Raw genomic sequence first — 72,089 nt, 5'->3', positions numbered from 1 at the left:
TGAGCAACACACTTTCTGGACATTCTTCTCCGCCTAACCTTCGCATCTCGGACAGCAGCATGCTAGGCTTCCGGTCGCCCAAGTAAATGCCAGATAGGAGGCTGGTTAAGCGTTGGTTTTCCGATGGCTGGAAATACGCCAGTACGGCGTTTTTCAGCGTCTGGTAACGATCGGTGATCTCGCTTTTGTTGCACTTAGCGATGGCCGCATAAACATATTTGGCACGGTTACCAAGCGCCACGATGATGGTGTTGAACTTTTGCCTGTCCGATTTTACGTCGTTTACGCTAAATGCTGCTTCCAGACAGAGGAACCAGGTATCGACATCGACCGCGTCGAAATCGGGGATATTGATTTTTGATATCACGTGCCTTTCCTCCGTCTCCGTCTTGACACCTGCATGGGAAGTGCAGGGAACCGCGCTCGGCGCGGTAGGGAACGCTGCTTCGGGATTCATCTCGTGTCACAGGCGCAAAAAAAACACGGGCGCTTCGCGGGACGGATGTTTAGCCTGAGCTTTTAGATTTCACTATCACGTCGGGGTCACCACTTTAGGGAGATTATACGGTTCCCTAACACTGGCACAGGGGCTTCGGATGAGCTTTAGAAAGGCGTCTTACTCGGTTGAGGTTCAGGATACAAGAGAGCGTTTATTCGCTATTGTCACATCGAGGCGCATAAGGACAAGTATCTTATGCGCCTTGTTTACGCCCACGAGTTGGGCGATTATATTATAATGCTGCTATCGAGCAGTTTCCTAATGCTGCTATCGAGCAGTTCCCTAATCTTGCTGTCGAGCAGTTTCCTAACATAGTTCCCTACATCACTTCCCCCTTTAAAAATTAATAGCGCTGCGGTATTGTGATCGAACGGCCGAATCGTGTAGTGTACGTTTTTTTATCATGCCCTGTCGTGTTTGTTTCCGAGAGAGGATCTTCTTGAGCGATTGGTTGTTCCTGTGTGTCTATGTGTGCTGCCTTTACACGATCTATCGATACATCGACGTTTCGACCTCTAACGCATATGACGAACGTTTTCTCTTTTTTACTAATGATCCTAAAGGGTCCGTCGTACGGAGGTGTTAGTGTCGGTCTAACGGCATCAATACGAAGCCACACATGCGTGCACGATTGCAACTCTGTTTGAACGTATGGTTGGGATTTGTTGTGGTGCTGAGTTTGTGTTGCTTTTACATGGCTCATTATTTTTTTTAGCTTGTCAACGTATTCCGGGGTCGCGTTTACGTGAGATGTACTAGTATCAAAAAACTCTCCGGGTAAACGAAGCGTTGTTCCGTACGTAAGCTCTGCTACAGTTGCGCCGATATCTTTTTTTATTGTTGACCTTAGACCCAATAATACGATTGGTAATACCTCAGTCCATCGTGTACGGTCGTGGCACATTATTGCAGATTTTAACTGTCGGTGTACTCGTTCGATCTGACCATTAGCTTGCGGATGATAAGGTGTTGTTCGTAAGTGATCTATGCCCAGCGTTACAAATATTTGTTTAAAGAGCTCCGACTCGAATTGTCTGCCTTGATCTGTTGTAACTTTCGCTGGCACTCCGAATCTCGATACCCAATGATTTACAAATGCTTTTGTTACGGTTTCTGCAGTCATGTTAGGAAGTGGAATTGCTTCGGGCCAACGAGTGAATTTGTCTATCATTGTTAGACAATAAAGATTCCCTTCTGATGGTGGTAATGGGCCTATTAAGTCGATATGGACGTGACAAAATCTGTGATCTGGTACGTTTATATGATTTATCGGAGTGTGATTGTGACGTATGATTTTAGTTTTTTGGCATGCTAAACAGTGTGTGACGAAATGTTTGCAATCTTTGCGCATGGAAGGCCAAACGAATCTTTCGGAGATCATTTGTGTTGTTGCTTTTATTCCCGGGTGCGATATATTATGTAGTTTTTCTATAATTCGTCTTCTGAGCGGCAGGGGAACGAATGGCCTTATTTTTGCGGTAGATGTGTCGCAGAAAATTGCCGTTTTTGTTCCGGGCATGTTGAGCTCTTTCAGTGTTAGTGTTGTGTTTGCAGGTGCATTTTTTAAATATTGCATTGTTTCGGTGTCACTGCGTTGGAGCTTTGCCATGTGTTCGTAGTCTATAGTATGACTGTTAATAGCGTCAACTCTGCTTAACATATCCACGATTATGTTTTTTTCGCCGGAAACGTGACGGATGTCTGTCGTGTATTCGCTGATGAAGCAGAGTCTGCGTTGTTGCGTTGGATGAGCTCTTTCTGGGCGTTGTTGGAAGGCAGTTATTAATGGCTTGTGATCCGTGTATACGCAAAATTCTCGTGCTTCAAGTAAGTCTTTAAAGTATCGCACTGATTCGTAAATGGCATATAACTCTCGGTAGTACGTGCTTTCCTTTTGCAAACAAGGTGATAGGCATTTAGAAAAAAAAGCTAAGGGTTGTGGACCGTTTTTGTCGATCTGTTGGAGGACACCACCGATCGCGTGATTTGAAGCGTCTACGTTAAGAGCGAGTCTGGCATGTGGTGAAGGGTGCGCGAGAGTTGCGGCATTTGCCAAGTCTTCCTTGCATTTGGAAAATGCGGCATTTGTCTCTTTGTTCCAGATTAGTGTGCTAGTGTCATTGCGCTTATTCCCCTTGATCATTTTTTGTAAAATATTTTGCGTATGAGCGGCGTGTGGCATGAATCGACGGTAAAAATTGATTGCCCCGAGGAATCTTTTAAGCTGTTTAGCCATCACCGGCTTAGGAAAGTCTATTATTGCTTGTACTTTAAAAATTGCATGTAAATGCCGTTGTAAAGTTTGCCCAGCGTTCCTTAAGCCAAACGTCATGAACATAAATTCATATAGGCCGAACGGAGTGGTTATAGCAGTTTTTGGTATATCCTCTCTCGCTACCGGTATCTGGTGATACGCTCTTTGGAGATCAATACATGTGAAAATGTGAGCTCCACTGAGAATGTTACTCACGTCCTGAATGTTCGGGACTGGGTAGCGATCGGGAATGGTAACGGCGTTAAGGCTTCGGTAGTCTCCACACGGTCTCCACGAGCCATCTGATTTTTTACCATATGTAATGGGCTTGCCCAGTTGCTCTTTGACGGTCTACAAATACCCTGCTTGACGAGGAACTGAAATTCAGTTTTTGCCTCTTTCATTTTTTCTAACGGCAATCTACGCGGGCGATTAAAAATTGGCGGACCTGTTGTTAATATTTGGTGTTCAACTTGGTGACAAGGTTTTTTTAGTGTGTTCAGCTTCGTTATATCGCGAAACTCTTCTAATAGTGTCACAAAGGGATTTTCGGTCGAGAAAGCTTTTATGGTGGGTATATCTACTGCATTTATGTTGCATATTTCACTGTTTGTCTTATTATCGACCAATCTTTTTCTTTTCACGTCAACAAGCAAATCGAAATGAGCAAGAAAGTCTGCGCCAATAATTGGGCTTCCTACATCCGCTATGACAAAATCCCATGTGAACTGCCGTGCAAATCCGAGGTCAACGGTCATACGCTTAGTGCCGTAGGTGGCTATGGATGTATTGTTCGCGGCGAATAGTGTTCGTTTAGAAGTTTTGGTTCGTTCATGCGCGGTAGGGGGAATGACCGAAATATCGGCACCGGAGTCGATCAGGTAGCGATTGCACAAGCTATTATCTACTTTGTGAACTCTACGAATGTGTATAGGCACTTGTGTAGCGGTGTGTTTTAGAGTGTTACCGGAAGTGGGGTTCGGAGTGTTACCGGGGATGTGGTTCGGAGTGTTACCGGAACTATGGTTAGTGTGATCCTGGCTCTTATTAATAAATGTGTTGCGCAGATTAGTTCGGAGTGGTTCTTTTGTGGGGTTATAATGATCGGATTCGAAAGAAAATGATACGCGTTTGCGGTTGGAACTACTTACGGTTTGTTCCTTGAGTATACCGGCATACCTTCCTCGAAAAAAATGCATGGGCTGCTGCTGTCGCCTTCCTTCTCTTTCTCGCATTTTTCCGCTTTCGCTCCATGCTGAAGGTGGTACCAGCATATCCATCTACGGCTGTGGGATGAGAACGGCTGTCGATAACCGCGCGATGAACTCCTTCGGTCCCTTGACCTTGATGTGTAGCGGGGGCGTGACGTGTGCTGCGATGGGCGTCGGTCCACTGATAGTATTTCGTCCATCCGTTGAAAAAGTTCCTCGATTCGGTATTCTAGTGATGCAATGTAATCGGGCGTTGTGTGAGTTGTATGCTGCGTACGGATTTCATCTCGTTGTACTGCAGCAATGTCGGTACGTGGCATCTCCATGATTTTGTCGGCCACGTTCGCCTGATCGTCGAGCTTTGCGTTGGGTATGGCAGTGATGATGGACCGCACGGTGCTTGGCAGTGCGCGGAGCCATAAGTTGAGCAACACACTTTCTGGACATTCTTCTCCGCCTAACCTTCGCATCTCGGACAGCAGCATGCTAGGCTTCCGGTCGCCCAAGTAAATGCCAGATAGGAGGCTGGTTAAGCGTTGGTTTTCCGATGGCTGGAAATACGCCAGTACGGCGTTTTTCAGCGTCTGGTAACGATCGGTGATCTCGCTTTTGTTGCACTTAGCGATGGCCGCATAAACATATTTGGCACGGTTACCAAGCGCCACGATGATGGTGTTGAACTTTTGCCTGTCCGATTTTACGTCGTTTACGCTAAATGCTGCTTCCAGACAGAGGAACCAGGTATCGACATCGACCGCGTCGAAATCGGGGATATTGATTTTTGATATCACGTGCCTTTCCTCCGTCTCCGTCTTGACACCTGCATGGGAAGTGCAGGGAACCGCGCTCGGCGCGGTAGGGAACGCTGCTTCGGGATTCATCTCGTGTCACAGGCGCAAAAAAAACACGGGCGCTTCGCGGGACGGATGTTTAGCCTGAGCTTTTAGATTTCACTATCACGTCGGGGTCACCACTTTAGGGAGATTATACGGTTCCCTAACACTGGCACAGGGGCTTCGGATGAGCTTTAGAAAGGCGTCTTACTCGGTTGAGGTTCAGGATACAAGAGAGCGTTTATTCGCTATTGTCACATCGAGGCGCATAAGGACAAGTATCTTATGCGCCTTGTTTACGCCCACGAGTTGGGCGATTATATTATAATGCTGCTATCGAGCAGTTTCCTAATGCTGCTATCGAGCAGTTCCCTAATCTTGCTGTCGAGCAGTTTCCTAACATAGTTCCCTACAGGACAAATCAGAGATTAGGTCGAAATCGGTCGAAGAAAGGGTCGACTGAGGTTGTGGTGTAATCAGTGTTGTTAACTGTTGACATTTTTCATGACAGTCACCATAAACAGCCGGTCAAAATAATTTTTGGCTGATGACATTGAATGCTTCCACGATACGACTGTCATTAAACGAAATTCATTCGTGTCGCTACCGTCAGGGCTGATGCAATGACATGAAATGTAAACAATGTAGTCTGAATGTCATTTGACATTTTTTGAACAACACAAATCGATACGATCGGAGGATTATGAAGTGTATCGTCGCTGAATTCTAGTGAAATAGCAAAAACTAGTGAAATGAAAGCCTTTGCACCGCACGCTCTGTTGTAGTTTGACATGAATACGGCCGTTTGCAATACGACACAGTTCACGATTCATACAGGTTGACGAATGTCAAATGAATGTATCTTGAAAATGTCTTCATGTCAAATGACATTTTTTGACATGAATGTCAAATGACAGAGAGAGATGGGAATGGGAAGCTTCAAATCGAATGAATGTTTACAATTTTATGTCGATGAACGTCACCGTTCGCAACACTGGGTGTAATCGCTGGTGGCAATATGGCATAAATATGCTTGGAAGTCCGTGACCCCAGCAGCACATCTATCGCTGTCGTGACTCCGACCTCAAAGGTTAGTCAGCAAGAAAGGTAGCGATAGGATAACGGAAGCGTTACAAACCGTTAGCACAGATGTTAGAGTTAGAACATCTAGAACAGAGTTAGAACAGATAAGGGCACGAAGCCTAGCACACGAAGCGTAGTACACGAAGTATGGCACACGAAACGTAGTACACGAAGCGTAGGGCCGAGCAAAGCAAGGTGCGTGAGAGCAAAGCAGGTGAGCATAAAAGTAGGTGTTCGATCGGACGATCGCTCTCTTCTGAATTATCCTTTGTACGGTGCGAGTGCGGGAGAGGATAATTGTACGGTGCGGTATTATAAGAGTGCGTGAATAAAAGTTGTACAAACCAACAAGGTCAAAAGCATAAGAAGCACTCTTGACCGAAAACAAGGGCAGTAGCAAAGGAGAAACGGTGAAAAAAGAAACGTTTTTAAAATGTAGAACAATAAAACCAGTTCTCGCTTTAAAAAGCTCTACACGCGCTGTTGACGCCGTCAACCGTCAATTCAGATGCAAAAGCCTCCTTGCACGGGTCACGCGATAGAGGGCGCTGCCGGTCGCTTCGAAATTAATCGGTTTATCGAAACCCGACCAGCGACGGCACGAACCGAAGCCCTTAGGGGGAATGACCGACGCAGCAGGATGACGAGCAGATTCCTTCGCGCACCCGAGCATACGCACGTGATTTTTTAGCGCCACCTTGCGAAATAGTAATAAATTATACCATTCTAATTTCGGCTAAAAAACGTTTTAATTGATCTCTGGGTAGAAAGAATCGGTTGCATCGCAACACGCGCTTTTTCTTTTAAACAAATTAACGTTGCTAAGCGATCGTCGCAACAATTTTTAAAAACTTTTCACTAAAATTTTAGCGTTACAAAATGCCCAGGAGTAAGTGCAAGCGTATAAAACGTGACTCACCAAACACTATCGACGATACGGTGCAGTGCCAAGAGTGCAAAAAGTGGTGTCACTTTAGTTGCGCCAAAGTTGCTGAAAGTGTGGCAGAAGAATTCTGGGTGTGCAAAAAGGGCGTAGGAAAATGGCCAGGACCGTCGATGAAGACCATGCGCCAGAAGAGTGAAAAAGCGTTGGCGGTTGCAGCAGGACCAAGCCAGCAGCCCGATCCTCCTAAAAGTGCAGGGAGACACAAGTGGCACTACAAAGTTTGAAAAAGGAGCAAGAGTTTCAGAAACAAATACTGCTGGCGGAAAAGCAGAACATAGAAGCCGAGGTTACGGGGAAGGTGGCCGAAATAACGCTGCAGCATTAAACGTAACGAAATGCCTTGGAAGATGAGCTGGAAAACCTCTCGGTTTATTCCTTCGTTACCAAAACCGACAAAACAGCTAAATGCGTGAAGCGTCTGCAACAGAAGCAGCGAGAAACATCGGCCAACCATATAGATCAAAATGAAGTTGAACCCTCTTCGCAGCATAGGCCTCAGGTAAGCTCGTAAACCCCGCTGGTGACGCCCGCACGAACGGCATCGCATAACAATCCGCAAATAAGAGTATTCTCAACGCAATACAGATAACTGGTATGAAACACCCGTAGGAACAGCAGCGCAGAGCATCGCTCGAGAAAAAGCTGACAATATTCTCGGGATGCTCAAAGGAATGTGCAGTGTTCCTCAACTGTTACGATGAGTCGACGAAGGCATGCGGCTACATGGACGGCGAAAAGGTTGGTAAGAGGCCCCGCTGGAGATGTCGTACACTCGGCTTCATTTTGATCTATATGGTTGGCCCATATAGATCTATAGATCTGAAGAAAAAAAGTTTCTGTTCCTGACGCTTCACCAATTCAGCTGTTCTGTCAGTTATGGTAATGAAAACTGAGATTACCTATCGCCGCACCTCTTATCATCAAGCGACTAGAAAAGTTTTTTGGAAAGTAGGCCCAGCTTATAAGGCAGCTTACGGATAGTGTGCGAAAACTCGATCCACCGTAACCCGAACAATTGAATAGTTTGATCACGCACGGCCAAGAAGAAGGAGGCTAGTATGGTCTTGGTATAAGAATAAATTTACTGTGCCGGTATTAAATCATTTCGGAGAGTTCATGGAGCCTTTGGTGGATGACGCGTGCGACGTTACCGTGTATGTTCCCTCTACCAACTCCCCCTCCCCTCGCGAACAGATAACTCAAGGACCTCTAAGAGTTTCCTTGCACTCACAACCTTCCGAAACGGAACCGATAACGAGTGTCCCGAACGCCCCACAACCCAGGTGTTGCTACGGATGTAGCTATCTATTTAATTTGAGTATGAGCATCCCAATCCATGCCACTTCTCCACAAGTCTTGCATGATGATTCTCCCCAATATCAAGACTGGAGCTAACAAGCCAAGCGGGTCGAAAACGCTCATTATGATGCGCAAAACCATGCGTTAAGTTGGTCGTTTTTCTCCTATGGCAAAGGACTTTAGCTCGTCGTGCCACTTCATGGAGAATTTGAACGAGTAGGTTACCCAGATCAACCCGAGTACGCGGGGATATTTTCCCTCCTGCCCGAAGTCAATGACGCGCTGTTGTTCGCGCGATCCCTCTGACAAGCTTTCTAGCGCTGCATCCTCGTTGCTAAGCCAATTGCGTATGTTAAACCCTGCTTTCGAGTGGATGAGTTTTACCTGTATTGACTTTTGCCGTGCCTCGCTGACCGTATCGCAGCTGTCAAAATAGTCATCCATGTAGGTATTTTTCTTGATGGCTGCTGCAGCTTTCCGCATGTTCGTCGGCGTTTCGGCGCATAATGTACTGTGCTGAGCACGGCAAACACGCTGCATCGAATGTGGCCACGTGCATCAGATACGTCGGTGGGCGTTCTTGCGGGTCGAAACGGAAGAGAAACCGCTGAGCGTGGGTGTCTTCTTTTTTTATTTGGATTTGGTGGAACATCTTTTCGATGTAGCCGCCAAATGCCACTTTTCGTTGTCGGAATCTACATAGTACACTGGGAAGCGCTACCCGAAGATCCGGCCCTTTCAGCAGTTGCGTATTGAGCGACACGCCTTTCACCTTGGCCGCCGCATCCTAGACGAGGCGCTTCTTGTCCGGTTTTTGCGGATGATTCTATAGACAAACATGATAGATTCTATAGACAAACAAATAATAGATTGTCGGTGACAGCCTATTATTTGTTTATCTTTGATTGTTTTCTTGTTAACACCAGGCACGAAAAGTGTCTAGTTTGCGCCATGCGTGGACACTTTACCAAACATTGCGATGTGTTAAAACGGTAAAATGTGGATGAGCGGTGCGAAAACGTGGCAAGGCTACAACTCTGCTCGACATGCCCCAACAAACACGGGTCCAAGAAGTGTCGATCGCGATTTTTGTGTCGTGTACCAGGTACAGCAAACGCACCGTGGCCAAAACACATATCGGGAGGTGCACTACCAAGCGCACCACGGCTCGAAACAATCAGCGATCTTCCGTATCGTGCCCGTGACGGTCTACAACAATTGAAGAGCCGTAGATACTGTACCTTTCCTGGATGAAGGATCATGGGTTATCCTTGTGGAAGCGGACCTGGCCTTACAATTGGGACCCGACGTAGAGGAAGATTTATTGGACGTCCGACATGACCCGGAAAGAAGAAGCTTCTCGCCGTTTAAGCTTACAGATGTCAGCGAAGAGAGCAGAGTGGCGCTACAACATAGGAATATTCCTGCAACGACTCCCGCGAAGGGGAACGACAAGCGATCCTTTCCCTGAGAACCCACCCAAAAACTCCCGCGAAACCCATCACCAAGAGGGAGTGAATGAGGCTGTTCAGAAATGTTACATCTTTGCACAACAATGGATGAGCGAATCTGTTTCCCAATTTTCATCAGTATTGCAGTAAAAAAAGTTGCAGCGGCGATATACGCGATCAAGGGACAGGTAGCATAGACGTTGTTGACACGCTAAAATATAAACATTACAAAGGTTGGTATAAACAAGGTGTAAACACTGCAATGAAGCGCGAGCAGGATAGATGATCGAGTGAGAGAGAGAAAGAACAATCGTTCTAAGCGGTCAGGGTTCGGTGCCATGTCAACGATCGAGGATCGGGAATCGGGAGAACGCGCGAGAAATCTTGACCAAATAAGGGTTAGCCTCTTCCAATCCTACAAGGGCTGTCGACTCATTACTCATCCAATTGTGCATATTATAACCGGCTTTGCTATGTATGAGGTGGACTTGCCGTGATCTTGCATTTCCTTCTTCTACGGTGTCGCAGCTATCAAAGTAATCGTCCATGTAGGTTTTTTGCTTGATTGCAGCAGCAGCTTCTGGGTACGTCTCTTTGTATTGGTCGGCATTCAAGTGCATAACGTACTGAGCAGAACACTGTGAGCATGTTGCGCCAAATGTTGCGACATCCATGATGTATGTTTTGGGACTTTCGCTCGGATTGAATCGGAAAAGAAATCGTTGAGAATGTGTGTCGAGCTTTCTTATCCGTATTTGGTGGAACATTTTTTCAATATCACCTCCAAAGGCGACCACGTCTCTTCCTGAATTTGCACAACTCTCCAGGAAGCTGAACTAGTAGGCCTTTCAGCAGCTTTGAATTCAGAGATACCCCGTTTACTTTAGCGGCTGTATCCCACAAAAATATTTTCTTCTCTGGTTTGCGAGGGTGGCCTACGACGTTTATTGGTAAGCACCATGCACGACCAGGAGGAGCTTCTAGCACCTCCTCATTACCCAAGCGATTCAAAAAGTTCCGAAGTAGTAAGAAAAATAGAATATGAAGTAGCCTTCTACTACCCGTACTTTGGTTGCTTAGAGTCAGAAAAATGTAGAATAAGTGGGTTCCAGGAAAGAGCAAAAAAATGAGTTCTCGAGCGTGTACAACACACACACACGCGACGACTCACTCACGCTTACGTTCTTCTTTTCTACGCCGCCCCACCTCCTCTCACACGCCCCACAGATCTATTTTTAGATCATCACTTCCATCGACTGCGGTCTGTGTGGCGATGTGTGTCGTCGCGTGTGTGTTGTCGATTTGGTCAGAAAAACTTTTTTCTTTCACACCAAATAAGGCAGCGGTCTAATGTTGTTGCGCGCAACATTGTTGCTCAGAAACATTTCGCTGAGGTGGTCTATGAATGTTGCAAGCAACATTGAGTTTTGACGTAACGAAACGTCAAAAACGTCAATATGAGTTTTGGTCTTAAGTTTGTAGGTATACGGTTGGGCGTACGAACGTTAAACGTATGAAAGAAAATAAATGAATATTCAATCATATTTGCTAAGTCCGGAGCTTCTCGAGTTATCTTTATTATTGATTAATACAAGATCAACAACGGATGTGTTTTTTAAAGATCGACCATTGTATGAAGAATTTCTTAGATCTTTCCCAGCCCTTTTACAAAACGAAAAGAGGTTCTATGGGTACATGAGAATGAACAAGGAAACATTTTTCTATATTCTTCATCATATAAGAGCAAAAATCGAGAGAAATTCATCGCGAACTTTTTACATTTCACTGGAGGAGAGGTTGATGATAACATTACGGTAAGTTATTCTCTATATAACGTTTTTTTTTTTCACAATGTTTACGATTGTGCTTCAAGTGAACATTTATTAAAATAATTATTTCATCATCGTGTATTGCTTTCTATTAACTACAATACATTAATCCAAAAACATTATCAATATACGGACCGACTAGACTTTTCTTAACCCACCTTCAATGGACTTGGATTATCAAGCTGGCTGCTTGTTTTGTTCACAATTTTTGTTCTGTACATGATGTTCTGATCCGAGCCATACGAATTGGCGATGTACAAAAAGATAGGTTATTTCGGCCAAAACAAGCATAATCGGTTACAATCTGCAGTGCTTTTGTGTTTTCGATATTATTTATTTGAATCGCACGGTGCTTGGTATATAATTTCTGCCCTCCAATAGCTAGTTCATTATTTCTAATAACAATTCATCGCATTTACTGATAGTTTTGATTTTTTTTTGGTTTTTATGTATTTTTTTTGTCGGGAAAGTTTACGGCTGCCATGAATATGAGTTGCACATACGAAGTAATGTCTTTGTATTTCAGCATCGTGATACTATCATGTGACTCGCTACGAATCGACCATGCTTCGCTGTTTTAATATAAATTGCAAAACCCTGTAACTTATCGTTTAATTTTGCATGTGGCTTAAGAACAACTGCACAATTTCATGCGGCACCTGCATTTGCTTTTCTTTTGACATCTCATGCAGAAATGGTGCAAAGATGGCAAGAAATTGAGCTGATTCATTTTGGGTTTTTATGTTTTCCAGTTTGTCTCTCTCAATCTCCAATAAGTTTTCTATTTGCCGGCTCAATTGATGTTGACGATTTGTTTTCTTTGTGGTTCCATTGCTACTTGGTGCTTCGTCAACAACGCTGCAAACGTAGTCTTTATCGAGGTATTCTGTAAATAAAAACCGGAAAATAAATGCTCCTGAAAATATTTCCTAACAACCATTCAGTTTGTAATACCTTCAGTATATTCCAAACGAAATGGAGCATTGTATTGTATTGGATCCTTTGACGGAAAACATATTCGTATCAAGCGACCTTCAAATACGGGATCACAGTTTTTTAATTACAAAAAATACTTCTCATTACATCTTCAGGCTATCGCTGACGCCAAATGTAAATTTATACTCATTGATGTAGGAGATTATGGACGGTGTTACGCACGCGATTCTAAATTTCTTTTTTTTTACCAATCTAATCGTAGTAACCATTGTTTATCCTTCCAAGTCAAAATAAGATGTTTCTGGAAACACGAATTATCCCGTCCGAACGGATATTCGGGTAAACTTGGGAGGATAAATTTAGTATTAAAGTAGGCAATATTTTAAATAAAGCAGGATTCAAACGCAGAAGCTCTTGGAGTAAAGAGGTTTAATTCTAAATATCCGAAATAGGACAGAGCCCCTGGATTTCCGAGCCAAACACCCCCTTCCGTCTGCATAGGCTTCCCAACCTTGGATCAGAAGCAACTAGCGGGAAGGACTGGTTAGTAGGCGAAGTGTCAAATACTCTGTCCACTCTGCTGCTGTTTGTTTCTCCTCCGTTACAACCCTGCAACTCTCGCTGAGGGCCAAACCTTCGCGTGGCCTGCCGGAGAAGCTCGGTTCGTAACAGACGGCGTAGTGACAGTGGCGTATTCCAAAGCAGTAATACATTTTATAGCTTAGAGTACAATTTGTTGAATGTACCAATTCCTAGACCGTTACCTGGTACCTTTGAGAATATGTCATTTGTGTTGCTAGGAGATCAGGGGTACCCTTTGAAGGAATGTCTAATGCGTCCTTACCCTACCAGCGAAGACGCAGACAAAATAAATTTTAACACTATTTTGAGTCGAATTCGTCGCACAGTTGAGTGTGCTTTTGGTATACTGACCACTAAATGGAGATGCATAAAAACTGAGTTACAAGTTACTCCAGAACATGTCGATATAATAGTAAAAACAATGTGTCTATTACACAACATTTGTATGGATTTCAAAGAAAATGATACAATCATAAACTCTTTTCTTAGTAATAATATGAATCTTTCAAGTAGCACTCCTTCAAGACAAAATAACCACTCAACAAGTAGAGCATATGCTATATGCGACCGATTCAAAAATTATTTCATGTCACAAACATGATAGTATATAACAATGCTAATATAAAAATAAATAAAATTAGTTTCATAATTTGAATAACAATTTTGTTCACAATAATCTATGGATTTTTTTGAGGAGGGACGGCTTTACCGTATTACTTAAATCTATGGATTTTAGAACTGTATAAATACTTTTTTAAGTTCTTGAATAAAAGATGCTAATAGATTGTATCTAAAATCTGTTCCCGAGTTACGCAGTTTGTGCGTTCCCGAGGAATCCGCGTATCTCGATTATCCGCGTAAGTCGAATTTCGCGGGTTTCGACCAAAATAAATTGCTTATTCATTATTATTTATTCAATTTAGTACTTTTATACACTTTATCATCTATTGGATACGATTTGTGCATAATATCTTTTATTTTATATATATATTTATATTAGATGTATAGATAGATATATTAGCATAAATGCAATTCATACTGTATTGGACAATTGTTGCAGAAAATTGTACTGATTTGGCATTTAATCTGTAAAATTTAGAAAACCGCGTATCTCCGAATCTGCGTAAGTCGGGAACCACGTAACTCGGGAACAGACTGTATTCTAAATAGGCACTCTTTACGAATTCCTTTAGATTAAAAAACTAATGACAAAACAACTAAGCGCAAAACTCAACGTTCCTGCTTTGGAGGGGGGTATTGCACTTCCTAAATTCATCGCTATCAAATTTAACCTGATTCATGACTGATTCATAAGTTCGATTCAACCTGTTTAGTGTACTTTATTTATAAAATGTTAATCGAACAGAAGAGAACATGGTATCAATTGCGCGCTAGGTTCAAGCATGAATCTACTCTTGTTAGTGCTTTTGGAATCAAATCTAGCACCACTCACTTAATGGACAGTAACTGTCGATTGGCTTAAGAAGTTCACTAACAGATACGCCGATGCAGTGACTAGTCTGCAGGCCGTAATGAGAATTAGCGATATGAGCGTCTATCCGCACCTACCGGGTCGGAGCTATCCATAAGCAATCTGGAGTCTTACTGGTTAACACGGAAGGTACAAGTAGATTTAGTAGGTGCAACGATAACAGTAGGTGCAAGAAAGTATGAGTGACTTTGACTCGTCGCTGCTTCAATCATACGGGTTAACTAAAACTTGTTGCACCAACGGTTTTATCGCAGGTATACAACTTTTTTATTGTATCTTATTGAAAGAAACCTAAATCACTGGCCTAAATTTTTGAAATGGTTCGATGCTTGAGTCCATCGATAAGCATAAGTGATATGGACAGTCTAAGGGTAATAACATAATTTTAAATGTACATCGTATAATACAGAGCAGAAATGTATGCATGCTTCAATAATGCGTCCTTTGAATTACCTACTCAAGGCATTGAACCCATACAATTTTTCGAGTATTTGGTATAAATTTATAAATGAATTGAAGCATAATCATAAAACATAGCCATGGAAACAAAATTTAACAGATTAAAGCCAAGATTTTCAAAACCTGCCACAATGTACCCACTTGTGGGCTTGGCTTTCAGTGACTAATTGATTTCCCCCCCCCCCCCCTCTAGCAGGATAGTCAGTCCTACGTATGGCAGCGCGGTCTTTTTGGGGATTGAACCCATGACGGGCATGTTGTTAAGTCGTACGAGTTGACTGTACTACGAGACCGGGTGTTTTCAAACACCTAGACTTATACTTTTTAACATTGTGTAAAGGCTTACGGCATCACCATAAAACATGTAGTATATAAGAATCGATTTTGAGAAATAAAATTCAGATTCGATTCAGAGGCTAACGGAGAACGTGTCGAAGCTCTATTGGATTATCCTAGGATATGTTTTATGTCTCGTCAGGCACACTTCGTCCATTAGGTTATTATTTCGATTACGCCATTTTCGAAGCTTCTTCTTGTTCTATTTGTCGTAAACGTCCTACGCGGACATGCTGGCCTATACAGACTTTCAAGACTTTATTCAATACCACGTATCCGTATAGTCAATCCTTGCTACGGGGGGACGGTATATTCTGGGCTTGAAGCCGTTACGGGCGTGTTATTGAGTCGTTCGAGTTGGCGACTGTACCACTGGATCGCCCTCCACTTCGAAACACGCCACTTTCGAAGGAAAGGATTCTATTATTCGAGACCACTACCTTGTAATGCACAATTTAGGATAATAACTTCTCTTCGACAGACATTTATCTTTATTCCTAAATCGGGTTGGAGCTCAGGACTTAAAAGGACTTTCTTCGTGTGACCTTTCCTGAGTTCCACAGTCAACAACTCGCAACCACAACAACAATGAGTATGCACTTCTATAGCGCAAAATGCTTGTTCTAAGATGTGTTGCATAATATTCACACTAGTCAATCTGCTTACTTCTTCCCGGACATCCTAGCGAGGACCGGTATTTACGTGGATAACTAAAGAAATAATCAAAAGTATATCAAATATTTCGATACTTACGGTCTTCATTCAACTGCCCGGCAATTTTCCTCCAAACTTTCTCCCTGAATGGCGCGTTTTTGTAGTGAATGTCCTTCACGCACCACAAACATCTTTTTTCTTCAACAAGAGTAATGAGAAGTTCTGCATTCATCTTCCTATTCGCAATTTCTGTAAATATATTGAAGAAATAAAATATACACCACAAACTATACTACACAAGCTTACCTTCCAAATGAAGTAGATGTCAACAAAACATACAGCGCTGTTGTGTCATTTCATACGTCATGATCATGACCAAGGTAAATAGAAAAATGTTGCAGGACAAAAATCAAATTGGTTTGAATTTGGCCGGCAACAATGTTGCGCTAGCTGTCAAAAAACATACATTATGCCAGCAACAATGTTGCGCGCAACAAGATTAGACCAGTGCCTAAATCTCTGACTCGGAGTGTTGGCATTCCGATTGGACTATCGCAACTTTGATCAGTGCGTGCTGTTAAAACGACCATTTGTATTGTGTTGTACGTAGCGTGCGCGCTAAAATTTTAAGAGTGCGCGGAGAGTGTATGTGGGTGTGTGGGGTGAGGGAGTGAGATACAGAGACAAATTTCGCTGCACATTAACACATACATTCTCACTGCACGGGTTGAAATGCGAATACTCAGTTCTGAGAGAATATACTCGAGCGCTCGCGCATGAGTGCAAGCAAGCGAGGTATAGAGGATAGATGGAGAAAAACGATTATTTTGCTCCAAGTTTTCTACTTTTGTTCCGTTGGGTAGATGCTTCCCGCACAAATCCCTTCTACACGTACATTCTAATCTAATCATGCACTTCTTCTTTTAGGGAAAAATCTGTAGCGTTTACATTGCTGCTTTCGGCTAAGCTATCTTCCGCAACTGTTGTGATGCTCTGCACGATGCTCACATCAGGTAACCCTTGTCAGTCCAAGCTGTTCGGATGTTGCATAGTTGCATCTGCTCTCGATACTCTTTCGTGACGGTTGACCGGGAAGGACGTTGCTGCTGTCGATCCGTCGATGCTATTTGGACCATAAATCGACCAGCCTAGTAGACTTCGCACAGCAATTGGTTGACCTTCCTCGCCCGATCGCACTTCCAGTGGCTTCATCAGCGATATGTCTTGCAGCCCAAACAGCAGTTGAAGTACTGCGTTACGATACTGTATCGCCGGAAGCTCCTGGAAGTAGTTCAAATTCAATATCAGTGAAGTGTCAATTGACTGAGTCGGTAAACTTAGCTGATTTATGGTGTGAGCGGTAGCTATAGAATAGCGCCGCTCACCGCCCCTGGCCGATATCTCCAGCTGCACACGTTGTGATGATTCCTCTCTCCTGCTGTAATTGCCAATCCAGCACAGCTCTAGAGGATCACGAACGCCTTCAAGTCTGTTCAACTGTTGGGCTAGCGACGTTTCCACCAGTGGGGGTCTTCACAATTCTAGTCTGTTTTTTGTATGGAGTTTGACAGTTGGAGGCTGAAATTATGCAAACACACCATAAAAACCACACAAAAAACTAGCCTGCGATTTTCAGTCTAGAAAATTTTAGTCTAAAAGCTAGAATAAGATTCGAGTACCTGGTCGAAAACACGGTGTTGTTTACATTTATCCCAAGGTGCATTAAAGAGATCGGGTGGTGAAATCTGGAATCAAAGTGTATGTAGTCCAGGTGGTCTCATAGCATTTTTTCATAACCAATTTTGAACATCACTTTTTGGCAGAACGGGTGACAACTTTTGCTCAAACAAGCTTTCTGGAGGCTTGACGAATACTCAAAACACTCTTACAATCTTCATTCAGAAGCAGAAGCGATAAAAATCAGCCTTCTAAATTCATACACCTTGGGATAAGCCCACCTGTATATTATACTCTATTAGATAGCTGCTCGAAAACTGCTTTACAATGCAAACAGCTGACAGGCTGAAATTTCAGCCTACGAATTTCAAACGGAAAGGGCCCCAGTGTTAGAGATTTGCATGATCTCGTTCCATGATTGCCCAGGCAATTCGCGCAAAGCTGCAAACTACTGACGCAAGCGTGACGATCTGTAACCGTCATGGATCTGAAGACCTTACATTGACGGACGCGATGCATTGGATGTTTATATACGTAACACTTCACACTCGTTCGCGATGGTGTAGCATGTGCATGATGAGAACTTTGGCCGTTCGTGTTTATTCTACTTGCAGATTCAACCGCACTAGATACGTGCAAGAAGGAATGACCTCGAATGTTTCTTGGTGGCGCACGAAGAGCTTCTACATTAGCAGGAACTGTTAATTCACAACAGTCTTCAGTCAGCTCTTCGATGAAAGCGCAAAATTCCTTTAGCGTTGGTTTCTCGAAGTTCCTTTTGAATCGCACCCACTCCAAGGCTCTGTTGGCCGGCACTTTTCGCACCAGTTCTTCCAGCAGTTCCGGATTAGAGAAATGATCTTCCATTTCGTTGGCCGTCAAGTGATCGCATAACTTTTGGACTGCTATACCGAAAGATATCAATTGGTCCAAGGCCTCTGGTTTCGGGTTATGGTCTGCCCTGCCTGCTTGATCAATTCTTTAACTAAAAGTCCTGGTCGTCCATACAACTGCTTCAGCAACTTCATGACCTGGGGGGCTGCATCTGGAGAGGTGAACTTGGATTCCACCACTTTTCTTGCTGGTCCGGTAAGCGCTTCTGCCGGGTGATGTTTTCGACCGAAGTAAAACCACACGCCTCGGTTGATCGATTATGGAAGCTAAAGAACACAGGCAATTGTTTTATCGAACCGGAAAATATTGGTAGCTTTCTACCCCACAATCGCCACGCACTCTCACATTCTTCCACAGTTGGTACCTTACTTGTGCATGGGTTAGGAAGTGCTTTTCGCCCATGGTCACTGGTCAAACAATCAACGACTCGTGATGTTTCACTAACGCTGGAACCACTTCTCCTGCTAACACTTTCATCCTCTATCTGTTGCTTCATCGCTTCGTAATCCGAATTCAATTTCGCAATGCTTTTATTCATTTCAGTTTGAATCGCTTCGACTTCCAACCTTCGCTCTTTAGATAAACTTTCTAGCTCCAGCCTCGTTGCCACAGAGCTTCTACTTCTGCGAGAAACGTGCGATTCACGATCCTTTTGGCAGTGGGTTATTTTACATCGAGAGCTAAAGCCTTCGATCAGACTGGGCGCCATTCCGTTCTTTTTCATAAACGCCGTACTTGTCGGCGCAGTTCCCGTTTCGCTCCTAACGCTTCACTGAGCGATGACTATGCCCGGAGTTGCGAGTAAGGACATTTTTGATGAGGCTACCGCTGGTTCCTGCTGCGAAGGTACTTCTACGGGTTTCTCTGAAAGGGTTTTGGATGTATCGCCATCTTGAGATTGGGCCTTCCCACGAATAGCCCTACTAGGTTTGCCACTAATCTCATGAACTTTTACCTTGGCTGCCTCGTTTTTTCTACCGCTTGCACACCGCTCACAAACCCACTTCACGTACTTCACTTCCTTGGAAACGCCAGCGCAATCGAAGTGCCACCACTTAGAACACGCGTCACATAGCACCATATCCGATACTGCGTTTTCGCGGTCACAGCCGACACAGTCTAACTTTGGCTGCGACATTTTAAGGCCGGGCTACATTGATCGTACTCGCAAGTGTAATTTTGATTTTCACTAGCGCATCTGGCGGCGACTGGTGGAAGCTTTTTTGGTCATCGAGGTGCTCTTGTCGGATCTCAAATTTAAGTAGTTTTTCCATCGTTTTTTGCCATGAAAATGGATGCAATGCGTGCAGAACATGTGTATCTACTTTTTACAAAACTCTTCTTGTCCGATTTAAGTAAAATCACATGGAAAAATAGCATATTTTCTGAAGCGACTCCAAATTGTTTGGAAAAATGCTTCGGTTAGCCGCCGCCAGGTGCGCTAGTGAAAATCAAAATTGCACCAGAGAGTACGATCCATGTAGCCCGGCCTTTACGCTTTGATTGCTATTTCAATCAAACTCTTTATCCTTTAATTTGTAAAAAGTCCTTTAATTAAAATATTAAATTAGTTGAACAATATACTTTTTTAAATCCACGCTCAACAAACGACTTGGTAACGCTTCCACAGACGTGGATCGCGAACTCAACGAGTTATTGCGACAATAATATGTACTAGAAGATTTCGGAACGTATGCAGGCCCAATCCCGGAGCCCAACGACGTAGTGAGAGCCAATTCGATTTTACATAGCTCAAGCATAAAGATTGATGACAGGTTTACAACCGGTCTTCTTTGCAAAAGCGACGACGTTAGTTTTCCTAACAGCAAACCAAGGGCTATGAAAGGATGTTTGCTCTTGAAAATAAATTTGATACGACCCTGAGTTAAAAAGAGAGGTATAAGCAAATAGAAGATTATGTGAAGGGAGGCTACGTACATAAAGCATTAAGAGATGAATTGGAATCTGCTATTCCTAACAAAATTTGGTACCTCCCGGTGAATGATGTATCTCACCCTTAAAAATTCACGAAAAAGCGACTAGGGTAACTGTACCAGTTTCGGCAGGCTAGTGTAGCAGTTTCACAAAAGTTGCTCACACATTAATATTTTTCATTTTTTTTCTTGAAAGTGTTATTCTGGTTGATAAAATATCATAGTATGTTACAATATTTTTTATTGGCCGGTTCAAAGCCCTTTTTCATAAATATTAGTGAAAATGCAAACATTGATTTTGCTCCTATTTTCGGCAGTTTGTTCCTATTTTCGGCAGGCTGTGTTCCTATTTTCGCCAGCGCGAATACGGGTCAGAAAATGTTTGTATCAATGTGAATATGTACAAAAAAATGTTTAAAGCATTTTAACACTCTTACTTTCCTAAGATTGGTGTTAAAAAGCACTTTAATTATTAATTTTATGTTGCTTATTTTGGCCCGTTTTGACAGCCATTTTGATGCGACGTTTAAACAGAGCAGCCATTGACATTTGATGGTTATAGCGTACGGTGCGAACTGGCTTACAAATATTTATTTTTCTCTTAAGTTAGTGCATTGTTTGTCGTAAAATTGGTGATATTTGGTACAAGAAAGGTCATATTATGTGTCGACATACGCATTGTAGTGTTCTGATCAATTTTAAAAGGAATATTCAGCCAAATTCAAAGTGTGTTATTGTTCCGAGTTTCGGCAGGAGCCCACAACATTGAGCTGTCAAAAATGAACATTTACTGTGTACCTATTTTCGGCAGCATTCAAAGTGAAAAATAACCTGTTTATCGTGATTTTAAAATTCCGAACAAGTTAGAATAAATTAAATAAGCATAAAATCTTTGATATACACCACTTTTTCATTGTTTTACTGTTCTGATTCTCTTAATCACAAAACCTGCCGAACGATTGGCTAACAGCAAAGCTGCCGAAAAAAGCACAATTTATTTGATATTTTGGAAATGTATGAATGGTGAAATTGTGTGAAACTTCGTATGTGAATATCAAAAAAGTACACCTTCACTTCAAAATTGTATTTTGTGAAATTTTTTATCGCATTTGTGCAGAATTTCACGTTTTTAGCTACCCTGCCGATAATAGGTACACTGGCGAAAACTGGTACAGTTACCCTAGTTTGGGATGCTGCAGCTAAGGTTGATGGAGTGTCTCTAAACACTCAACTTCTTAAGGCCAGGGGACACTGTCCGTACCCGCTGCGCAAATTTGAGCAGTTTCCTGCGCAGGAAATGTACCAAAGCCTGCGCTGGCCAGCGCAGATTTTGGCAGGTCTCCCGCGCGGGACTTCAGCGATTCCTGCGCAGGTCTGCGCTGGTTTAGCGCCCTCTGTGGGCGAAATGGACGAACTATTTTTGGCGGCGGAACAAAAAAACGGTCAAAAAAATCAAAAATGTTGACGCCCATTTTTCTCGTCCGTTTCTTCTCCCTCCCTCACCATCCCATGTCTTACTTGAGCTTCAGCCCGTGCCTTCTGCCGCCAGCTGATTGGCTGTTGTGGTGTATGCGTTGATACTTATATGTGCATTGCGGTTGTGTATTGTTATTGGTGGGTGTTAGCATTTATTAATTTGCGTGTGACCTTGAGACGATGCGGGAGAAGCTGCTTTGGGATTTAAAGTGTTATCGGTGTATTGATGGTTTATTTTATTTCGTGCCGCTGCTGATGAGACCATTCGATGCTCCTGCCAGTTGAGGGTGAAGAAGCCTATTTAAAACAAGCGTAGGAGAACGTCTAACACTAATCTAATATTTTTTTTTTTTTAATTTGAACATGTTTGATGCTTCAACGGCCTTCTAAGCGTCATGTAGCACAGTGTAAAGTTGCGAAAAAGAAAAAAAATTGAATGTGCCGAAATGTGTCCCACAGCGGAGCGGAGTGTGTATCAAACGGGTAAAATACATTTCCCCTGTAACACCCAGAGGAATCGCCACAAGTTTACAGAAAACGTTGGAAGGCTTAACTCGACAATGGTAGTTGGTGCGTTATTAACGTTACACTCGAACTTGAATAGGTGTGTTTAAGAAAGTGGAAACCTGTAGGATTCTCTTTTTTTGCAATTCAGCTTTTTCCCAGTAATGCGCACAGTAGAAGATATCATCGATGCCGAACAAAATTGTATAACTTCTCTTTCTGTGCTAAGGAACCAGCCATCTCTATTACTTTTCTTCAACACATACAGGGTTTTCCAAGCCACTTCAATGTTGAAACTGAAAATTTCACGTTAAATGAAAGCTGAAGGCTGCACGGGTGATTTCAAGTCTGAAAAGCCTGTTCAATACAAAAAGATTTGTTTTCAAAATCGTTACACTATTTTTCAATATCGGTATAAGCCATTTCAATCTGTCAGTTTGGCAGGCTCTCGCCACAGTGGGATAGAAGGAAATAAAATACGTCAAAATGTTCAACAACTAATGTATTGAATTTCAATGTGCAGCGTTTGTATTTTTTAATGCAAATACAATCAATATGTAAAATGAATATGAATTTGTTTTAATATATTAATGAGACCTTATTAATAAGACTTCATCTTCTATTTGCAAAGATTTATTGTTCATATAACTCAATGCTAGTGTGAACTATGGGCCTTTAGAAGCTAAATTTTAAAATTTTACTAGGCCGAAAATAGACGGATCGGAATTTCGCGGCAGTTTATAACTGAAATTGAAGAGTCGGAATCTATGAAATCGTGTATTTTATTGGAAATAATGTACACTAATGTATTAATTTTCCTCCAAAAGTGGCTCACGATTCGACCGTAGTGGAACGCGATTCAACTATGGTTGCACGCATTCGATCGTAGTGGCATGCAATTCCAAACAGGCGGTTTGCGATTCGATCCAAATGGCACGAGATTGGAACGTAGATTGAAACAGGTGTATCTCGCTAGTAGCTAGCGAACTTAGCAAAAAAGGTCCTTCAATAAGTTGAAAAAAACCGGTCATTTATCTGAAATCTACAAGGCATTCGAAAAACAAAATTAGACTGGAATATCGATGTCAAATAAATAATAGTGGGTTGGCAGAAATATCGTAGTTTCAAAAACAAATTAAAAAATGAATGAAAAAATTTTGTTTATAAGTTTATATTGTAACTTTATTTTTAAATGCATCCTCTTGTTTTTTTTGTCCAAATAATATTTCAATATTTCAACCAATTATGTGTTTGAATTTAAAAAAAATCGATGCTAATCGCAAACATCATAGCTGTTTAATTCGTTTTTAATTAACATAACAATAAACTTTAATAAAATAAACAGAACAGTTCAATCTATTATCTCGTCCTCATTCATGCATCGGGGAATATACGACCACATATGCCGTACATATGCTTCACAGTCACTTGCTGTCACCAACGAAGCACCTTCTTCTATGGCCTCCAACAATTCTACATCACAATTTGCGTTGGCACGCTTAGTTATTTCTTTCCATTTACTGAAAAGATTTTCGATAGGATTTAAAAATGGGGAGTAAGGTGGTAAATAACGAACTTCATCTCCTCCATCTTCAAGAGCCTGTTTCACCTCTACACACTTGTGAAAGGTGACATTGACCATCACAAAAATCAGGTTTCGTGTAAGGGTTTCTACTAATTTTGCTTTCAGATCGATAATAAACTGAAAAAAGGATTCTCGGTTAATTGCTCTCTCTTTTGTCACGTAATGCAATATTCGTCCGTTCGAATTTGTGGGACCACTGTTACTGCTGGCTTTCCTTATGCCGACCTCGACTAGCACGCATACTAATGCAAAATCCCACTTCGTCAATAAATATTATATTTCTGTCTGATATTTGACCGGGAAGAGCATAAAAACTTGTCGCGTACTCTTTTCGTACCTGTATAGTGTTCGGATTGTTTCGACGCTCAGGTATTTTTTGAATCCGTTTAAGTGAGTAATGGAAATGTTTGATTTCCCGAGCAATCGTTGGTTTACTCACTCGAAGGTTGAAATTCTCCAGCACTTTTTGTGACAGTTTTTTTAAAAGATATTGTAGCATCTTCATCAATCCATTCCCTAATTTTGTTACCTAATTCTATACGAATTTTTTTCTCATGCTGAGCTCCTCGTTTTGACGCCTCGACTTGATAAGTATTTTTGAATTTTTTGATAATGCTGTATACAAATTTTACATCATTATGCATTTTGTTAATACACTAGTCACAACAAATATAGTTTAGCAATCATCTTATCAACAATAATATTAACAGTTTACAGTAAATTTTAAAATTGTATTTGCATTAAAAAATACAAATGCTGCACATTGAAAATCAATATACAAGTTGTTGAACATTTTGACGTATTTTATTTCCTTCTATCCCACTGTGGCGAGAGCCCGCCAAAGTGACAGATTGAAATGGCTTATACTGATATTGAAAAATAGTGTAACGATTTTGAAAACAAAACTTTTTGTATTGAACGGGCTTTTCAGACTTGAAATCACCCGTGCAGCCTTCAGCTTTCGTTTAACGTGGTTGAAATTTTCAGTTTCAACATTGAAGTGGCTTGGAAAACCCTGTAATCCTTCATATGGAGGGTGATGTTACTTCCGTGGATTCGAAGCGATAAAACCACTTGCATGGTTCTGGAACAATCAAATTATCTAACTCGGACAGCCGGTTTATCACTTGTTCCAAATTTTTCCAACCACTTCTTAACATGTTCTTCAGTAATTGAAGGACATTTTCAAAAATATAAGTAGAAAATGTGTTGAGTGGATCAAATTTCTCAACCTCTGCTGTAACATGTAGCAAATTATGAATGTTACTAGTAACGTACCTAAAGGAATTCTGTTCTTTGAAATACCTTGAAAGTTTTTTTATTTAACAAGTTTCTCTTTTATGCGACCGTTATCGTCAATGCATGATTTGAGACTAACTAAATGAATCGATCGTTCATATATATGTTAAAGTCTACTTCGATTACACGGCTACTTCGTTTACACCCTCTCTCGATCGTTCACTCCAAGTTTCTTCCTGAGGATTTCGAATCGACCAGTTTCTAAAGTTTTAGTAAAAATAAAATTCCAGTAAAAATTTCTGCTAGTTGATTCAAAGTTGAAATAGGTCCAACGATTATGTTTTCTTTTGCAATATGGTCCCGCACAAAATGGTATTTGATATCTATGTGCTTGACCCGTGTTCTAGAAGCAAAGTTCTTTCTTCAACTCAAACTTAAAACGTGATCTTTTAACTCGTAGTTTACTGCACTACTTTATTGCTCTAAATCTTACAACGTAGCAAAGTAAATTTCGCGGCGGATCGGTTAAAAAATTTCACGTACGCTTTCTTACGCTTTCTGACTTGATCTCATGGCGCTCGCGCGATGGCCGTTTTTCGATTCGCGCGGCGATGTTTTTTCTGCTCCCTCTGGTAACGGCAAATCGGCGACGTTTCGGTTCGGCTGTCAACGGCTTATCAATAAACACAAATTGTAAACAACAATTTGTCACTTTTCGCCGACCTCGTTGTTTTCTACAACATTCTCCCGCCCGGTACGTTGCTGGTATACGCAACTTACCCTACTAAAGTCGACGATCTACTTTAGTTCATTGTTCAACCGTTACGCTGGTGCCGCATCACCACAAAAACGTTCTGGGTTTGGTGGGTTGACCGTATCGTTCTTCATTTGTTAGGTCTACGAACGTCCAACACGGCTATCTTCGTTGCAGGTCTTTCGATGATTCCGCTTGCTGTCTGCACGGTGGCTCGCCTTACTTGGCCGTCGTTGGCTTTAACCACATCTATCACCCTTCCTTTCGGCCAACAATTCCTCGGTAGGTTGTTATCAGCAATCAACACTACATCACCTTCCTCGATCGGACGAGATGGAAGGAACCACTTTGTTCTGCGGGTCAGGGTCGGAAGGTACTCGGCTATCCATTTTTTCCAAAACAAGTTGGCGTTACACTGCGACGCTTTCCATGTCGACTTTACGGCCGTCGCTGTATCATCGAACGGTGCAGGTGGCTTGATGCCGTTTGAGCTGCCCAAGAGTAAGTCATTCGGTGTTATCGGTGGTGCCAAATCGTCGTCTAACGGCACGTAAGTCAACGGTCTCGAATTGATGATCATTTCTATTTCAGCCATGGTAGATTGCAATACTTCGTCGTTAGGCAGACGTGGCAATTCGAGTTGAGCGAAAACCTTTTTCACTGACTGGACGAGGCGTTCCCAGCAGCCTCCAAAATGTGGAGCGGCCGGCGGGTTAAAGGTCCACTTCAAATCAGGGCTAGTAAACTCTTCTAACAAAGTGTTTTCGTCGACACTCTTTCTGGCCTCCTTGAGCTCTCTCGAAGCTCCTACGAAATTCGTACCTCGATCACTAATGATCTCTCGCGGCGTTCCACGCCGAGCGATAAAACGCCGGATCGCCAGGATGCATGACGAACTCGTCATTGAATGCGCGATTTCTAGGTGGATGGCTCGTGTTGTTAAGCAAGTGAAGATCACTCCCCAACGCTTCTCCACGCGGCGACCAACTACTACGTTGATCGGCCCGAAATAATCTATTCCGGTACATGTGAACGCACGCTGAGCTATAGCCGTTCTTTGTTCAGGAATGCACCCCATCAACGGCGGCTCGGGAACAGCTTTACGATTAAGGCAGTGTTGGCAGTTTTTTCGAACCCGTTTATACTCCGATAGCAATCGCGGTATATAGAATCTGGATCGCAATTCATTGATGACGGTCTGATGGTTGCAATGTTGATATATCACGTGGTAGTGATGAATGATTAAATCTGTCCCTACATGTCGCCTGGGCAGTATCACGGGCATCCGAAGCGGTTCGTCCATTGCAGTGCAGTTTGCAAGCCGGCCACTTATTCTCAACACACCATGGTCGTCGAGTGTTGGTGAGAGTTTGTACAGTACGCTACATTTTTCGATGCCTTTTGACCACGGATGTTTTAATGTTGGAGGATTCTCGAGGCACTTGATTTCTTGCGGAAATGCTTCTCGCTGAATTTGCTTCAGTATTATCTGTTCAGCTCTTTGAAGCTCTTCTTGTATCAGCGGTTCTGTTGCGATCGGTGTTTTATTGGCCCTATGAGTGCAATTGTTCAAAAATCGAACGACATATCCAATGGATCTCAGAAGTCTATTCCACTTAGAAAATCGATCGATTTGGATGAGTGGCTTAGTTGTGACATGGAACAGCAAGTTGCGACGTAGTTCTTCTGCTGTATCATCTGGTCGTGTCGGTGAAGCTGGCCAATCGCTCTCCGGTTGCCATAGAAAGCTCGGACCCTTGAGCCATTTGCTGTTAGTGCTTAAATCGGGTATTTTTGCCCATTTCGTACCATCGTCTGCAACATTGGCTTTCGTTGATATCCACTGCCAATCGTCTACTTTGGTCAACTCTAGGATTTCTCCGACTCTCAAGGCCACGAATTGACTGTATCGTCTGTGATCTGAACGTAACCAACAGATGACGTCCCTTGAGTCCGACCAAAAGATTGTTCTTGTGATTATTAAACGATGTGATTTGTGTATCGTATGTGCGAGCCGTGCGCCAATCACTGCTGCCTGCAATTCTAAACGGGGAATCGATAGAAACCGTAGCGGTGCTACTCGAGTTTTTGAACCTATTAGAGCGCATTCTATTGTTTCTCCTTCTTCAAATCGGAAATAGGCAACTGCTGCCATCCTGTTTTCACTTGCGTCGCAGAATATGTAAAGCTGTACGTTACGAGGTAGGGCCGACGTACGCTGGCGGTAGCACCTTGGTATTTTGATCTGGCAGACGGCAAGTAAAATGCTAGTCCACCTTTCCCACTGTTCTGATAAACGGCCGCCAATCTGCTCATCCCAGCCGACACCAGCGCGCCATATTTCTTGCAGCAATACTTTCAGGAACATCAACACGTTCCCCAATAGACCCAAAGGATCGTAAATCCTCATAAGGATACGCAGCACTTCGCGTTTAGTCGGCAGTTTCGCTCCTGCCAGTAACTGCTCGTCGTTTCTAGGTGAGACTTTGTACATGAATGTATCGGCTTGCGTGTCCCACCACATTCCCAATACCTTTTCTGTTCTCGCATCTGTGCCAACGTTAACATCCTTCTCTATCTTTACAGGTACATTTAGCTGTTCCATCACCAAATGCGAGTTCGAGAGCCAGTTTCTAATCTCGAATCCGCCTTTCGCATGCACGTGACGTACGTCCTTCGCCAGCTTAATTGCTTCGTCTTCAGTTTCAACACTGGCGAGCATATCGTCGACGTAATGCTCCTTGACAATACATTCAAAGGTACGAGGAAACTTATCTCTATACTTTTCAGCGTTCAAATTCTTTACATAATGCGCGCAGCAGGGCGAGCACGCCGCCCCAAACGTCATAACGGTAACAACATACACGTCTGGAGCCTTATCAGTCTCGCCACCGTTCCATAGAATCATTTGACTGCGCTGATCCTCGGGTCGCATAGCCACTTGAAAGAACATCTCCTTGATGTCTCCTACTACGCCTATTCGATGCTCTCGGAACTTATACAGGACCGTCAGGAGGTCTACCAGCTGATCTGGACCCTTGAGCAGGAACGTGTTTAAACTGACTCCGTTAGACTTGGCGGCTGCGTCGAACACTATACGGATTTTTCCTGGCTTGTTAGGATTCGTTACCGGAAATGTCGGCAAGAACCAGTCTGTATTCCGTTTATCAGCTATTTCGCTTGGTATGAGGCGCCGGATGTAGCCCTTTGTTTCGTAATCGTTCATCTTGTCGATGATAGCAGCTCTCAACACCGGATCTTTTTGCATTTTTCTTTGCAGGCATTCGAAATGTCTTATGGCCATGAGTTTACTTGGTGGTAGCTGAACATTGCTATACTTCCACAGTAAACCTGTTTCATAACGATTTCCTTTTAAATGAGTCGTGTTTGCAAGGATCTCCAACGCCTTTTCATCATCTTTAGAGCCAACTGGATGGGGCGATTTGGAAATGCCCATCGAATCGATCGCAAAATATTTCTTAAGCTCAATATCGATTCTATCGTCGGTGCTATCTACACACGGGCAAACTTGTGGGCTATGATGGTTTAGGAAGCCATTCGCGCCATTACCGGTATTCGTTGGGTACGATCCATACACTATCCAGTCCAATCGTGTCTTGGCGGCAACAGGTTCAAGTGGCTTTCCCTCACGGTATGTCATCGGATTACCTAGATGGCAGTTATCCATACCAATGAGGATCCTAGGCGTGATGTCAGTGTATGAATTAAGCTTTAAGCCTCTCAAATGCTCGAATGTGCTTTGAAGTTTATCTGCGCTAAGTGACTGTCTCGGTAGCGCCAGACTCTGTACGGTATGCACATTTGGTAAGACATACACCTTGCCGATTTCATCACGTCCTGACAAACTTAACGATACCCTCACTGAATTCTTCTCCTCTCTTTTCTGATTTCCGGTCCACCAGAGGCACAACGGATGAGAAGTTCCTTGCAGGCCAAGTTCTTCTACCAAAGCATGTTCGACGAACGTGGCGGACGAGCCGTCGTCCAAGAACGCAAACGTATCAACTTTGCGGCCATTGCCATGAAGTGTAACCGGGACATAACGGAAGAGTGGCGGCTTCGCTAACGTGGTTTGGTGGTGGTTGCTCATATGGTGTCCGCCGGTTCCGACTGATAGCGCTTCGGCTGTGGCTCTCCGACCATCATGAAGCAATCTGTTGTGCAGGAAAACGCAACCAGTTGTGCCACACGGCGTTCTTCTTTCACAACGATTAAAGTGTCGTTCAAGACATTTGCGACATGTTTCTCTCGCACTGCTCGCCAACGGGCGTCTATGTCCATGGCAAGAAAATCAGGGCAGCTTTCTACGTTGGCGCATTGTTGTTGGCATACTGGGCAACGTGGTGTGGCTCTGCTGGAACTCGATGCAGTGTGTCGCGCTGGAGCGGCAGTGAGATGCGCATTCACGTGTCGATGTGTTTTCGATTCACGATTCCTGTTCGCTGTGGCATTCGATGCAGTTCTTGTATACGGACTTTCTGGGACGTGTACCGAGGAAACAGTCACCAAACTGGCTGCTTGGACCAAATGATTCAGCCAATCATTGAAGCTCGACAACGTAACTCGTCCCAAGTTCATTTGATGACATCCCCAATTGAGCTTTAGCGATGAAGGCAAGCGCTCCGTCAGCTCGAATAACAAAGCCACGTTGAACATGTATTCGTCGAGACCTGTGGCTGTGATTGTCGCACAAAGATTCTAGACTGCGATCCCAAAGTCTATCAGCGTATCGAGACGATCCTGTTTAGGTGCGGGCATGGCGCGCACCTTGTTTACTAGCGAGTGAACAATAATCTCAGGACGACCGTAGAGCATTTTTAATGTGCTGATAACATTCGGTACATTGGACGGATGCATCAAGAGGCAACGTACTGACTCCAACGCCTTTCCCTTCAGAGCCTTTTGAAGTCGGTCTAGGTTGTCCACATCACTTTAGACGTACTCCTCCGTGGTGTATTCGAAGGAGGAAAGAAACATCGGCCACTCTTCGGGGTTGCCGGCAAACGTCGGCAAGTCCCGTAGCCGTACTCCACTGTGTCTAACCGTGTATTGCATCTGCGAAGGATCAAAGGCTGAGAAAACATTCGCCTGAAATCTTTCCGGAACGATACTCACGCGTGGTTGCTGAGAAGACGTTCCCTGATGACCAGTTGCGCTTGTTTGCTGATGCGTTGTGCCCTGATGACCGGTGGCCTGGAACGATTGCATCAACTCGTTCCGTTCTCTGAGCTGCTTGATCTCCAGGTCTTCTAAAGCTCGCTGTAGGTCACGATCTCGATCAGGCTGCGTGGCTGGAGACTGGCTGGGTCCAGCGTTCTGGTCTGCGTCTCTACGCCGAGTCGCAGAAGTGCTAGCTCGCGCGTTGTAACGCAGAAAATCCGGGAAAGCAATGCTCGATCGAGACGGTGCGCTCGCAGGTTCACGGTCCGTGTTGCCGCGGCCAGGTGTACCTTGCGTTAATCTCCGCGGTACGGGCACGGCCGAAGGAAGGAGCACATCTTCGGCGGTTCCCTGGCTGACTGGGGAGACCGTGCCTCCACATTGCGCATTCAGCGACACTCCAAGGCCCCGTGACACACTCGGGCTTAACTGAGCGATTTGCGCGGTTAACCGGATGAAGCTTTCGTTAGCCTCCCTGGCTTGCTGGACCAAGTCCTGTATCGAAACAGTGTCTTCCTCTAAATCGTGCACCGGGGAAAGTTGTCGCACTGTCGAATTCGCGGCGGGGTTGGACTCAGCGTTCTCGCGGTTCATGTTCACTCAACTAAGCTTCACACGAGGCTTTCACAAATTAAGAAGTGAAATTTTTTAAAAATGTTCTAGAAGCAAAGTTCTTTCTTCAACTCAAACTTAAAACGTGATCTTTTAACTCGTAGTTTACTGCACTACTTTATTGCTCTAAATCTTACAACGTAGCAAAGTAAATTTCGCGGCGGATCGGTTACAAAATTTTACGTACGCTTTCTTACGCTTTCTGACTTGATCTCATGGCGCTCGCGCGATGGCCGTTTTTCGATTCGCGCGGCGATGTTTTTTCTGCTCCCTCTGGTAACGGCAAATCGGCGACGTTTCGGTTCGGCTGTTAACGGCTTATCGGCAACAGTATCGGCTGACCAGTCTGCATCTGCAAATCCAACGAGTTGTTCGATTTGTTCGTTCCTTTTCAAAGTCAGTACCAAATTATTTGTTCCTTGGAGATACCGGAGAATTCGCTTTAGCGCGATCCAGTGTTGGTGTCCAGAATTGAAAACGACCCATATATCCAACAGGATAACAGATATCCGGACGGGTGGACATCATAACGTACATGAGACTTCCCAAAAGCTCAGAGTAAGGTTCTGTTATACCGGCATCTTCTGTTCCAAGTTTCAGGCCTTTCTCCATAGGTGTTCTTGAAGAATTACAAACTGCCATTCCAAATTTTTCAAGAAGTCGATTGATATTGGCCACTTGTGACAACTGCATAATTCCTGTATTTTTATCGTAGTCGATCTTGATTCCCAAAAAATGTTTTAAAGTTCCACAATCCTTCATCTCGAATATTTCCAATAATTTCAATTTCAGCTCCATGATGGTATTTTTGTTTGTGCCTGCTATTATCAAATCATCGACATATACTACAATATATATGAAATCGTTACCTTCTTTGTTGAGCCAAGTGTAAAGGCAGTCATGCAACGGGGAGATTGCTTTAGCCCATACAACGATTTTTTCAAACGGCACACTATACCCGGAGCAGCTTCTACGCCATGTGGAACTTCCATATAAATTTCTTCTTGAAGCTCGCCGTGAAGAAATGCTGTTTTGACATCCATTTGATGAAAATAACATCCCTTTTGGATACCAACGGCCAGTACTGTTCGAATTGTTGTTATTTTTGCCACCGGCGCGTATGTTTCGTGATAATCCATTCCAGGCTTCTGCAGAAAACCCTTCACTACTAGTCGGGCTTTATACTTCACTGGATTACCATTCTCATCCTCCTTTACACGATATACCCACTTGGATTTCAATGGTCTACACGATGTCGGTCGCTTCACTAATGCCCAAACATTGTCTGTTTTCATCGACAACAATTCATCCTCAATAGCTTCCATCTTCCCGATCCACGATATAGCTGTACGTTCATGGTGGTTCAGTTGACAACTGTCTATTTCTACCAGCTGTTGATCTAGAGCAGGTATGTCAAACTGGCGGCCCGCGTCGATTCTGAATGCGGCCCGCGAGAGTATTTTGAGAATTGCCAAAAGCACTGCAAACCATTAATCTGTTATTACTATTTGTCAAAGTGTATTAAATTTTTCAGAGAAGAACAATCCTTTTGTTGGTATATTTTTCGAAACTAACATGAATGTACCCATAACATCTCATAAACTTATTCTACACAAACGTACATATCAATCGAGACCCTTAAGAATCATTGAATCGAATGCAAGCTCATTCGTATTATGTTTCGATTAAATACTGAATATTAGCATAATTTTGTGCACACTCGATTGCACATTCTGTATGGAAAAATAGATTTGCGTCAACTGTCTACAAACGAAAAAGGAATGAAAATAACTTGATACATACACTAGGAAACTTTGCAACATCTAGTGATTGATTGTCTGAATCGCATCCACGGCTCAAAACCATTTCCGATCATAGCTATTCCGACTTCGAATCCGGCCAAAACAAACCAGCAGTTCCGTTCGGTGCCGTCCAAAGCCTATAGAGCCGTTTAGAGCCATTCGGAACCGTTGGAGTCATCGGTTGTCCCACCGAATTTGTCAATCTCCATGCCCCCGACTGCCGAGTAAAGGATTCATTCGGCTCCGATTTTTTTCCGACCTTAGAATGTTACATCATTGATATTCGATTGGAGCCACTTCTATTTTTTGTCATAATCATGCCAAATGTTAATAAAAATGATTGTTGCCAAGCTGAAATTATTTGTACCCAACATTCTGCAAGACGAATTAATGTAATTTCCAACCTCCCCAAACATGAAAACCAAAATGATATGATTACGCTTAAGCCTAAAGGATTTAGATTAAGGATAAAAATAATCGAAATGCCGAAGCCTTGCAATACAAAGCTTATTAATAGATTAGCTCACACAGTCCTCAATTCCTCAATTCGCAAATCATCTCCCTTCAAGTCTCAAAACAGATTTGCCAATCTGTATGGGATCACACACCACGACTCTTCGTCAGATAAAATTATCGTAATTTAAAAAAAAAGTTATTCGTAAAATACGGGTTCTTGTTATAAGAAATCAATATATATATCCAGAACACTTGGAACTTGGAAATTAGCCAAAAATAATGTTTAAACACGTGTTATTACAATTTTTCTCTTGATCTATCAAAAAATTGCAAGCAAATATTTTTGTTATTCATCTAGTGATGGATAGCTCGGATTGCTTGAAAAAGATTCACTACAGGCTGCTAGACTTCTCCTACTTCAGTTAAAAAGTGTGTTTGACAGATATTTTTCTCATATAAAAAAGAGCACATATAAAAATAACATCGCGAATTTGTACTAAACAAACGATTCCATATAAGAAGCGAGGAGTACAAAAAGTCAATTTGTTTAACAATACAAATGTAAAAAAGTATTTTACATAAATATTGGGGTATATTTTCCAATCTCAACTTTACGGCCCGCGAATCACTGAAAATTTGTACTTGCGGCCCTCTGATGAAATGAGTTTGACACAGCTGCTCTAGAGCCAGTGAAATAATCACGAATTTTTTTCGGGAGCCTTCGTTCTCGTTCACTATGTCGTGTTGCTATTGATTGTTCGCTTTCGCCAGTTTTGCGAGATTCATCATCACATATTGCATCGCGATATTCCTCGTTATTTTCATAAAAATCATCATGCGGAGTGGTTTCGTTTTCATCATTACGTGCGACATCTTGAAGTGCTTGCGTGATATTGGCGGCGTCAACGTGTTCGTCCATGTTGGTGTTGATCCCAAATACGATAACCGTTCGGAGCATAGCCGACCATTATTCCCTCAACACACTTATTGTCCAGTTTCTTTCTTTTCTGGTCCGGGATCCATGTAAAAACCTTACATCCAAAAATTCGCAGCTTTCTAAAATCTGGTTTTACCTTCAGCCAAAATCCAGCAGGTGTCATATAGCCCTCTAACGCGCTTGTTGGGCTGCGGTTTATCAAATATGTAGCCGTCAACACCGCCTCTGACCACATTCGCTTTGGCATGTTAGAATCAATAAGCATGGTTCTGACCTTCTCAACCAACGTTCTGTTAAATCGATCTGCAACACCATTCTGTTGTGGAGAGTAGGCTACCGTACACTGCAATTGAATTCCTTTTTGCTTGTAATATGTTAGCTGCTCACTGGAGAAATATTCTCGGCCCTGATGTACGGTTATTTTGCTTATTTCTCTCGAAGTGAGCTGTTGCTATTGCTTCATACTCTTTGAATCGCTCAAATACCTCAGACTTTCTTTTAATTGGATATACTACCGCAAAGTGCGTGAAATCATATATGAAGCTAACAAAATCTTTGAATCCGTTCCATGCAACAGGATCAATAGGACCACACACATCTGAATGTACCCTCTCTAGTGGGCGCGTGGCTCGTACTCGGTTGCCATCAAACGGTTCTCTACAAAGTTTCCCGAGAACGCACGTGTTGCAAAAACCAACCTGCTTAGGCTTTGGATCTAAACCAACTGCCATGTTATGCCGCACTGAAGTGTCCATAGAGTGTTGTCTTGCATGTCCAAGACGACGGTGCCATAGTGTACTCACCTTAGATGTACACATACTTGCAGATGATCCAGTCGTCTCCAGCTCTAGTTGCAACTCGTAAAGGTTTCACCGCATATGAGCCACAGCAATCACTTCCTTCTTGTGTTTCATTATAGCCTTCTCACAGCCATTTTCGCGAGTGAAGAGAACATCAATTCCAGCTTCCGAGATTTTCTTGACAGAAAGTAGGTTGCTTCTCAACTCCAGTAGGTAAATTACGTTCTTGATTTCCACCGTAATGCCTTCTTTGGTTTTTCCTGTAACGCTACCTTTGTATTCGCCTACCAAAGATACACCGTCTTTGGCAACGTCCACGACGAACGGTTCGTTAAGTTTCTTTATATTCTTCAAATATTTTCTGTTGTTGATCAAGTGGTCACTGCATCCAGAATCAACGATGAAAGAGTCTACTGCGAGCTCTTTTTCTCCGATTTGAAGCTGCGATTTCACCATAAAACTCACAGTTTTCTCTGCCACGACAGAGTTGGCGGTTCTGTCTTGCATTTTGGATCGACAATCCTTTTGCATGTGGCCTACTTTTCCACAACGATGGCATTTCCCTTTGAACTTTTTCTTGTGAAAATTTCCACCGACAAAAGCTGTTGATTTTTCTTCGTCACAGTAGTCTGCTCGATCTGTTCTCTTCGATTCTTCACCTAACAACCGATGTTTCACAATTTCTAGGGAGACATCTTTATCGTCTGTGTTTTCTAGAGCTGTCACTAATGGATCGTAACTGCTTGGCAACGTTATGAAGAGTTGAGAGACCAAAACGCTTGTTTCCATTTTTGCACCTGCAGTTTTCAACTGACGCACCAGGTCGTCGAATTCGGCAAGATGGTTTCGCATTGACGATCCTTCCTTCATACGTAACGTGGCCAACCGTTTGCGCAAGATCGTCTGGCTTTCCCCCGACTTATTCGCAAAAGTGTCTTCAAGGGCTTTCCACATTTCCTTGGCTGTTCCAGTGGCGGATCAAGGGTATCGGGGGCCCTAGGCGGAACGACGAGTTGAGGCCCTCTGTAAATGGTACTGTAGCGGCACTAAACTTGCTGTTGGGAGATTGAACAGTAAACTTGAAATGCCGTCGGGGCCCCCTTAGATCATCAGTCGCAAACTCTAAATTTTTTTCTGACGGGGGGGGGGGGTGCAAATGATTCGCCAGCCTCGGGACCCCATCGGCCATCCTTCCGGGGGCCCTTGTCGCTAGTACTCTCTCCATACGGCATACTATAGAATGGCGATCTACGGGGCCCCTAAATCGGCGGGGCCCCAGGCGACCGCCTAGTCCGCCTACCGTTAGATCCGCCGCTGGGCTGTTCCCTTTTCTTCTACTATGGCTAGAAAATCGTCTCCAACAAATCCAACCAGCAAGGATTTTGCCTTCCGGTCCATTCGCAAAAACTTGTTCCACGATTCTTCGACCGCCTCAGGCACGTCTTCTTCGAACGCCTCGCAAACTTCCGAAGCTCCCATAAACAAACGAACTTGGAAACGCCATTTTCCGTAGTTCGTTCCATTCAGCTGGGGAATGCCATTACCTTCCTTTACTGAGGAGCCCATAACCTAAAGGAACTCTGTTCTTTGAAATACCTTTAAAGTTTTTTTTTATTTAAAAAGTTTCTCTTTTATGCGACCTTTATCGTCAATAAGCGAAAGGCCACGGGAGTGACAAAATGCTGACAAATTTTTCAAAATGTGAGCTTTTGTCATTTTTTTGAGCTTTTGTCAAAATTTTGTGACCTGGAGCAGCCAGGAAAAAAAGTTGACAAAAGTTGACAAAATTTGACGTTCGTGAAAAAGCGTAAACACACAGCTATTTGGCGCACAACTGCTTGTTAAGATAACAATGCTAAAATGCATGATTCTAATTGATTTATGTACCTAGTTAGTGTTTCTTAAACAAAATATCGATGATATACAGATGTTGGAGCTTTTTGTCGCTCTTGTGTATGTTTTTGGTGCGGCCACGAGAAAAGCTCTTTTTTGCAGTTGACAAGCAATTTTGACAAAGTTGAAAAAATTTTCAACATTTTTTCAGCTCCGTGGCCACGCGCTAAATGGATGATTTGAGACTAACTAAATGAATCGATCGTTCCTACATATATTAAAGTCTACTTCGATTACACGGCTACTTCGTTTACAGTACCCTTCCCCGTAAATTTTGTCATAGTCGACAACAAATCGTTCAAGTAATTGACCCGCAGTTTTCCAATAACTTTTGTATGTGTAAGAGGAAAGAATTTTAACTGCGCATATAAAAAGCATGTGGTGGTTATATTCATCTTGACTTATTCAGCCTCTTAAAACGACAGAAGCAGCATAATGAAGGAAAGAACTGTATTCAGAAGCTTTCCAAAATTTTAAATCATCCAATTTGCGTAGCTTACGATGGATCTCCGATGTCAATTCTATGCGTACCAAATCCAATGAAATAGCCTCTATAGTCGATGGAGACCACTTAATCGCTCCCCACAAATCGTTCAAGTAATTGACCCGCAGTTTTCCAATAACTTTTGTATGTGTAAGAGGAAAGAATTTTAACTGCGCATATAAAAAGCATGTGGTGGTAGGTCCACCCTTGCAATGCTTTGCGTTCTATGCCATAGTGCATAAGATGCAATTCATCACCGATAGTAACTCTCTCAATTATATCTAATTTTTTATATCCAGCAATGGGGTTTTTTTCTTTTTGGTGTTCTTTATACACATCATTACGAAAATCTTTGTCAGTACGCAATGGAGCATTGGTTCCCGGAAAACAAGTCGTTCGTGATATTGGATGATGGTATCTAACAACGGTACATTTCAGACATCCATGCTTTCCTGTGTGTAATACCAAACCTAAGAAAAAAGTACATTAACATCATTGGATAAATCATAGACTGTTTGTAATTACCTTTAATAAATGAACGTGCTGGGGAATCAGCCACAAAAGCACGCACTTTGATGCACATCTTAGTCAGAGGACACCCTAACATAATACCATTATCGATAAGACCATTTAGTTCATCCACCAATAGGTCGATGAATTGTTCGAGCGATTCTGGTTTTTTTGGCCCGCAAAATATAGCCACAATCATTGGCCTTAAATGTGGCATGGTGTGTATATTAGCCAAAATTGGCCAAAATGATGTTCGCTCACTTTTGTGCAACGGCAGACCATCAATATTAATTTTTATGGGTAGTTTTGTATTGGGTAGCATCTTCTGGCTCCCAAAAAATAATCATACGTTTTAACAGCAACGAATCATATACACTTTATCAATGGGAATGTTCGTCGCAGACTCAGCAGAAAAGAAAATTTTCGTCTGTAATCGTCTGTTTAGGGAAACAAAAATGATAACATTATATGCTCACCTAAAAATATTTTGCAGGCACTTGCCAAGACCATTGTACCAATACTGCCCCCCAGCAATATTCAAAATATTTTTTGGCGCCGTGCTTGTCCGCATCAACGTTCGCGCATCCTTTGGCAACGGTAAATTGGCCCGCTCCCGTAAGATGTGTAGCAGCAAATTGATAGAGGTTTGAGGTGTATTGTTTATCAACGCCTAATACCGCAGACATTCATTAATTGAATGCGAATGCACATCAAATCCCGGTGTTTTAGGAGGCTCGTTGGAATCTTCTTCAGCCTCATCGTCGGTCGAATCGAGCATTTCGCCCTCCACAACATTTTCGAAAACATCTTCCACATCACCCACGCATGCATCTTCCACAAAAGATTGTGGCTGTTGGTCAGAAACTGAAACGTTTTATTAATATTGTTCTTTTACAACACACAATTCAAGTATAATCACAGAGATTTACTCTGTGAATTAAGCTAAAATATTTCCTACAAAGTACAAATTGAATCACAAAATATACCGGGATGCCGCACTCTTATTCCATACACACATTTTTTCTGACATAAACGTAAACATTGAAATTAGCAATTTGCACTATAAACGCTTTATAACACTGATTTAAAATCACGAAACACGGCATAGTGTAAACAAGTAATGTAATTATGTGGCTAGGAACAAACATTATCTACTACAAAACAAATAACACTTGTTGGCAAATATAGTCTTGCCATTTTCCACACCGCTCCTGCTGAATTCTTCTTCCTCTAGAACTTCTTCTTCAGCAATGCGCTTCTGAAGCCGGCGGTAGAACTGCCCAGTTCTTTTTTATGTCTCCAGAGAACTCATACACGATGCTTCCATTTTATGCTGTAAATACCGATAAAAGTTAGTTCATTTCGTAACATTAAGTTTCTGGCACAGCACAAATTCGCCTTGCTTCAGATTATAACAACAGATTCACTTTTCACTTGTTGGCTTCACTTGACGCTTTAGAAATTTCTGCAATGTTTTGACACTTGTTGATACGCCAGAAGAACAAATCTGTGTGAGATCATCAAGCGAGCAGCGAAGGCCTCGTCGATACACAGAGAGAGAAATTCACAAGTCCTAGATGAGCGCGATGGGAGAAGAATCATGGCAGATCGAGAGAGATGGATAGACTCAGCCCAGCGAACTCTGCATGCAGCTGCATGAGTGTGTGTCGTTCAATGGATATCGGTTTCCCCTTCACCCCTTCACGGGCGGTTTTTGTCCACCATTTCTTTCCAGGCTACATGAGCGGCGTGGTACCGTCCAAAATCTAGAGAGAGAAGACATGCTCTCTCGCTTTGGCATACAGGAAAGTTTTCCAATAACTTCGGTGTTGTGGGCAGCCGTGCCGACCCCTGGACTGGCCGTGGCAGTTGCGCTGCCACCGGTCGTCGTCCAGGAGGACGACAGTGTGTCACACACACTGTCGCACACACAAAGCGCGCAAGGCTTAACAGGTTGGCTGATAAGTCCCCGGTATAACAAAGAAAAACACATTTTTTGTCAAAATTCGTTTTTATTATTCAACATAGTTCCCTTCAAGAGCGATACAACGATTATAACGACCTTCCAATTTTTTGATACCATTTTGGTAGCACTCCTTCGGTTTTGCCTCAAAATAGGCCTCAGTTTCGGCGACCACCTCTTCATTGCAGCCAAATTTCTTCCCTGCGAGCATCCTTTTGAGGTCTGAGAACAAGAAAAAGTCGCTGGGGGCCAGATCTGGAGAATATGGTGGGTGGGGAAGCAATTCGAAGCTCAATTCATGAATTTTTGCCATCGTTCTCAATGACTTGTGGCACGGTGCGTTGTCTTGATGGAACAACAAAATAACAAAAGTTGCTTGACAAAAGACGCTCTGTCTCACAAACTAATTGACATACAGACGTCAAATTTTGACACGAATCATTTGAAGGTTGGTACTACATAAAAATAATATGCATTTAATACTAGCGGCGCCATCTATGTGTCAGACCGGGGACTTATCAGCCAACCTGTGAAGGTTTAGTGCTTATAGATTTTTTTTTGTTTGTATATTTTAAACTTTTTTACTAGAAACGTTATGTTTGAGGCCAATTCTGAATTGCCACTTAGATTCTTCATTGAGCTCTCGCATGGCTTTCTGGCCCATATTAATACGGATTCATACGATGCCACATGTGCATCCTATGACCGTAGCAATTTTTTGTGGGCCATCGAAACCGTCATCCACTGAAGAATACCTTGGTGAATCGGTTGACGAGTTGAATTTACTCATGGAATAGAGTATTAATTTAGGTCGGAATGGCACATTAGTCAAAATAAACCTGCGTGCCTTTGTTGCAGATTCGCCTGCTCGAGCATTCATTAAAGGCAAGTTAGTGCTGTATAATGTTATAAACAATGTGCTATTCCTTCTTTCTTATTTAAGGCGTACAAGATTTTGGAGGGAAACATGGTTGCATGAAATGCACGGTAGTTGGATATAGTCATTCCATTTCCAACGTCATGTGTTTTCCGTTTGCCTCGATGTTCCCTGAATGAACCAATGAAGCATGTTAATCGTGGCATGGAATATGGAGAGCATCATAAGTAAATAACGCCACTTATTAAACTTGACAATTTAGATATTGTAGAAGGCGTGATTGTGTCTGACAGTATACATTTGATAGACCTAGGTGTGACCTGTAAAATTTTGCAGGGTTTTATATTTGGTCACTGGGGAGCGCCAATCTCTTAAGGCATGGCTACAGGAGTCTAAAACAGGTTTTTAACCGTCTTACAAAATTAGAGTACTTGAACTCCCCTAATACCTTGGACAGCAATTCGTTCCCGAAAACTAGCCTGCAATTTTCAGACTAGATTATTCTAGCCTCGAAGCTATAATTAGATTCGAGTACCTGCTCGAAAACACGGTGTTGTTTACATTTATCCCAAGGTATTTTCATTTAATTTCATTTATTCATTAAATATCCGCCATCAAGGCTAAATAAAGCAGACTTAAAACTAAATAAAACCTAACAAATAAACAAAATAATGCATGAAAAACTAAGCCTAACTAAACTAGTCTTCACCTAGCAAAAAAAATAAAGAGAAAAAAAACATAGGTAGAGCGTAGAGACTATCATAAACTTAATGAAAACTTAGAAGAATAATTAAAGAGATTTAGAAGAAAAAATACGGTTACGGAAAGAGTTGAGAGAGGAGTCGAAATCAAAGAGATGGTAAAAGTAGTTAAACAACCTGAAACAGGATAGAATAGGATTGTTAGGATTCATTCATAATTTAAATTAACGGAATGAGGAACTACCGTTGTGCGGGTTTTTGTTAGTTGGGAACGGATAGGATTGTGTCCGTCAGGAACGACAGGTTCTAGAGAAGGGTATATAAGAAGTCTGAATTTTGTATCGTCCTCTTTTTGTACTGCAATTTCGCTCAAATAAAAACAAAACGTAGGAAAACAGACCCTATCTTTTGGTCCCAACATTTGGTGCCGTGGCGACTAGGATTGAATTCCGTGAAATTTACCGGTCGGTGCAAAAGTGTAGCAGTCAACAATGGAGAACGAGTCGAGCGATGAAGAATTCCGCGGCTACGTTGGAAAGTCAAACAGTACGCTGGTGGAGGCTCCGAAGAAGGTAGGAGGTACCACAAACGATCTTCATAGGAAGAAGTGTGAGTGTTTGGTTGGAACAATGCGACGAATACTGTTGTTTGCTGAATCGCATGTGACCGCTGAAAAGGAGAAAATAAGTGTGCGTAGTAAGGTTTTGGAGGAAGCTTGGGCGAGTTTCAACGCATTGCAGCTTGAAATATGTGACAGTAAATTGTACGAGGAAGTGGAATGTGTCTATTTCGAAGCCGCGGAGAAGCTTGAAAAGCTTGCCTATGCAAATGTGTGTGTGCTGCAAGAACCAGTTAACAGTAGTGAAAGAAAACCAGTGCAGCTCCCAAAACTTACGATTCCCACTTTTAGCGGAGCTTATGAAACGTGGACATCGTTTTATGACATGTTTTTGGAAGTGGTTCACAAAAACAGTGCATTGTCAAACACGGAAAAGGGGGTTTACCTTAAAAGTTTTTTGAAAGGTGAACCGTTGACCATAGTGCAAGCTTTCCCGATAAGTGACAAAGGTTATGAGGTCGCTTGGTCGGCATTAGTGGAAAGATACGAGAATAAGTATCTCATAAAGAAAAAAGCACGTGAACGAGCTTACAGGGTTTTACAAGTCAGAATAGAATGTCAGCAAAACAATTTCAGAAGCTCAAGATTCACTTTAGCTGTCAAACGTTGTTGTTTCACCGCACCGATGCTATTTTCAATAGCGCAAATTGATTTTTAAATCGCTCAAGTTGTTTTTTTAGAGGCCTTTCGCATCGTTTTGCAAATTCAAACACGAATTTTGAGATTATTTGTATACAAATCAATTATTTAGTGCATTTCTAGCGTTATATTTATGAAACATTACGTATTTATGGTAAAAATGGCGATTTTCTGTGCAAAAAGCTACATAAACATTGTACATGTTTACATACGCAAGTGCTCGTAGCTTTTTGCACAGAAACACTCATTTTTACAATAAATACGTATTGTTTCATAAATATAACGCTAGAAATGTACTAAATAATTGATTTGTATACAAATAATCTCAAAATTCGTGTTTGAATTTGCAAAACGATGCGAAAGGCCTCTAAAAAAACAAATTGAGCGATTTAAAAATCAATTTGCGCTATTGAAAATAGCATTGGTGCGGTGAAACAACAACGTTTGACAGCTAAAGTGAATCTTGAGCTTCTGAAATTGTTTTGCTGACATTCTATTCTGACTTGTAAACCCCTGTATCTTGTTTCCGAAGATGAAAGTTCCCAACTCAGAGGGAATTCGTGCATTAATTAATTGCTGTGAAACGCAAGTGAAAATGCTAGGACAATTAGATGAAAAGCCTGATGGTTGGGGCATTTTGCTCACTCAGTTAATAGTGCTCAAGTTGGATGAAAATACGCAGAAAGAATGGGAGAAGCATGTAGTGGATAATCCTGAGTCCGGTTATGACGAATTGCTTACATTCCTGCGTAATGCAAATCGCTTATTAGAAGCAGTGTCGGGAAACAAGAACGTACAGGAAAGTTCGGCTAGAAAGCAACCTGTGAAAGTGTTAGTGAACGCGGCGAGCGACACGCCAAAGTGTCGAGCCTGCGATGGTACACATTTGTTGTATGTGTGCGAACGGTTTAAGAGTATGCCTAGTGAAGAAAAGATCGCTTTTGTCAAATCTCGAAAGTTGTGTTGGAACTGTCTCGCTGGAGGCCATCTTAGTCGTTTTTGCAAATCGAAGCGAAATTGTGGAATTTGTGGCAAAAAACACCATTCTTTGCTACATCAAGCGAGTGAAGCAACATCGTTGTTCACAAATACAACCGTAGATCAGCAGGCATCGGCGGAACCTTCGACCTCGGGAGTAAATGTGACGACTTTGTCCTCTTCTGAAGTGAGAGATTCACGGAATTCGTATCAACTGCATTGGTACGGGTATTCGTATTCGTCTACTGCATTGGTACGGGTGCGAACGGGAACGGGAGAATGGAAAATTGCGCGTGCGTTTCTGGATGGTGGTGCGCAATCTTGCTTGATGACGGAGCAGCTGTACAATTCGTTGGCGATTTCGGGACAATGTGCGGATGTGTGTATTAGTGTGGTTGGTGGCAAGGAGCTAAAAGCGACGCGTGTGGTCGAGACAGATATTGCTTCACAATACAATGAATTCAGGAAAGGCGTTTCATTTATTGTGGTGCCAAAAATTACCAGTGAACAACCTTTGAACACTTTGCAATTGTCAAAGCTGGTTGTTACGAACCGAGCTTCTCCGGCAGGCCACGCGAAGGTTTGGCCCTCAGCAAGAGTTGCAGGGTTGTAACGGAGGAGAAACAAACAGCAGCAGAGTGGACAGAGTATTTGACACTTCGCCTACTAACCAGTCCTTCCCGCTAGTTGCTTCTGATCCAAGGTTGGGAAGCCTATGCAGACGGAAGGGGGTGTTTGGCTCGGAAATCCAGGGGCTCTGTCCTATTTCGGATATTTAGAATTAAACCTCTTTACTCCAAGAGCTTCTGCGTTTGAATCCTGCTTTATTTAAAATATGGCCTATTTTTATACTAAATTTATCCTCACAAGTTTACCCGAATATCCGTTCGGACGGGATAATTCGTGTTTCCAGAAACATCTTATTTTCACGTGGAAGGATAAATAATGGTTAGGGGAAGGTAGGTAAAGACGGACACTGCGGGTAAGATGGACACTTCTCATAAATGCATCAAAATGGTAATTTTCCAAAAAATCAACAATGCAGCATCCTAACTTAAAGTTAAACAACACATTTGAGAACAGTTTTGGCATAATATATGCAAAATTGGTTAAATCCACTATCAAAATAAAATTTCAATCATGTGCACCCTTGTGGATCTAATTTGACTACTGCCCTTGTGATCTTAAGCTCTACAACTTGTATTGTTTACATTTCCGGAAGTTTTATTTCATGAACGGGTTGTCGCGATCATTAATGAAAAAACTGGCGAAAGAACGACAATGAAAGCAATACAAAATATTGTTTTCTGGTGGTTTAAACATCGTGACACCAAAGCGGGAAAGACGGACACTTTGCTGTAGGGAAAGATGGACACCGAATTTATTGATTTATTTTACTTCTTATATCAATTGGTGATGAATAGATTTCTTCAAATACCTTAAATAATGGAATTCCTAAGCTATAAAACAATCAGCAATTAGAGAAAGTATTGAAATAAGTGAGAAATGAAACACCGGTCAAAATAGTAGCCATTCGTTATGCTATTGCTCCCTCGACGCTGATGAGGCGCTTCACAAAATACAATATCTTGTCACGACTTGGACAACTTTAAGCAATAAAAAGATGAGGCATTAATACGACATTGTTCAGGAATAGATGAGAAATTCTATGGGATTACAAATATCAAATGTTGAATTTTGACATGGTGGAAAATGGCTTTAACTATTAACAAGTCCCTCAAAAATTACTGGGGTCGTGGACTTTTCGCGAAGTGATTTCCTAAAAGGAAGTTCTAGACTGTTGTTCTGTAAGCTGGAGTAACGTCAGCTGTTAGTGCGTGATATTTCAATAATGCTTTAGATGCTGCATTCTACGATATATTAGAAGCGGTGCTTACAATTTTTAAAACCACGACTGAATGAACCGTCGTTGCAATAGGCCAATAATCAATTTATAAACGTACCAGGACGTGGAAAGTGATAGAATTTGTTAAAATACTGTAAAACTCTTCACTTTACAACGTTTTCTACAGGTGTCCATCTTACCCTTCATGGTGTCAGTCTTACCCGAACATTTCAAAACCGCACGAAAAAAATCATATTTTTCATTCATGAAAAAAACGCAAAAATCGATGGAAACTTAAAAGTTTCAACACATTTTCTGATAAAACATGAGTGTAAGATAATGTATGCACATTTTCATGGTCGTTGCACCTATATAACCTTAGATTTTAACCATTTCCCTTAAGGTGTCCGTCTTTACCTACCTTCCCCTACTATGATCAGATTGGTAAAAAAAAGAAATTTAGAATCGCGAGCGTAACATTCTCCCCACCATAATTCATCCCAATGGATTATGCTTTATTGGCCGCGATTCATAAATCATCTTCTTTTTTCAACTGTTGTACAAGTTTCGGAGCCCAATTGCATGGAGCTATCATACGTTTCTTTGGCGGGACTTTCTGCAAATTTTCTTCAGATAGCACTTTTCTTTTTGTTGGTGAATGCGGAGGCTTCTTCACAACCAGCAAATGCTCCTTCTGCTTCACGTCTATGACTGCAACTTTCACTGCTGGTCGTTTTATTACACCTTGGACTGTTTTGACCGACACTGATCTAACTTGTCCATCTGGTGCTTTTGCAGTCTCTACTACCCTTCCTTTAAGCCATTGTCCAGGTGGAGCGTTATCATTCGTGATGATCACTATATCATTAACCTTGATGGGTTCTACCTTGCACGTCCACTTATTTCGTTTGATCAAAGTAGGCAGGTATTCCTTTTTCCATCGATCCCAAAATGTTTTGGCATTGTGCTGTGCCAATCTAAATTGTTGCCGATCCACTTGCGATGTTTCAGTAGGTGCTGGTAAGGAATTTACACCTTTACCAATTAAGAAATGGAGTGGTGTAAGAATCTCTTCTTCTTCTGACGTTAGCGGCAAATGTGTTAAAGGTCGCGAATTTAAGGATTCGATCTGAATTAATGTCGCTCTTAATGTTTCTGGTGTTGGGTGCCGCGTCTTCCATTCAGTAACCATATGTCGCAATGCTTTCTTTATGTTTTGAATCAGACGTTCCCAGGAACCTCCGAAGTGCGGTGCTGCAGGCGGGTTGAACTTCAATTCTATTTTATATGTTAGTGCAGTCTCACGCCCCATTCTTAGATCGATATCTTCGACAATTTTCTTCAATTCTTTTTCTGCGCCAACAAAATTTGTACCGTTGTCACTGTACAGACGGGTTATCTTTCTGCGACGATGAAGGAAGTTATTCAAACACACCATGAAACTATCGGTGTCCAGTTTCTCTGCTAATTCCAGGCGTACAGCTCTTGTGCTCGTACAGGTAAATATCGCTCCCCACCGTTTCTCAGTAGAGCGCTTAACGGTCCCATCTAGAGGACCAAAGTAATCTACTCCTGTATGTAGAAATGGAGGATTGTATGGATGCGTTCTATATGTTGGTAGCGGTGCCATGAGAGGTGCTTTAGGAGCAGCGATGTTCAAAATACATCTTTGGCAGCAACTTTTCACATTTTTTAAGACTGTTCGTAGATTGATAATCCAATAATGTTGTCTTAAAAATCCTATTACAACATTATCTGCCTGGTACATATACTTCTCGTGGTAGTCTCGAACGAGAAGTTTCACAACACGTGACTTTTGGGGTAAAATAATTGGTAAACGCGCGCTGTATGGCAAGCATGATGCATTTTCTAGACGGCCCCTGATCTTAATATTCCTTTTTCATCTAGAAACGGTACTAGTGTTCGAATGCTGCTTTTGTTCAAAATCTCCTTTCTTTTTTCGAGAGCTTCCATCTCTTCAGGAAAACCTTCCCACTGAGCTTTTTGCAGTAATGAGAGTTTAGCCGTTTCCATGTCCCTGTACGTGAAAAATTGCTCCGGTTCTTCAAGAAATCGACGTATTTTTTCATAACTGTTTGGTGCTTCAGCAATTTGTCCCACGATGAAAAATAGTATTCTGGAGCAATTGTTCATGCTCTTGTAAAAACTGTGGGCCATTGTACCATGTCCACGAATTGCTGGTGATTTTCGTAGCAATATCAGCTGGATTATCCTTTGTGGATACCCATCTCCATTGGTTGGCACTGGTTGTGTCCAATATTTCACTTACACGATGCGATACGAAAACTTCATACGTTCTATGTTCGCTGTTAATCCACGCAAGAACAGTTTTCGAATCACTCCAGAATATTGTACGACTAATCTTTAATCGAAGCTCTTTAATTACACTAGCAGTCAATCTGGCTCCTAAAACTGCTACTCGAGCTCGAGTTTTGGTATTGACAAAGCCTTCGTTCGAGCCACTCTAGACTTTGCTGCAACTAATCGTACGACAAAGCACCCATTGAAATTGCTTCTTGCATATACGACTGCAGCAAATGCTTCTTGTGAAGCGTCTACAAATGTGTGGATTTCAACTGGATTCATAATTGAAGCAACAATTGGCCTTGGGATGGCTAAATCTTTAACGCTGTTGATCATTTTTAGCCATTCGATACATTTTCCATGCAAAATATCAGGAATTTGCGTATCCCAATCATTTGTTGCGGCGTTGATAGATTGCATTAGAATACGTCCCTGGATGGTTATGTGACTAATGAGGCCAAGTGGATCATATGCACTCATTACGAAGCTCAAAGCTTCTCTTTTGGTTGGCTTCTTTTCCAGATTTATCCGTCCAACATCTACCTTGTACCCGAAGCAATCTAATTGTGTATTCCTTTGGACACCCAGGATCTTCTCGACACACGAATCTTTTTCCTTTATATCGACGATAGCCTTCACCTGATGTCGTTCTTGAGGAATAGCTTCCATCAACTCTCGCTTATTCGAGATGAAGTTTCTTATATGGAATCCACCATTATCGTAAACCTGAATCACCTCAGTCACCGTTTTGATCGCCTTTTCCATGGAAAAGAAACTATCGAGGTAATCATCCACGTAATGCTGGTTTCGAATTGGTTCAAGTGCTAACGGGTACATTTCACTATTCGCTTCCGCATTGCGATTTTTCACTACCTGCGCACATGCCGGTGAGCAAGTTGCTCCGAACGTCATAACCTGCATGACGTAAGTATCTGGTGTTCTGGTACTATCGCCGTCACGCCATAAAATTCGCTGCGCATCTTGATCTTCCTTCCGAATTTTCACTTGGTGAAACATTTCCTTGATGTCACCACACACACAGATGGGTCCTTCACGGAATCGAAGGAGCACTCCTAATAAAGATGCCATCTCGTCTGGACCGGTTAATAATAGTGAATTTAGTGAAACGCCGTTGACTTTTGCTGCTGCGTCGAATACTAACCTCGGCTTTGGTATCGGCTTATTTTTGTTCACTACCACAAAGTGAGGAATGTAAAATATTTTTTGTGAATGCCGTTTAAATTCTTCTTTCGTAAGCTTGCGTATGTATCCTTTCTGCTGGTATTCTTCAAATGTTTTGCACAGTCAATTTTTAAAACCAGGGTCCTTTTGTGGTAGGTTCGGAGACTGTCACGGTCGCCATGTGGTAGATTCGGAGACTGTCACGGTCGCCATGTGGTAGGTTCGGCCGCGCTTCTCAAACCGTTTCGGTGAGTCAATGCGCGGAGCACAGTGAAAGGGTGTGGGACGAGGAAGGGGATCGTACGGAACGCGACACCAAAATGTAAACACATTTGTCGCGTATCGGTTACGTCAACCTGTTCACACTTACGCTAAGTTCGAAAAGAAGCACTTGCTTACGTCGGCGGAATCGCGGACTGGATCGACCTTGCGCGTCGAGTTGATGACCGAGGCGGAATCGGACACCGTGGGAGAAGTTGGGTGGAACTAGTGCAAACGTGCACTTTATTTCGATGAGGGTAATGCTGATCGGTCAATTCGAGCTTTATTTATAAGAAAGATGGTGTGAAAGTTGTGACACATTTGGCAACCAGATGTTTGTCAAATGTGAGCTTTCATTTGGTTTTCCGGGTTTTGGTTTTTACAGGTGTTTCTTAAATTATACCTAGCGTGCCTGTGTTTTATCAACTATCCGTGCATTGTGGATGTAGCGAACGTTTTCCTGTTTATGCCTGAGTTTTACGGAAGTTTAATTGCTTATCTGTAGCGCGTTTTCCTTATTTATGTTCTGGGATAAAACACGAGAACGTTTACGCTTCTGGTGTTTAACGTTTCTTTACCTGGCTGCTGGCTATGCGCTTGCGCTTCTGGTGGTTAACGTCTTTTTACCTGGCTTTTGGCAATGCTAAGTTAGATGTGACCTACTGTTAGCAGTAAATCTGCTACACTTTGCTAGCTGTTTCTCTTGCGTTGCTAGGCGACGGAGCGCGTTGCTATAGCTGTTCGGCAATATGACGTCATCATCTCTCCATAGCAAGCCTATTTCGTATCTACCATCCGTTTTCTTCAGTGTTTTCTCGATGATGGTCTCGGCTCTCTCTAATGCTTGAGATTTTACTGTTTTCACCGGTTTAACGCCAAACTCTTCGATGGAAAAATATCGTCGCATCATTTCAGTCATCAAATCCTCGCTCTTGTGAATCATTAAGTGATTTGTTTCTGATAGACATATTTTGTCGATGCCAAAAATCAACCATCCAAGTTTGAAGCCATTGGTTCTTCCGGTCGTCCCATCTTTCGACCAAGCGGCATTAAAAGATGACTGTGGTTTAATCCAATCAGCACAGTTGGACGAGCTTTCTGGTAGTCGGATAGTATGATACCTTTAAGATGCGGATAACGTGCTGCTAATATGCTGCCAGATAGCGTTTGACTTGGCAGTTGTGGATTTTTCACAGCCCGTATACCATTAAGTAAATGTTCTTTTTTCTCGTTCATTCCTTTGATCATGCAGCTCACTCTTCTGCTACAGTTTTCCTGCACCGATAGGTTTTGTGTCCATGTTAGGGTTAATGGATCGGTTACACCGTTTAAGTGAAATTTATTTGCCGTATTCTCTTCGATGAGTGTTAAAGATGACCCGGCATCTAGAAATGCGTACGTTTCTATCGTGTGTTTATCGTTTCGCAAAACCCCTGGAACAATCTGGTAGTAGACATTTTGGATTGTTTGATGGTAATTCATCCGAACTGTGTCTCCAGTGTGCAGTAACTGATGATGGATTTCTCTGTATCCTTGAATACCGCATTCTCTAGCCGCATTGCAATTGTTCTGGCTATGATTATTCGATGTCAAACATGCTTGACACTGCTGGCTGTTGACCACTATTTCTAGCCTTTCATGTACCGGAATATTCTTAAAACGTTCACATCGATATAGTGCGTGAGAACCCTGACAACATGGACATGGCTGGAAAAATCGTTGAACGTTCCGCACACGTGTATTGAATGGTCTTGTTTGTGTGTTCATCGGGTGAGAATTATGAGGTTGTGGTGGACGATTCATCGGACGATTGTTGTTTATTTCCGCTGGACGTTGTTGATTTGGCGAAAATTGAGGACGATGAAAGTTTAAAGGTTGTCGAAATCTTTCATTCCTTTTCGGCAATTTTCTGATATTTTCTGCTATCGGATAAAGCCATTCACTAAAATGTTCAAGTGTTGGTATTTTGTTCTCTTTCTCAAGGCTAGATTTAAATTCGATCCATGTCAATTGCTTATCGGTCGAAAATTTAAAAATTAATTCATCCACTAAACGATGGTCTTGAAGGTATCCCTCTGTTTTAATGGCTTTGAGGTTGATACTCATGTCTTCCAAAGCATCTGACAGATCCGGTATCTTCATCTGGTTCTCGACTATAACCTTCAATACTTCTCCAAGTAAATCTTGATACACTTGTTCTGGTCTCCCGAACTGTTCTTCTAATTTCTTCATAATGATTGGAACGTTGTCTGGTTCGAGAAACAATCGACGAACACATCTTTCTGCTTCTCCTTTTAAAGCATGTTGTAAACGTTTTAAGTTTTCTACATTGCTGAAACTTCCTTCCTCGGTGGTTTCTTCAAAGGCACGTTTGAACTTCGGCCAATCTTTTGAAGTACCATTAAAATTTGGCAAACTATTGAGGCTCATGCGCTTGATATGAGTTGATGAGATCAAACCACTCATTTTCAACGCTTCAATTAATGCCTTTAGGGTTGTATCCTGATTTGTTGATTGCGAAATTCCCATATACTCCGCCCTATCGTTTTTGCATTTCACGCAAACAAATTCTTCATCTTCATCGGGCAATCGTATGACCTTTACGCATGAAGCATGAAACCAACTGTCGCATTCATCGCAGCGTACCATATCGTCAATGTCATCTGGCTCGGTGCACAAGCGACAAGCACCTTGCTCATTTTCAACAAAATATGATCTTCTGCTCGCCATTGTTGAAAGTTAGTATATCTGTGCAGCAAAAAAAATACATCGACAAGCAAAAAAATTATGTATGACACAACAGACTTCTAGATCGAATGCTTCGTAGAGAAAATTCTCACCGGAACCGATAGCTTCGCAAAATAAATTTTCTGTTAAATCTTCTTCCGTCTTTAAAGAACCGATAGTTTCGGAATCGTTATTTTCCGCGAAATCTTCTTCCTCTCTGCAGCCACCAAATGTTACGAACCGAGCTTCTCCGGCAGGCCACGCGAAGGTTTGGCCCTCAGCAAGAGTTGCAGGGTTGTAACGGAGGAGAAACAAACAGCAGCAGAGTGGACAGAGTATTTGACACTTCGCCTACTAACCAGTCCTTCCCGCTAGTTGCTTCTGATCCAAGGTTGGGAAGCCTATGCAGACGGAAGGGGGTGTTTGGCTCGGAAATCCAGGGGCTCTGTCCTATTTCGGATATTTAGAATTAAACCTCTTTACTCCAAGAGCTTCTGCGTTTGAATCCTGCTTTATTTAAAATATGGCCTACTTTTATACTAAATTTATCCTCACAAGTTTACCCGAATATCCGTTCGGACGGGATAATTCGTGTTTCCAGAAACATCTTATTTTCACGTGGAAGGATAAATAATGGTTACTATGATCAGATTGGTAAAAAAAAGAAATTTAGAATCGCGAGTGTAAAGGCCGGGCTACATTGATCGTACTCCGTAGTGTAAAGGCCGGGCTACATTGACCGTACTGGCAAGTGTAATTTCGATTTTCACTAGCGCATCTGGTGGCGGCTGATCGAAGCATTTTGCCAAACAATTTCGCTCCAGAAAATACGTTATTTTTCATAAATGTGTTGTGCAAGTATTTCAGCCGTTTTCGCATCACAAAACGGTGAAAAAACTACTTAATTTGGAGATCCGGCACGACCCTTCCCCCGACGACCAAAAAAAGCTTCCACCAGCCGCCGCCAGATGCACTAGTGAAAATCGAAATTACACTTGCGAGTACGATCAATGTAGCCCGGCCTTAATTTTGATTTTCACTAGCGCATCTGGCGGCGGCTGACCGAAACATTTTGCCAAACAATTTGAAGCCGCTTCAGAAAATACGTTATTTTTCCATGTTTTTTATTAAAACCGGAGGAGAAAAGTTTTGTAAAACGTAGATACACATGTTTTACACGCATTGCATCCATTTTTGCAATGGAAAACGATGGAAAAACAACTTAAATTTGAGACGAATCAAAATTACGCGTGCGAGTACGATCAATGTAGCCCGGCCTTAAGGCCTTTAAAGGCCGGGCTACATTGATCGTACTCTCTGGTGTAATTTCGATTTTCACTGGCGCATCTGGCGGCGGCTGGTGGAAGCTTTTTTTGGTTATCGAGGGAATGGTCGTGCCGGATCTCAAATTTAAGTTGTTTTTTCACCGTTTTTTGATGCGAAAACGGCTGAAATACTTGCAAAACATATTCATCTATCAATTACAAAGCTTTTCCAGTCCAGTTAAGGTAAAAAACATGGAAAAATAACATATTTTCTGAAGCGGCTCCAAATTGTTTGGAAAAATGCTTCGGTCAGCCGCCGCCAGATGCGCTAGTGAAAATCAAAATTACACCAGAGAGTACGATCAATGTAGCCCGGCCTTAACACTGGTAATTCCAAGAGATTTGAAATTGGCGGATCCCGGTTTCTTCAAGTGTAGTGGAATTGATATTCTATTGGAGCAAGAAGTGTTTTATGAGCTGGATAAAACAAACCAAACAATACAGTTTTGCGAAGTGGATGGTTTGCAATTTGTGTTAACTCAGTTGGGATGGGTACCATTCGGACAATTGGGTTATTGTGCGCAAACAAAAGGTGTCCATGGTGTGTTTATTGGAAACAGCCTAAAGGCCGGGCTACATTGATCGTACTCCCAAGTGTAATTTCGATTTTCACTAGCACATCTGGCGGCGGCTGGTGGAAGCTTTTTTTGGTCGTCGAGGGAATGGTCGTGCCGGATCTCAAATTTAAGTTGTTTTTCCATGGTTTTTTGCCATGAAAATGGATGCAATACTTATAGGACATGTGCATCTATCTTTTACAAAACTTTTCTTGTCCAAATTAGGTTAAAAACATGGAAAAATAACATATTTTCTGAAGCGGCTCTAAATTGTTTGGAAAAATGCTTCGGTCAGCCGCCGCCAGGTGCGCTAGTGAAAATTAAAATTACACCAGAGAGTACGATCAATGTAGCCCGACCTTAACGGTGGCGATGGAAGTTTTGGCAGCTAGAGGAAGTTAAAGAAGCATCGAAGCTTACCGATGAGGAAAAGGAGTGTGAAATCAGTTTCGTACAAAGCGTTTCGCGAGATTCTAGTGGTCGTTACGTGGTTAAACTTCCACTGAAAAATGGGTACGAAATGTTGCTGGGTGATTCTAAAGAAATAGCTTTGCGGCGTTTGAAGCAATTGGAAAGAAAATTGAGCTGAGACGCTCAATTAAAATCCGGCTACGGTGAAGTGTTACGTGAATATTGCTCTAGTGGTTATTTGAAGGAGGTAACAAGTGTAGATTCGCGAGTGGTTTCGTGTTATCTTCCTCATAGGCTAGTGGTGAAGGAGAGCAGTGTTTCCACGAAAATCCTGTTCGATGGATCAGCGAAAACCGCAAGCGGATATGCGTTGAACGATCTGTTGCTTACTGGACCAGTGATACAGGAATCGTTGTTTGCGATAATGCTGCGCTTCCGAATGCATGCGATAGCGTTATCAGCCGACATCGAGAAAATGTATTTGCAAGTGCAAGTGCATCCAGACCACACACCATTGCAAAGAATCTTGTGGCGATCGTCAGTGGAAATGCAGCCTAAAAAATACGAGCTGCGAAGGGTGACGTTCGGCTTGGCTCCCTCTTCTTTTCTTGCAACGCGGGTTTTGCAGCAACTAGCAGAAGATGATGATGCAAGGTATCCTAATGCGCAGCGTGTCCTCAGGGAAGATTTCTATATGGACGATCTTCTTAGTGGCGCGAATAGCTTTCAGGAAGCAAAAACCCTTCGTGCTGAGTTGAGTGAATTGTTGAGTGGAAGAGGTTTTCAATTGCGAAAGTGGGTGTCAAATGTATCAGCTGCGCTAAACGATGTGTAATGCTGCTGGCGGATGTGTTGCTCCGTCGCAGCGCCCAACGCCGGTGCTTTACACCGAGTCGGGTATATTTTTCCTTCGTCGACCGGAGAGTGCCTCCGACTATTAAGAAACGAGCGATTCTGAGGTTTGTGTTCGAATGCGCTTACTTTATTTAGGTTTTCATCTCTTATATGCTATTTAGTTGCTGACCGCATATAGGTCAACTAACTGTAACTATAACTATTTTGATAACAAGTTTTATTTATATTTAATGCGACATGTGACATGTTTATGGTTTATGAATTGCGTAAGTTACTTCCTCGTTTGAACCGTGAGAACGGTTGACTACCTATTTATGTTTGTTGCGTTTCTGAAGCGCGCGCTATTGCTTGAGGCGTGTTTTGCTTGAACTTTGTTTTAACTTGAGATGTTTTAACTTGAAGTGTTTTACTTCGCTACATCCGCATCTATGCTTTTACTTCATAATGAGGTCGTACGCAACATCCCGGCCCCCGTAACTTCTCGTGAGAGGTTACGCTTCTGTTGGTGCCTTAAACGGCGGAGGACGTTGACGTCTTCTATTACATCTTTTAATCGCAAAAATCGCAAATATAGTTAATGGTATGAGCGCGAGCGTTGTTATTATTAACATGTAGTAAATGACGTTTTTAGAAATGGCGGTTTTAAACGGTAGTTCTTTCATTGGCTTAAAATATGTTTTGAATATTTCGTTTTTCTTCACCACTACCGGACGTATTTCCATCGATCTGGTTTCTAATTTACATGCCGGTGAAAGCGTGATAATGCCCGTGTTGTAGGCGGGATTCGTAAGTGTGCCGTTACAATTCAAAAAAATCTCCTGTGGTTGCGCGGAGTAATACAATATTTGGTTTGGTTGGTTCAACATATAGAATTTAGTAAGAGGTAATTTTATATGCGATATCGAGCAAATTGTTGGAATTGATATGTGCATTAGTGCAGCAACTATACAATCTGTTTCTTTTCTGATTATGGTTTTAGATGAAAGATAGTGAGTTGTATTAATAGGCTTCATCTCATGTGGATATACATAGCTTTGATCATTATTTACTGCTACACGTGTTTCTTCTATGTTTAGTATTGTACCGTTTGTAAAGTCTGGAATCGGAATTATATCAAAAATCTCAAATTGATCCTTGCTTATGACTATATGTTCTATATGAAGTGTTACTTCTCCTGCTATTAATTCCTTCTTCCTTAATATAGGAGCCTCTATGGTTACGTCATTGTTTGACCTTAATCTGATGTCCAAAATGGTTTCTAGCTCGTTGAAATGACTCAAGGGATTTACCCTTAAAGTTTGATACTTATTTATTATTTGTTGAACTAGTGTATTCCCTAGCATAATAGTTTCTTGAATATGTTTGTTAAAAATGTTTCGTTTACTTTCGTTCCAGTCTTTCCGGAGCTTGGCTGCTCCTTCGTCTATCATTGTTACCTTAGCACTTATTTGCTCCATTATCTTTTTATGATTATTATTCGCATCATCTAACTTATCTGAAATCTTGGATATTTTTAAATCTTCTGTTGATTTGAGCAGCGAGAGTTGCTCATCTATCTCATTTCCTCCGAAAATAAAATCCTTCAAGACTCCGAATACTCCGCCACTGCGTTTAACTCTGAATTTTGTTGCCTCTTTGACGAGATTGATAGCATAATTGCATTCGTCGATAAGGCTTTCCCTAAGTTTCTGAACCTTAGTATCAGTCTCGTTGATCGGATTCAACGCTTCGTTTAAATCATACTTTATCTGTGTTAATATGTCGGTGTCGTTTTTTTGGAATATTTTTGTATGGAACGTAGTTTCCCAAGCTCCCCTTTCAATAAGGAGCGTCCCTAAGTGATCAAAGAATAGTCCCGGTTCCGTAATGGGTGTTATTGTTAGACTAAATGCGGAACTGACGAACATCATTACTACTGTTGTCCACCTATTCATTTTGACGATCGTGTTATTCTTCGCCTTTCGGTAGGTTTACTATCCTTATTGTTTGATGATTCTTTATCCTTGTGTCTAGGCTCTTTGTCTTGCAATGAGTTTGTATTTTCGAGATTTTCGCCTCTTCTAACGTCTAAGACAGCTAGTTTCACAACAGGTTTTCGGAGTTCTGTGGAACCTATCTGTAATGAAACTGATTTCACCTGTCCGTCTTTCCCGGGGTATGTCTTTGTTACTCTCCCTTTCAACCACTTCCCAGTTTTGCAATTGTTGGTAGATATTCAGATATCCAGCGATTCCAATAATTGCGAGCAACCCCTTGGGCGATCTTCCAGTTGATTCTGGTCACTTCCGTTTCCAACGTGCTTGGTTCGGCTTCGCCGGAACAGCCTATCAAAAAGTGGAAAGGGGTAAGTGCTTCATCATCACTGTTCTCTATTGGTATGTGGGTCAGTAGTCTATTGTTTATGATGAATTCAATTTCCGTGAAGATTGCTCTCAATGTAGCCTCCGGAAAATTTTTGTTAGGGGGGAGCAGACTCTTTACTTCCCTTACGAGTCGTTCCCAAGAACCTCCAAAGTGTGGCCCTCCCGGTGGGTTAAAGTGCCACCTAATACCCTCAATTGCGCAACGTTCTATTAGTTTTTTCAGCTGGTTATGGGCTCCAACAAAATTGGTCCCATTATCGCTATAGATATCAGTTGTCTTTCCCCTTCTGTGCTGCATTGCTATAAGACACATTATGAACGTATTTGCGCTTAGATCGTTTGCAATATCCAGATGAGTTGCTCGTGTCGTTAAACAAGTAAACAACACCCCCCATCTTTTTTCAACTCTTCTTCCTATAGTTACGTTTAACGGGCCGAAGTAGTCGACTCCCGTGTGTGTGAACGGTTTTTGGAACGCTGCTGTTCTACACGCAGGTAGTGATGCCATCATCGGGTAACTTGGTTTTGCCCTCTCATTCTTGCATGTTTGGCAATTTTTTATCATATGTTTAACGACGGCACGTATGTCTATTATCCAATACTTTTGTCGAATAGCTGCAATAGTCGTTTCCATTTTTTTGTGCATATAGCGTAAGTGGTAGTGTCTTGCTACAAGTTCGGTTACATGATGCCTTTTTGGTAGAATTATTGGACATTTTGTATCAAGGTGTAAGTAGTTTATGTTATTTAGGCGGCTTTTAGCTCTCAACAAGCCGTCTTCCACATAAGGGTTTAATGTTTTGATAGAGCTATTCTGGGGAATGGGTCTACCCAGGCTTAAATTTGCCATTTCCTCTGGAAAGGATTCCCATTGACATTTCTGCAGAAGAACATGTTCTGCTCGGTCTAGGATCGTTTTATCTATTGTTGAGGAATACTCTTGATGCTTTACTACCTTTTCTAGTTTCTCTATGAACTTTAAGCCTAGTGCGACTGCTCTTTTGATGCGTATCCAACTAGAGCACCAGTCGATTGAAAGCGTTTTCCAATCCTTAATTTGCACTGTTTTTTCTCTAATCATGTGCACCGGTCGGATTTCTACGTTTGTAGCAAATTGTTCTGATTTGGGGGCTGCTAATGTTTTTTGTTTCAAGAAATCTGGACCCTCTAGCCATATCGAGTGCCCCTGTTTAGGTTTCGTAGCTTCGTCTGCTGGATTGTCTTTTGAAGCTACCCAGTGCCACTGAATTCTTGATGTTCGATGGATAATTTCCCCTATTCGACATGCCACAAATTGTTTTTAATTGCAAGCTTCTGAATTGATCCATCCTAGTACTGTCTTTGAATCTGTCCAATAGAATTCTTCATCTATATTCAGTCTCAATTCCTTTTTAATGGTATCGGCAAGTCTTACACCAAGTATTGCCCCTTGAAGTTCTAACTTTGGTATTGTTAGTGGTTTTGTGGGAGCTACTCTTGACTTAGCTGCCAAAATATTGACATTTACTGTGTCACCTTGTATTGTTTTTAGATATACCACGGCTGCGAAAGCCCTTTCTGAGGCATCTACAAATGTATGCAGCTCTCTGCGACAGTTTCCCTTAATGTTTGAATAGGATCTGACGATCTTAATATCTTCAACAGTTTTTATAGCGTCGAGCCATTCCTTCCTTCTTTGGAGGTTAATTGGCAAGACATCATCCCAGTCAACTTTCTCCTTCCATAGTTCTTGCATGAGGACCTTTGATTCCGTAGTGAGATTGATGACCAGGCCCAATGGGTCGTAGATTCTCATTATATTTGAAAGTATGTTCCTTTTGGTCAATTTCTTATCCTCTAGTGGTGGAATTTTAAGTTTATATCTGAAAGTATCGTTTTTCGTGTCCCAGTGCATGTCAATAATTTTCTCGTAGGTATCATCTTTGTTTTCGATAAAATGCATCTCTTTATTCGCTCTCCTGTTCTCAGGAAGAGAACTTATCAATTCATGAGAATTTGACACAAAGTTTCGTATAAAAAAATTAGCCTTATCATGAATTGTCATGATTTCGTTTACTGTTTTGGCAGCATCTTCAATACTGGCGAAACTATCCAGATAATCATCTACGTAATGATTATCGGTAATTGCCTTCACCGCCTTTGGGTTTTGTTTTTCGAATTTTAGAGCGTTTTGATTCTTTACAAATTGTGCGCATGCTGGAGAGCATGTCGCTCCAAATGTCATTACCTGCATAACATAGACCTGAGGGTCTTTGTTAGGAGATTCTCTGTACAAAAAACGTTGGGCACACTGATCTTCTTGCTTAATCTTTACCTGGTGGAACATTTCCTTTATATCACCAGAGCAAGCAATTTCGTGTTCGCGGAATCTGATGAGTACACCAAATAAAGAGGTGGTAGCATCAGGACCGGATAGGAGAAATGAGTTCAGTGACCTTCCTTCATTTTTTGCGGCTGCATCAAATACTAGACGAGGCTTAGGTGGAAACTTGTTCTTGTTTACTATAGCAAAGTGAGGAATGTAGTTTATCTTCCGGTTATGTTCGAGCAGCTCCCCAGGGGTAGCCTTTCGAGCATATCCTTTGCTTAGGTATTCCGCAATAGTTCGGTGATACCATTCTTTTAATTCAACCTCCTTTTCGAATTTTCTTTCTTGTGATTTTAATCTTGTCAGGGCTTGGGGATAGCTATTTGGTAACTGTGGTTTGTCTTCCTTCCAAAGTAATCCTATCTCGTATCGGTTTTCCTTATATGCCAAGGTATCCTCCATAATTTCCAACGCCTGCTGTTCTAATTTTGGCATTGGCGCTTCGTTTGATTTAACTCCAAATTCTTCAGTTGAGAAAAATTTCTGCATAAGTGACGACATTAATTTTTCATCTTCTTCTTTTTGATCTTTGATTGTAAATAGAGGACTACACTTGTTTATATCATGTTGCCAATAATGTTTTCCTCCTCCGAATATTGTCCATCCCAGACGAGTCTCTTGAGCTACCGGCTGGTTAGGTTTTCCGGAGCGATATCCAATGCTTTGAGTATAATAAGCATGTGGGAGACCTAATAAAACTGTGGGAATGGCATCATAGTAACTTTCTAAATCGATATTTTTGAAGTGTTTGTACATTTTGCTTAATTTCTTAGCATCTACCGTTTGTTTGGGGAGGTCGAGTTCCTTCACCGAGCGTAGATTCTTGATGTTGAGCATTTTATTATTTGGCCCACGAACCCTCGAAGAAACAATTTGACTATGTGGTTCGTCTTGTATGTTTCCATTCGTCCACGATAATTTAAGAGGCATATTGGGCCCTGTTAGTTGCAGCTGTTTTCTTACATCATCAACAATAAGACTTGTTGCTGACGCTGGATCCAACAAGGCAAATGTTTTTATTTCCGTACATTCGTGATATAATGTGATCGGTATGATTTGATAGTAAAGCTTTCTGTCCTCTTTGTGCAAGTTTAATCTTTGTGGAGGAATGTATGAGGGGGATTGTTCCTCTTTCCTATGGAGCAACGTATGGTGTTTTTGTGAGCAACGTTCCACTCTGCATTGAGCAGAAAGGCGGCAGCTAACTGCCTTATGGTTTTTGTATTTGCAGCAATTAGTACAAATGCCCTTTTGGGTTAACAGTTTCCATCTCTGCCATACTGGCTTATCTATGAGCTCTTGGCATTGAGTTGTTTCATGAGCCCTTCTACATACCAGACAATGATTGTCTTTAGAATACATCTTTGGCTGTAAGTGGGCATTTAAACGGTGCCCTCGAAATTTCTGACCATTTTCATTTGCTACCAAAACTGCCGCTAGGTCCTCGGTTGGTTTTATCCATAGTGCCAGATCACTTAATGTGTGAATCTCTTGGTCATTTAATGTTTTTGCAATCCATTTATTTCTAAGATCTGTTGATAGCCGTGCTATGAGGTCGCTTAGGAGCCTCTGATCATTTAAATATTGTGTTCTCCCCAGTAAATTCATATTATCTACCATATTATTCAACGCGTTGGGAAACTCTATTATTGATGTTGGATTTTCTATTGAAATGTGTCTGCAAGCTGTGAGATCGTTAAGCAAAGACTTGTAGACGCTTTCGGGGTTACCATAAAGTTTTTCTAATCGGTCGATAATTTTCTCAAGATTATCAGGACTTAACATGAGACCACTGACTGATTTTAATGCATTTCCTTTTAAGTATCGCTGTAGTCTATTCAGATTCTCCAGCTTTGAAAAATTTCCTTTCTTAGTTGTTTCATCAAAGGCCGTTTTAAATCGAGGCCATAGTTTATAACTTCCATCAAATTCAGGAAGTCTCATAAGCGTACTTTTGCCAGCAGAAGAACTAGCAGTTAGTGCTCTTACAAGTCTGTTAATATTTTCGGTAAGCGAAATATTTGCCTCGCTTGTTTCGGGTTTCAGAGCCTTATCGCTTAGCAATTGTTTTGTTTCCTGCGTTTTTGGTTCTATTATGATTTGATCTTCAAGAGTCTTCTGCAATCTTTCTATTTCTTCTTCTTGCTGCTTCTGTGATTCTCTGTTTCATTTTTCATTATCTATCTTTTCCTGCAATAATTTCTCTGTTTGAATTAATGCTTCACGCATTTCTTTCCCATCGTTAGCGGCTTCGTTTAATTCCTCTTGTAACCGCTCCAAATCCTTTTTATTGTTATTACTTTGTTCTAATTCTTTCTCTCTTTTTTCCTTTAATAATTCGCAAAGTCTTTGTGATTCTTCTAGAGCCTTTTTTATCTCCTTCCTTTCTTCTTCAGATTTCTTACATTTTGAACATACGAAATTCTTTGGGGTACTCTTTACCCCCAAACAACTCAGGTGAAACCACCTGTCGCATTCCGTGCAACTAACCTGTTTCCCCCACTCATCTTTGTTAGTACAAAGTTTACAATGACCGTTTGGATTAGTAATAAATTCCATTGTTACTCACTCAGCGTTTGAGATGCTTTCGTATGCCGTATCACGGATGTCCGCTTGCTGATGATGCTAGTCGATCTGGTGGTTTCTTCTCTGATCCGGCTACTGCTGTATAGTCGTCTCTAGTAGGTTGGATGCTTTCTTCAGTCACGTTATTGCCGGCCCCGCTCTGCTGCTTGGAACGTCTGCGATCGCTGTCTGCTGCCTGAAGTCGCTGGTGCACTGACCGTTATTCGCTCGCTGTTTGTTTTGTTTGCCGGCCCTGGCGATGAGTCGCTGCTTGCTGCTTGGTGCTTGGAGACGCCGGTGGACTTGCCGCTTGTCGCTCGCTGTTCGTTTTGTTTGTCGGACCTGACGATGAGTCACTGCTTGCTGTCCGTTCCAAACCGAGTAAGCCTACTCGTTGTTGTTTAATTCGATGTTTTTAATCAGCTATTTCCATTGAAACTTAAGCTGTTTGTTGTTATTCGTTGTTTTTATTTCGTTGTCGCCGACTTTGCTGTGTAACCACCTAATGGTCACTACGTTGGCGTAGCCTTTTGCTGATTTGGCTTTTTGACGTTTTGCCGTTGGTTTGTTTATATCGTTGTCGGTACCCTTCGTGCTCTTGTGTTCGCTAACGGTTCTCGGGTTTTGTTTATGATGTCACCTTATTCTTATGGTGTTTCGGCGGTCGTACTTAGTTACGCACTTATTTGCCGTGCTATTCCACTCCTGGTGTTGATTTTAATGCTTTGTGCACTTTCATTCGCGGTGTTTCGGCGGTCGTGCTGGTTTACGCACCTTGTAGCCGATCTATTTCACTCACGATTGTGATCCTTACTATTTCACTCACTTTAACTCGCGGTGTTTTGGCGGTCGTGCTGGTTTACGCACCTTGTAGCCGATCTATTTCACTCAGGGTTGTGATCCTTACTATTTCACTCACTTTAACTCGCGGTGTTTTGGCGGTCGTGCTGGTTTACGCACCTTGTAGCCGATCTATTTCACACACGGTTGTGATTCTTACTATTTCACTCACTTTAACTCGCAGTGTTTTGGCGGTCGTGCTGGTTTACACACCTTGTTGCCTATCTATTTCACTCACGGTTGTGATCTTCTCTATTTTACGCACTTTAACTCACGGAGTTTTGGCGGTCGTGCTGTTTTACGCACTTAGTTGCCGTTCTACTTCACTCACGGTGCTTCGGCGCTTATGCTGGTCTGAATCACGTGCTATTAACTACGAGGAGGTCGTTAGTTCCTCTCTGGAGCCACCATTAATGCTGCTGGCGGATGTGTTGCTCCGTCGCAGCGCCCAACGCCGGTGCTTTACACCGAGTCGGGTATATTTTTCCTTCGTCGACCGGAGAGTGCCTCCGACTATTAAGAAACGAGCGATTCTGAGGTTTGTGTTCGAATGCGCTTACTTTATTTAGGTTTTCATCTCTTATATGCTATTTAGTTGCTGACCGCATATAGGTCAACTAACTGTAACTATAACTATTTTGATAACAAGTTTTATTTATATTTAATGCGACATGTGACATGTTTATGGTTTATGAATTGCGTAAGTTACTTCCTCGTTTGAACCGTGAGAACGGTTGACTACCTGTTTATGTTTGTTGCGTTTCTGAAGCGCGCGCTATTGCTTGAGGCGTGTTTTGCTTGAACTTTGTTTTAACTTGAGATGTTTTAACTTGAAGTGTTTTACTTCGCTACATCCGCATCTATGCTTTTACTTCATAATGAGGTCGTACGCAACAATGTGCCTGTGGAAAATCTATCTGTCCTGATGTCGTCGGTCTTGGTGAAAATGTTCTTGTAAAAACCTTGGGTTTGTTGTAGCGACCGTGCTCAGATGACATAAGTGTAGAGATCAGGCAACCGGAAGAAAATGAATTTCTTACAAGAAGAACAATTTGTTCGCAAATTGCGCGTCTCTTTGATACGTTGGGAATCATTGTGCCTGTGATTGTATGGGCTAAGATTCTGTTGCAGCAGTTGTGGATCACAACGACGAGTTGGGACGAACCGGTTAACAAAGAGGTCGAGAGCAAATGCAAATCTTTTGTGGAGCAATTGTCGTGTATGCAGTGTATACGTGTTCCGCGATTTGTGCTTTTGCCTGGACAGTGCCAACTCCAACTGCATTGTTTCTCGGATGCGTCGGAAAGGGCTTATGGTGCGTGCGTTTATGTTCGATCTGTGGATGATAGTGGTTATGTGAAGGTGTCTTTGGTGGCAGCTAAATCCAAAGTAGCACCGTTGAAACGTGTGAGTTTAGCAAAACTCAGGCTGTGAGGTGCTTTGCTAGCAGCAAAGTTGTGGAAATCGGTTTACAGGGCCTTCAAGGAACCGGAAATTCCGTGTTTTTTTCTGGACGGATTCCACTGTGGTATTGTGTTGGCTCCGATCCCCATCTTATGTTTGGGCTACCTTTGTAGCAAACAGAGTGGCTGAAGTGCAGGAAACGTGTAAGGGTTATCCGTGGCTCCATGTAAAGGGTTCAGAAAATCCTGCTGACATTGTTTCTAGAGGATTACTACCTCAAGAGTTTGTAGCACATTCGTGTTGGTTTAAAGGGCCTTCTTAGCTATCTATGCGTGAAGAGCAGTGGAATCGTGCGACAGTATTGGCTGATCCTGAAGAAGCGTTACAAGAGCGGAAGAAAATTGTGTTGTTAAGTGCGACGGAAAAGGTGTTCGAAACGCATTTTTTGCTGGATAAGTTTTCTTCATACTGGAAAACAGTTCGTGTTGCTGCCTACTGTTCCCGATTTGTGAAAAAACGTCTTGGAAAGGAACACGATCAAGGAGAGTGTTCTAATAAGGAATTTCGTGATGCGGTGAAGCTGTTGGTGAAAAATCTGCAGCGGCAAGAATTTGGTGATGAACTGCTGGCGTTACGGAAGGGTAACAAAGTGTCTTTGAATTCGCGCTTGAAGTACTTGCGACCGTTTTTGGATCCTGAAGGTGTACTCCGTGTTGGTGGCCGCCTTAAACATGCTACCATCGGGTATGGTGCAAAGCATCCGATGATTCTCCCTGCTAAGACGAACTTGGCGATGCATGCTGGTCCCCGTCAAACTCTGGCTTTGGTGCGGCAGGAGTTTTGGAGCCTGAGTGGAAAATCGGTTGCGAATGCTGTTTGTCGCAGCTGTGTGACATGCTTCAAGGCGGACCCTTTGCATATCGCGCAGCCTCTGGGACAACTTCCGGCTGAGAGGACAACACCATCTAGGCCGTTTTCTTTCGTCGGAGTGGACTACTGTGGACCGGTGTTTATAAAGCCAACGGTGCGTAAGGCGGCGGCATTAAAAGCTTACATTTCTATTTTTGTTTGTTTTAGCACCAAAGCTATCCATATAGAGCTAGTGGAAGATCTTTCGACTGGAGCTTCCATCGCGACTTTTCGTCGGTTCATTTCTCGGCGCGGGCTTCCGATCCATGTGTACTCGGACAATGGATTGAACTTTCAAGACGCGCAGAAGGAACTGTTGGAGCTATTTGGCATGCTGAAAAACAAGTCGGCTAAAGCGATCGTTCGGAGTGAAGCAGTGAAGCTTGGCATAACTTGGAGCTTCATCCCCCCGAGATTTCCCAACTTTCGCGGACTTTGGGAGGCAGCGGTGAAGGCGGCGAAGAGAACTATGCGGAAAGTGTTAGGCGATCGACAGCTATCGTTTGGAGATTTTGTAACTGTTTTGACCCAAATTGAAGCGCCACTCAATTCTAGACCCCTTACACCATTATCAGAAGATCCTTGCGAGCTGGATGTTCTTACTCCAGGCCATTTTCTTATAGGAACGTTATTGTTAGCACTACCCGATCAGAATGTGTTAGAAATTCCTATGAAAAGGTTGAAACTAAAAGATCAGTTGCAACAGACTGTTCAAGATCATTGGAGAAGATGGCGGGTAGAATATATGGGAGAGTTGCATAATTCTTACCAGAAGAATAGGGCAGTGCACCAGCTGAGCAAAGGTCAAATGGTAATGCTGAAGGAAGAGGATAAGGTTAGTGGAGAATGGTCTATGGCGAGGATAGTAGATACTCATCCAGGGAAAGACAGCGTGGTGCGAGTAGTTACAGTTAGAACAGCGAAAGGGATCTACAAACGACCAGTGTCCAAGGTATGCCTTTTACCTTTTGAGAGAGAGATAGGAGATTCTTTTGAGAATTAAAAATTGTTCAATTTTAGTGGCCGCCATGTTAGGATTCATTCATAATTAAAATTAACGGAATGAGGAACTACCGTTGTGCGGGTTTTTGTTAGTTGGGAACGGATAGCCGCTTTGAGGACTTGTCACTTGTCACTCAAAGCGGCTAGTTGTGCTCTCTCACTCTCCTATTTCCAAGTTGATTTTTTGCCGATTTCCCGATTTTCTTGTTGATTAAGGCTTGAATTGTTTTAGTTCGGTTAATTTACACTCGCGCGTTCACGTATCACAAATTTGTGCGGCACCTGTGAATTGTACGGTTCAACATATAAACATTGCAATCCGCCTGCGGTTGTTGTGATCACTCACTGTTCAGTCGAACTTTGGTCTATTTTGCGATGGCGTCTGTGATCTGTAAGAAATGTGAAGGTGCTATTAGCAACGATCCAATTCCGTGCTTCTGTCTTTGTGAACACTATTACCACGATAAGTGCATTGGACCTTCAACCCCGCTCCTGCGTGATTTTAAGATGTCACAAAATTTATTCTGGGCTTGCGCGGATTGTGCTCAGCGTTTGCGGGCCGTTGACACTTTAAGGCCGGGCTACATTGACCGTACTCGCAGGTGTAATTTCGATTTTCACTAGCGCATCTGGTGGCGGCTGGTGGAAGCTTTTTTTGGTCGTCGGGGGAATGGTCGTGCCGGATCTCAAAATTTATTAGTTTTTTCGCCGTTTTTCGATGCGAAAACGGCTGAAATACTTGCACAACATATTTATGTATCAATTACAAAGCTTTCCCAGTCCAGTCAATGTAAAAAACATAGAAAAATTACGTATTTTCTGGAGCATCCCCAAATTGTTTGGCAAAATGCTTCGGTCAGCCGCCGCCAGATGCGCTAGTGAAAATCGAAATTACACTTGCGAGTACGATCAATGTAGCCCGGCCTTTACGCTTCTCGCACGGCCTTTCGCGTGACGCTGACTACCTGTTGGAATCGTTGCAGTCCGATTTCCGCGATTCCTCACGTTCTGTGCAGGCGGCATCAGCTGGCTTGCGACTTGAACTTTCCTGTTCACTGGATTGTTTTAGAAACGAGATAGCTTTGATGAAACAGGAATCAGCATCGTCAATTCGTTCCGTGAAAGATTGTATCGACTCACTTACTGCTTCTCACTCAATGGAACGCAACTACTCACAGGCTCCACTACTCACAACGCTTGATGAAGTTAAACATGGCATCAAGGAGCTTGATCTCATGCACAGTGAGCTTCTCACTTCCTTTCACTCACTAATGAACAAGCTCAACTCTCATCTTGCCACGCATACCACTACATCGAGTGCTCACCATTCTGCGGTTCCTGCTACGCACTCAACGACCACGAATCCAGTTGCGGCCTCTAAGCTCACCCATCAAGCTGTTGGTGAGAATTCTTCTAAACGTCGATTGTTGGATCGCTCTCCCGACCCATCGCCTACCAATACCGTTACACGCGCTATGCTTTCATCGGGCACAGGGTTGTCCTGCAATAATATTACGACCGTTCCTGACGTTCCCCCGTACTTGGGTCTTTATCTCCCGTATTGCTCCTGATACTCCGATTGAAGCGATCCGCGAAATGGTTCTAACATAGGGACATACGACATCTTGGTATATAGCCTTGTACGACCCAAGCTCCCGACCACGCTGGTTTTCGCTGGTCTTTTCGGGGATAATTCGTTAACGAATTATCCCCGAAAAGACCAGCGAAATACAGATCATTTTCGAGGATAGTGAACACACGTGAAGGATGAACCCATGCAAAAAAGAGCTAAAAATAGAAATGAACATTCGGATTCATTCCCTTCCCTCATATTCCAATTCATGCTCATGCTTCATCCTTGATGCTACCAACCACAATGCTAATTCTACTTCGAATCACTTTGCCAGTTGCGCCACCATATTATTATTCATGATCGTGCTATTTGCTTGTTTTGTTGTATGAAAGGGTAATGATACTAAATGAATTAAAAGAAATAAATAAAACAATAAAAATAATAGATTGACTATTAAACACGCAATTCTAACAATGAGTAAAGGGGTCTGAAGTTTCTGGAGCTGCATGTTTTAAAAAGAAATCAAAACTTTAAATCATCAATGAAAACAACAAAAATGGAATTGAACTCATGTCGACCATGGTGCAAACATTACACCATTACCATTTGACCATTACTTGTTCATGAACATGAATCGTTATCTATCAGTTTTAAACCCTTCAAATATAGCACAATGAACAAAGAGATGTCTAAAAGTTCATCGATGCGTGTGAGAGAGTAGAGCTGAGGAATAGAAAGAGATGACATGAGTTTATGTTCATTATCCCCGAAAAATTTCGCTTGGGGACGCGACCGGGATCTTTCTACGCTCTCCTACGTATCTTTTAAAATTGGTGTACCGGATTCGCACCGGGCTATTGCTTTGGCTGCTTCAACCTGGCCTCGCGGGATCTCTTTTAAGGAGTTCATCAACCTTAATCCCCGCTCCGTCAATGTTTGGCGACCCACTACTGCAGCATCCCTTGCACCTTCTGCGCCTATTAATCGTGAATCGGATCATCCTTCCTCGCCACCTTCTATCAACCACACGACACAACTGCGAAACGCTGATTTCACTATTTCGCCAGATCATGGCCCTATGAGCTTGCCTTATACGCAGTACTTTCAGCAAACGTAAACCGGCTGATCCGGCTGAAGATTCTCATGAACTACCGACTTTACCCGAATTGATGGAAGCTAACCCTGCATCTAATACACATAATCCGTCCGACTCTCTTTCGCCGTTAATAACTTGCAGCGAGAGCACTCCCAGCGCATCTCGCTCTCTCATCCCTTCGATCGATCAACTAAACATCTACTATCAAAAAGTATGAGGATTGCGCACAAAACTAGACGAGTTACGCCTCTCTGTCTATCTGAGCTTGATATGGATGTGTTTGCATCGTGCGTTAATCACTTCATTCCTACTGGTGTATCTCGTGAAAATGTTTCTCTGCTTGATGGAATGTCGGTAAACGGTTTGCCGCAATTATCTGGCATAAAAAATATACGCGGAAGTCAATTGGACCTTCTATTTGCCAATGCTGCCAATGCTATGCCTTCTTGGAGCGCTGCTCCCCCGTCATAGCTTCACCTGTTCCACTCGTCGCGCTAGACAATCATCATCCTGCTCATGAGACAAGTGTGCTCCTTACGCACTCTCGCCCTGCATCCTCTCAAAGAATACTTACGGCTCGTATGTTCAATTTTAGGAAACTGGACTACCAAAAGCTTCATCATATTTTAGCCGGTACCGATTGGTGCTTTACTGATGATAACATAAATCAAGCTGTAGCAGCGTTTACTAATGTAATCACTTCCGCCTTCCCTTCCTGCTGTCCTCTCCTATCCTGTCTACCGATCCCGTCTTCGCTCCTTTTCCGTACCATAAACTCCTTCCTACTCCTTCGTGAATAATTGTATACTATAGTCAGTAAGCACTATTGCTGTAACCCAACGTGGCCGAACAATTAATAAAATAAAAATTAATAAATAAATAAATAAATAGGATTGTGTCCGTCAGGAACGACAGGTTCTAGAGAAGGGTATATAAGAAGTCTGAATTTTGTGTGGTCCTCTTTTTGCACTGCAATTTCGCTCAAATAAAAACACAACGTAGGAAAACAGACCCAATCTTTTGGTCCCAACAAGGATCATTGAAAGTATAAAGAGTATGACGTGTTTCAATGACGTGGAACGAGAGGGAACATACAACGAGATGGACGAGAGTAAATCAGGAGCATCAGTATCAGAAAGTAATAAGCCACCAATAAAACACGCCTGAGACACTTGGCGGCGGAAGCTTAAAGATTGAAGATTGAATAACTGCAATCGCGTTTCACAGGGAGGTAGTGAGGCAGCACCGAACAAACGACGAAAAGCAATCCTGGTAAAGAGGCGCTGAATGCTTTCAATTCTCGAACAGCCATCAATAGTAGGAGTAGGAGCATAGTAGGAGCATATTCAAGAAGAGGCCTTACCAGAGCACAATAAAGATTTCTTAGGAAGCTTTGATCTCTAAAAATAGAGGTAAAACGTATAATAAACCCAAGGGTTCGATTAGCTTTTAGTAGAACCTCATCAAGCTACAGTTTAAAGTTAAGACGACTGTCAATTATAATACCAAGGTCACGGATGGACATAACACGAGAGAGGGACGAGTTAGATAGAGTAAAGTTGAAAAAAGTAGGAGAAAGAGAGTGAGAGAAAGAAATAACATAACATTTTTCAGGGCACAGACGAAGTAAATTGGATGAACACCAATGAACAAAAGCTTTAAGGTAATGCTGAAGTCTCAAACAATCAGAAGAAGAAGATATAGTGTTTGAATTTCAATGTATATATTTATTTGAATTATATTATGGCATGAATTATGGGATTATGGTAACGCGATTAGAAACAGACAACACTTGAAGGCTACAATATAAACAGGGAAATAGATGAGGATGAAATGAACTATGTAATGAATTATAGCATGTACAAATGAACTCAAACGGACAAGTGAATACACATTAGCAAAGTGAAAGTTCAACCGCCTACACGTTATTTTTCTTATTCCCAAAATATCACAAGTTTTCCTCCAATTTCACACCCGGTGTAATTTTCTACATTTGGTCCTTCGAACCGGATCGTGAAAGGAAGCACTACTTACAGTGAAAATTTGTGTACGGACACTACGTGGCCTTAATTTTGGGAAAACGGCACTCCGTGACCGTTGG

General features: G+C 42.3%; 1 pseudogene; it reads right to left on the bottom strand.

Annotated features, from left to right (window-relative positions):
* Nucleotides 1-22,436: 22,436 nt before the first annotated feature.
* Nucleotides 22,437-50,936, bottom strand: LOC133395111 (uncharacterized; annotated as a pseudogene).
* Nucleotides 50,937-72,089: the final 21,153 nt, after the last annotated feature.

This window comes from Anopheles gambiae, chromosome 2 (assembly GCF_943734735.2).
Source record: "Anopheles gambiae chromosome 2, idAnoGambNW_F1_1, whole genome shotgun sequence".
Lineage (NCBI taxonomy): Eukaryota > Metazoa > Arthropoda > Insecta > Diptera > Culicidae > Anopheles > Anopheles gambiae.
The sequence above is the reverse complement of the archived record's forward strand: the minus strand, read 5'-3'. Positions and strand labels throughout refer to the sequence as shown.